The 72,089-nt window shown below is 37.0% G+C and overlaps 1 protein-coding gene across 4 annotated transcripts; it reads left to right on the top strand.

The window, feature by feature from the left end:
* Nucleotides 1-22,175: 22,175 nt before the first annotated feature.
* On the top strand, nt 22,176-35,073 carry LOC110919933. 4 transcript variants are annotated; one of them, XM_035987232.1, is made up of 27 exons: nt 22,179-22,534; nt 23,623-23,782; nt 23,871-23,963; nt 24,040-24,139; nt 24,227-24,398; nt 26,012-26,183; nt 26,383-26,502; nt 26,586-27,095; nt 28,036-28,680; nt 29,138-29,206; nt 29,299-29,409; nt 29,486-29,725; nt 29,854-29,901; nt 30,706-30,852; nt 30,954-31,106; nt 31,221-31,283; nt 31,373-31,483; nt 31,565-31,648; nt 31,740-31,787; nt 31,900-31,974; nt 32,068-32,163; nt 32,258-32,338; nt 32,430-32,501; nt 33,894-33,938; nt 34,207-34,290; nt 34,400-34,503; nt 34,613-35,073. In XM_035987232.1, the coding sequence occupies exons 1-27, from the start codon at nt 22,329-22,331 to the stop codon at nt 34,698-34,700; spliced, it is 3,897 nt and encodes a 1,298-aa protein (XP_035843125.1). In that variant the 5' UTR covers nt 22,179-22,328; the 3' UTR covers nt 34,701-35,073. The 4 variants fall into 4 exon arrangements, with proteins under 4 accessions (XP_022019875.1, XP_022019879.1, XP_035843125.1 ...); XM_035987234.1 differs by having other exon boundaries at nt 24,230-24,398; nt 34,613-35,042; XM_022164183.2 differs by lacking the exons at nt 26,012-26,183; nt 26,383-26,502; nt 26,586-27,095; ... (17 more) ...; nt 34,400-34,503; nt 34,613-35,073 and adding an exon at nt 24,511-24,634 and having other exon boundaries at nt 22,176-22,534.
* Nucleotides 35,074-72,089: the final 37,016 nt, after the last annotated feature.

Consider the following 72,089-nt stretch of genomic DNA (forward strand, 5'->3'; position numbering starts at 1 on the left):
TGAAATAAATATAATAATAACTATATTTATTTGTAAAAATAGTTTGCGTCATCATCGTCTTTTGTAAGTTATAAAGTGTCGGCGGAATTAATATACATTTGTGTTTGTTTCTATAATAGTCGTTAGATAGAATTGATAGTTTTCGTTTTAAAATAAAAACGCAAATGTTTTACGGATTTTCTCGAAAAACGGGCAGAGTTTCCTTTGTTTTTGGACGCCCTCCGACAACACAAGTTGTCGTTATTTCATCAAAAATTCAGCCAATAACCAATGCAATGTAATCAAATATCGTCAAGCATTTCAAAATATAAACTAAATTATAAACGAAATGGTTCGAGCTCGTTCACGTAATAAGATAAGGAATAATTCTCGTAGACAATATTCGTTCTAAAACTTTTACCGAATACTCGTGTCGAAAGGCCGAATGTGTTAACTGAGTTGACTCGGGTTGACTGAGTTTGACCAAGTCAACCAGGTTTGACCCGAGTTGACCGAGCAAAAACTGAAGCTGACTATCTGCCCAAACCGCGAGACCGGAGACAACCTGTTTGACCTGTGGACTGAGCCGGACCATGACCCGATGTTCTGAACCAAACCTCGAACTAATCATCTAAGCTGTAACCAACACGCGAAACAAACCTATATCGTAACCGTTCTAATCCGATAGAAACCAAAACTTAAATATGAAACCAAACCTGAGCCAAGAGCGACCCGACTCGAGCCCATCCGGAGCCAAGCCCGAATCTGACCCGAACTCGTACATAACCCAAATCTGTTGACCGAACCGAACTGAGCCCCGAACCAAACCGAAGCCTGAACCGGAGTCGCGAATAACCACCATCATCTCCACATCACCGGCGAAACTCGCCGGTCCGAACCAGGTTGAGTCGCCGCCGCCGCCACTAACGACGGCGCTGCCGTCTAACTCCGCCACTCCCTCTCTTTCTCTTCTCGACTTCCTCCATCATCGCCTCTCTCTCTCTATTTCGTTGCTGTGTCGCCGTCGCACCACCACCAGACGGTAGTGGTGGTGTTGGATGCCTTGTTTCGCCGGAGCAGAAAGGAGCAAAAGGGGGGGACTATCTGTCGTCGGCTGGAACAACCGCTGCTGGTAATACGACCGGCAGCCGGCCGTGTCTTCATCGGAGGGAGAGAGGGGAATCGAGAGGGTGAGGAGCTGGGGGTTGGGTGTTGACTGCAGTTGTATCGAGAGAGAGGAGAAGGGTTGTGGTCCTGTTATTGTGAAGATGGTGAATTGGTATGTGCATATTATCAAGAGGAGGTGAGGTTTTATACTCACTTATGTGGGTATTGTCTAATGTTATTTTCTTATGTCTTGTGTCTTAAGATCTATATAGATCTTATGGAGATTATGTAGAGATTTAATCAGATATTTTAGAGATTTGTAGGATTTTAATAGATTTGAGTAATATTTAGTAGAGATCTTATGAGATCTGATGTACTATGAGTAGGTTTAGGCTTGTGGGTTTTGGGCTTGGGCCCAGGGCCCACAAGTCCATCTCATGTGTAAGTGGCCCGTAATTCCTACGAGACCCGTTGTCAAATCCTGAACTCCGTCAAAAATTAAAATACACAAAAATACGGTCGGTAGTCGTTGTTCGCATGCCCGTTCGTCGATTACGGTAATAATCGCGAAAAATTGTATCGTTGCCGTCTTTAATCCGTTTTTCGATCCGGTTTCGATTGTAGTCACTAAAATTTAAATAAGAAGCTAAAATTTATCGTAAAAATTTAATATTTGTCAGCGTTGTCAGTATTCTGTTCAGTTTCAATTGGTTGCCGTTCAATGTTTCGCAGGTTTCTCCGTAAACCACCGTTCATGCACTGTAAAGTCGGATAGGCGTTCCTAGGCACTCCAAAGACCTAATTAAGTTTATTTGCGCTGTAAACACTATTTATTATTGCGTTAATCACGTAATTAAGTGCCATAAATCACCGGGTGTCACAGTGGGGAACCTAGTCAGCCAGGTGGATCCACACGAAACCTGTGACACAAAGCGAGTAAACACATAGAGACACGTATATGCAACGATAGATATTTGAAATAATAGAAACAATGAAAGCGATACACATAGTGACACATTGACTTTGCATGCTATTTAAACAAATAGAAAACAATAGAAACGTGACACATGATACACCTCAAAAATATTTATTGACTAAAAAGGGGAGAAAAATATATCTACTCACTGGTTGCGAAAATACGATCCACGAGAGTTGCCACACGAAACGGGAGGAAACGTTGAACGAATTATTCTAACAATATCCTAATAACACGTATGATATACAAGTATGAATAAATGAAATAAAAGGATAAAACGAATACGAATGGATTAGAGATTTCTAGGTTCATAAGAGTTTAGGTGACTGCTAGTTTAGAATGTCAGAGGATTTATATTGTGTTCAAAGTGTATAAATACAAATATAATTATTCGTATAAAATAGTGGAATAAATATAGCTTTGTGATTTCAGCCAAAACGGAATATGATATATTTATCATAAACAAATATATATTATGGTTTTAGTTTGACTAAAATTAAGTGTAAAACCTTATTCATTAGTTTAGTTAGAATGAATGTCTAATGGTGTTGTGATAGAATTTTAACATAACAAGTCTAAAAAATAGTCATACAATGCATGTTTATAAGTTAATATAAGTTTAACAAGTTATTTACAATTATTGTTTGAATACTATAACTTATATATTGTGACGAAATAAATATTCCTAGAGAGTCTAAATAATATATATGACTAACATAATTGTTAGAACATGTCTAAAAAGTATATAGTGATGTTTATACAAAAAAAATATACATACTAGTCTGTAATTCATTAAAAGACAGAGATATATTATATGTCTAATTACGAGAATTTAGTTTTATGAATTACACAAATAGTCCTAACGACCATTACAAATATATTAAGTCTAAAATTATAAATGATAAGTTTATGTCGTTTAAAGTCTAAAGGCACGCATATGGATTGATGGAATATAAGTTTTAGTGTTTTATATATTCTTCAATAAAAGATGTAATTAATGGTGTACCATAAATAATTAATAGCAACCTTATATTTTATAATTCCCAATATTATTCTGAAAATTAACAAAAATTATTATAGTGTAAATTGGGTATCATTAATTCGATAGTATGATTATATTATTTTTAACTAATAGTACAAAATGATTACTAAAGAATATAAAGAATAAAATTATAGAAATTACTACAAACTAGACTAACATCATTGTAAGTGCACCTTTTGATGATACAAGCTGGATTCTGCAAATTGAAGATGTTCAGGGTCTTGTGTGTAATTGTTGAATAGTTGAATATAGCTTGTCAGAGTTTATAGAGATGTCCGGATATGTGATATGTAAAGGAGTCCCAATTTGTAGTAAATTCAGACCTCCTTGTTTTATTTTGTCGGAGTTTAATGTTCAGGTCTGAATTTGTATGTTTATATTCGGACTTAGTTTTGTCAGGACTTATGGAACCCGAACTTATCATTGTATTTATACTCAGCGAATGAATGCAATGGATACGACTTTTAAGATTTATCTCTCTGTGCAAGTTTCTCTCTAGTGTGGAACAAAACCCTAATTACCATGTGTTCATTGTGTGTTGATAATCTGTGAATACTTGGTGGATTCACATATTGACACTTATCTTTGTTCTTCTACACCTTCTGTCTCGTGACCTACGTAGCGGTACGCATTGCGTGGTGGATTCCGCACACCGCGTATCGATTGCTTGAGTTAGTGATCCTATACGAGTGTTCGAGGTCCGTAGGTGGGCTTACAAGTGGTACCAAAGCAGGCTCTATATAGAAAGTGCTCTTGCCGCTAAAGATTTCATGTTGGAGGTTAGATTTATTGATCGGTTTTGTTTATTCTAGAGGGTTTTCTATTTTCTAGGGCTTTCATATTTTTCATATGATTTTCATGGATTCTTCATATATTTCTTGATTTTTCATGATGGATGGTGATTAGGTTTTAGTATTGAGTGTTTGTCTTTGATTTGATTTGATTATTGAGATTGTGTTCAGAGAGTGTCAGATCTAAAAGTTTCGGCAAATTCTCTGGGTTTTTGCTGAAAAGGTGAAGAAGATTGCTGAGCTAATCAATTGTCGGATCTATTTTTTGATTTTACCCTATCCGATTTTGCATATTTGTCCATATTTGTTACTTCTGTATTTATTGATGTCCTAGTGTGAAGTCACGCTTGGGAAATAAATTCGGAAGCTGGTTACTTGGATATTGATCCAAATTTTGACACTCCGAAGTTTCATTCCTAGCTTAAAAGTGTCCGAATTTGAGGATTTATCCTGTCTGAGTTTGTTAATTCTGTTATGTCCGAATTTAGGTGTCAGGGTTTGTCAAATTTGTTATATCTGAATTTGGCTGTCTGAATTTGCGGTTTCTTGTGTCAGTGTTTATTGAATCCGAATTTGTTTCTTTATACTGTCTAGTCCGAACTTTTTAGTGGGTGTAGGTTTCATTCGAGTTTGTTCATTAGGTTACTGATCCGGGTTTTTAGTAAGTCTCTCTTTCTCTTCGGACTTGAGAGATTTTTGGAAAGTGATAACTGTTTCTGAAATCAAAACCTACTGTTACTAAAATTTGTGAACATGGCAAATAACTTAACTATTGTGGTTCAAAATATAAAACACAACAATGAAGTCGGAAGCAACGATAAACCTCCGGTGCTGTTAAGTGAACTAGATTATCCATAATGGAAAGGTTGTTTTGAGAGTTACATCAAAGCTAAAGACTTAAAAATGTGATTTTGCATGACATCAGGACATGGAGAATGACTTGTTCGAATGTTAACAATTGCAACTTACATGGCCTTAACTATCGAACAGAAAAAGTATTACGAATGTGAAGAAAAAGCTATGTATTTGATCACAATGTCTTTACCACAATCAATACTTCACAAGTTTAGCAATAAAAACTCTTTAAAGGAGATGTGGGATAGTTTGAGTGAAAGATATGAAAGGAATGACCTGTTTAAGAAAAGAAGACTTGATCGACTCAAGATATAGTTTGTAGTGTTTAAAGCCATGAAAAATGAATCTTTAGATGACTTGGTCAACAGAATCTATCATCTTTTGAGTGAATTGGATCGTAGCCAACTAGGGTTGTATACTGAATTTGAGAAGGTAGAAAAGTTCCTTAATTGCTTACCGATGCAGTGGAACATGTTTACTGCACTAATCAAAGAAAGTCCACAGTACGAAAAACTAACTCTTGAGCAGGCTATTCAGAAGATGAAAGGTTATGTGTGAACCTTAGAAGATCAAGATTCTGATTTTGAGAAGCTTCAAGACCCTACATTGTATCGAGCAAAACAAGTTGAAAAGGGGAGTAGTGCGGGTGTTGCTATTCTTTCAGAAGGTACTTCTCAAGGAGAATTCATAGATCAAAGTGCTTTTGTTTGCAGCAATAGTGGAAGTGTTGCGGGTGGAACTCATACATCCCATGGAACTTCGTCTTCAAATGCTAGTGCTAGACCGAGCGCGCAAAGCTTGAATGTGCCTAAAATTGATTCACATTGTCTTAAACTCATACAAGAAAACATGGGACTTCTAGCATCATTCATGACGGCGTATGAAAATTTTGCACTTGGAAAATTAGTTGAACCATCGAGTCTCGATGAAGACCTTGATCAAATTGATCAAAATGAAATGGAAGAGCTCGATTTACAATTGAATATGGATTTATTAGTCAGAATAGCAAAGAAATATCTTCGAAATCATTGAGAAAATTGGCAAGGTGGCCTACAAGCTGAATCTACCGGCAGAACTCAGCGGAGTTCACAATGTTTTCCATGTGTCGAATCTGAAGAAGTGTCTGTCAGATGAGACCCTCATAGTTCCTCTCAAGGAGCTCACTATCGACGATCAGTTGCGATTCGTCGAGGAACCAGTAGAGATTACTGATCGAGATGTTAAGGTTCTCAAGCGTACCAGAATACCTCTTGTTCGAGTTCGTTGGAACTCCCGTCGTGGCCCAGAGTATACCTGGGAACGAGAAGACCAAATGAAACTCAAGTATCCCCAGTTGTTTTGGAAAAGTGCAACCGCTACTGAGGCTGAAGCTACTGCGAAATTTCGGGACGAAATTCCAAATCAACGGGGGGATGATGTGACACCCCAGGAAAATCAGGAAAACCACGCAACTTAACTAGCTTCCTCAGTAACCACGTGCTAAATTTCGGGACGAAATTTTCTTAACAGGGGGAGAATGTAACAACCCTCATAATTGCAGATATCCGTACGATTAATTAATATTAAATTGTGCTTAATGACTGTGCTTAATTACAACTGATGACGTAACTGCTTTATGATTTCTGTATTTTTCAGTTTTTTTTAACATACTAGTCTTGTGCAGAAAATTGACTAAATGGTCCTGAATGTTTTCCTAAGTGTTGGGAATTAATTGTGTCACAATAGTTACATAAAAGACACTATACGGTACAACTTAGCACTTTAACGAACCAGTATCTAACCGAACAACCGGACATTACCCGGAACACCAAAATTTTGCCAGAAACATTGTCTTATTATTTTTGAGCTAGTTATGGTCTCCGAATACCCCAACACACTATAAAATATGACATACACATAATACACTAGATATTACACTTAACCTCCTAAATATTTACCTACTATCATCAAAATTTACAATTACCCACCCCCCCCCCCATATCATAATTTACGACCCATGTAAAGGACCCCACCACTAGATTTCATTTCAATATTTTAATGGGATCTTGCTTGATCATTTGAACAAAATATAAGATGAGATCTTTATATGTATGGCTCCTTATATCACAAAATCTTTCCATATCATTTCATATCCCACCAAGATCACCACCTTACTTCCCATATCTTATTCATATTCTATTTAGATCTTTACTTGATCTAGTGAACAAAATATAAGAAGAAATGATTATAAGTATGGCTCCTAGATTTCAAGATCACTTCATATCTTCATCATCACTTCACAAAGTTCACTCCACATCCCCCAACTTCTCTCTCTCCCTCTCGGCTCACTCTAAGGCCGCCACCGCCACCACCACCACCACCTTGCAACCTTCAACCATCCATTTCCAAGCTCATTTCAAGTGCTAGGAGGTGATTCATGGAGCTTGGTGCTTGAGGAACTTGAAGAACCTTCATTCATAGCTTTCCTCACCCTTTTTCATCATCATTTTCTCTAGTGATCTTCCCTAGCTTTGAGCTAGTTGTAAGTTCTTGATTAACCCTTGTTTACTTCTACTTTAATGGTTAAAAGATGAAGTATGTTGATTATCACTAGAACCCTAAAATACATAAACATAAATCTTGAACATAAAGATGTAATATGATGAAATAATGCTAGTATGATGTTGTTTTGTATATGTTGATGGTTACTTGTTGATTTCTTGGTAATATGATGTTGATCATCATATGGAACCTGTTAAAGTATGATTAAGAACATGGTTTAATAAGTTAGAAGGTGTTGTGATCATATGTGCATGTTTTAGTAACATTTGAGCGATTAACAACATGCTGAGTAACATTTACAGCCAACTTCAGTTGGCTGTAAACGGACTGTTATAAATCAAAAAATTGATTTTCTAAAGTCTAAATTATGTGTTTTCGAAAAACGAATCAAATGGCACTAGAATCATATTTTTTCGAGGTCGTTTACTATTTTTAAAGGTCTGTTTTGTACAGCAGCAAAAGCTGCGTTTTTACTGCAGAAAATGTGTGTGATGTTTTTCGTCATAACTTGAAATCTATGTAGAATTAGCTCATGAAATTTGTACTGTAGATGGCCACTGGTGTCGTTGTAATGCTCCAACTGGAATTTCATCAATCGGACTTACGATGAATTTTAAATGAATTATTTCGTGGACTGCAGTCAGAAAGTGACGAATTTGATTGCAGTCCGGTAAATGATTTTTTATAAAATATTGTTAGTGAATTGGATCCCGATATTTTTACACAATAATATTAGATCGGTTAAAACACTCTGTAAAAATTTGGGAATTTTTGGAGTAAGTTAACTATTTTATTAAAATTCCAGAAAACAGCCCAGTTTTGAATGTTAAAGCTGAAACGACATAAGTAGTAATTTGCGTGTCTAAATGTCGGGTAGGTTATCTGAGAATGATCTAACGTGTTATATGTCAATGAAAGTGTTATGTGCAATATCGTATGTTTGGTTTTGAATGGGTATGGATGGGATGTTTATATGGGCGTGAAATGTTAACGTGAGTGCGTGCTATGTGATAGATGCGTGTAGGAACTTTGTGTTTTATTTAAAACTATTAACTAAATGGTAATCCTATTTGGACATGATTGACCAACCCTGACTGTTAGCTATTTTAAGAGTTCAACCGAGCAACCAAAGGTGAGTTCACACTCTTTCTAAGGCATGGGATTCCCGGTGGTTGGGAATAGATTAAAGAACTAAAACGGAAAAAATTTGGGAATTTTTGGAGTAAGTTAACTATTTTATTAAAATTCCCGAAAACAGCCCAGTTTTGAATGTTAAAGCTGAAACGACATAAGTAGTAATTTGCGTGTCTAAATGTCGGGTAGGTTATCTGAGAAGGATCTAACGTGTTATATGTCAATGAAAGTGTTATGGGCAATATCGTATGTTTGCTTTTGAATGGGTATAGATGGGATGTTTATATGGGCGTGAAATGTTAACGTGAGTGCGTGCTATGTGATAGATGCGTGTAGGAACTTTGTGTTTTATTTAAAACTATTAACAAACTAAATGGTAATCCTATTAGGACATGATTGACCAACCCTGACCGTTAGCTATTTTAAGAGTTCAACCGAGCAACCAAAGGTGAGTTCACACTCTTTCTAAGGCATGGGATTCCCGGTAGTTGGGAATGGGTTAAAGAACTAAAACGGAACCTGCATATCCTCCTTGGGTAGGATATGTACCGCCATCCTCCATGGGTAGGATGCCAATATTAATCATGCGTATTCTCTTTTGGTAGAATACGTACGTTCGTCCTCCTTGGGTAGGACAACAACCTTAACTTACTAGACAAAACTCTATCATTAAGTCCCTCATTTTATATCGACTTAATCGACGAGGCCAATGGTGAGCGGGTCATTAGTTAATAGCGCTATTAGGTTTGATAAACCTCACACCGTGCCGATCGGACGGGCGTGTACTAATGGATCATGGCAAACAGTCAATGATGATAGACATTGACTTAGGGCACAACTTACTTTCGTTAGTAGTCGATATGGTAACGGTCTAGTGGTTCACATGGGGAAGCCCCCACTGGTTATGGATATGGTTTGGGGAAAACAAAGATACTGGTTAACTCATGGTTTACGAAACAACGTAGGATTTTTAAAACAAACTTGTAAAACTAAACAACCAACTGTGAACTCGCTCAACTTCGTTGTTGACTCGTTGTTACATGCCTTGCAGGTCGTTAGGTGCTTATGGAGCTTGCACAGGGAGGAGTGGTCGTTGCGGGACATGGACTGTTGAGTCCCATGTCAAACTTTTAAACTTTATGAACTTATTACTTATGTTTGGGTTCTACAATTTATGCTTCTGGTGTTAATTTAAAGTTGGTTATTTTCTTTTGGACACTAATTATATTGTGGTTGGTTTTATTTGCTTAATTACGTTGTTCAATATGATTGGTGGCTTGATCCTGGTCAGTCACGCCTCCATGCGGTGATACTCCGCTTGTGGATTTTGGGGGTGTGACAAAGGAAGATGGAACATTGTACTTCATGGAGCGAATTTGGGTTCCATTCTTCGGTGATCTACGCCCACTTATTTTGGATGAAGCTCATAAGTCAAGGTACTCCATACATCCGGGATCTGACAAAATGTACCAAGACTTGAAAGACTTGTATTGGTGGCCTAAGATGAAAGTCGATATTGCTACATATGTGGGTAACTACCTAATTTGTGCCAAAGTTAAGGCAGAATACCAGAAGCCATCAGGGTTGTTGCAACAACCTGAGATCCCTATATGGAAGTGGGAACAAATATCGATGGATTTCATTACCAAGCTACCCAGAACCCAAAGAGGCAATGATATGATATGGGTAATTGTTGATCGACTCACAAAGTCCGCGCATTTCCTACCAATCAGCGAGAAAGATAGCACCAAGAAGTTGGCAGAAATATATCTCAAGGAGATTGTGGCACGTCATGGAGTGCCTGTTTCTATCATATCCGACCGAGATGGTCGTTTTGTGTCAAGGATTTGGCAAACATTTCAGAAGGCTTTTGGATCTCAGTTGAATCTTAGCACGGCCTTTCACCCTCAGACGGACGATCAGAGTGAACGGACGATACAAACCTTGGAAGACATGTAACGTGCTTGTGTGATGGACTTTGGTGGGAGTTGGGATACTCACTTGCCTTTAGTGGAGTTTTCCTACAATAATAGCTATCACACTAGCATCTAGGCCGCCCCGTTTGAAGCTTTATATGGGCAAAAGTGTCAGTCCCCGTTGTGTTGGGCGGAGATCGGAGATAAACAACTCATCGGTCCAGAGTTGGTTCAAGAAACCACTAAATAGATTGCTCAGATATGTAATCGTATCAAGTCAGCTCGTGATAGACAGAAAAGCTATGCCGACAAGCGACGTAAACCATTGGAATTTGAGGTTGGAGACATGGTTTTGTTGAAAGTCTCGCCTTGGAAAGGCGTGGTTCGATTTGGAAAACGTGGAAAGTTGAACATGCGTTACATTGGACCTTTCGAGATTCTGGAAAGGATCGGAACCGTTGCATACAAGCTGAAACTTCCAGAAGAACTTAGCAGTGTCCACGACATGTTTCACGTGTCTAATCTCAAGAAACAGTCGTCATTCCAGCAGAGGAGATTAACATCAATGACAAACTCTAGTTTACCGAAGAACCTGTTGAGGTTACGGACTGGAAGGTCCACAAAACACGAAGAAGTCGTATAAAACTCTCCAAAGTTCGTTGGAACTCACGTCACGACCCAAAGTTTTCGTGGGAACGTGAAGACCAGATCAAGTCTAAGTACCCCCATTTATTTCACAACTCCCCTGCAACCGATAACGCAGCTTGAATTTCGGGACAAAATTCTTTTAACGGGGGAGAATGTGACATCTGCCACTTTTCGTGTAATTCCGTACAATGTGAACAGTAATTTGTATTATATGATTGTGCATTCTGAACTTATGATATGAATGGTTTCATGTTTTACATTCAAAGAACTCACAAATTACATTACATAATGCATGCTACTTACTATTGTCGAATGCAACTCGAAACAGTTTAAACAGTGCACAGACATAACTAGCACACTTCTCAGATAAACTAATAGTACTAATAAGAGTTCAGTACTCAGGCAGACAGTATGTTTAGGACACAGAATGAGTCCCAGAAACCATGATATGCTAGAATGTTATGTGAGAAAACAAGAGTTTGTGAAACTGCGTACCGAGTGACAAGTAAACACTAGAAACTGGCCGAAACTAGCACTAAACAGTAAAATTCAGCATAATTCAGCAAAAATCAGCATTTGTCAGCTTATGTTATGATCAGAAACAATGTTAGGATGTTCAGAACGACTCAAAAGATGTTGAAAATATTAACATGGCATAGTTACACAATATAACATACAAGTTACCAATGTTAACTATTTAAACAATCCAATAACCAGACGGACATCCGAACATAACTAGAAGCATCTAGTGAACTAGGTACCAATATTTTGACACCAAAATACTAGTCTACAACATCAAGCACCTTATTACACTCAAGAATTCATAACACACTTAAACCTTCTAACTAAAACACTTGACTTACTAAGGTTACTACACTTAACAATTTTTAACAAAATCTATACCCCACCCCCCATGCTTAACCGTCCCCAAGGGACCCACCCCACCACCTAATGGTTGACTAATATCTTAGTTAGTCAAAGATCCTTCCTAGATATCCAATGGTTAATTACATGGAGGGAAATTAGAAACCATTGGGTAAACCTCCTTATCTAAACTTAAAACACAAACAAGTCCTCATTATCATCATCATCATCATCAAAACAATTCACAAAAACTCTCCTCCCCCTCTCTTCTTGCTCTCGGACGTGAGCCACCACCACCACATCACCCATCTTCGTTCCATTTCAAGCTAATCCAAGCATCACATAAGGTGTATCAAGCTCATACAAGAAGGTTGCAAGGATTGGATCTTGAAGGACCTCACTTTGGAGCTTTTATCCACCCTCTTTTCTTCATCATCATCTTCTAGTTTTCTACCCTAGCCATTGTGCTAGTAGTAAGTCTCTTGATCACATTTTTACTTCTTGTTTTAGTAGTTAAAGATTGTGTATGACTAAAAGTCTAAAGATCTTACATAAACAAGAAGATAAACATAAGAACCAAACTAAAACCTCATGAAATTATAAGTTGTTTATGATATGTGTTGAACTTGTTTGTGGATTTCTTATGTGTATGGTGTTAGACACCACATAAAAGCTTGCTTAATGATGATTTAAAACATGATCTAGCAAGTATGATGTTAGATCTTGAAAGATCCATGTAGAGCTTACATTATGTGAAGGATGAACTTGTTAAGTAAACTTGTTTTTGTAATGAAAATGGTTCCTACAAGTTGTAGATCTTGAAAATGAAGGATTTCACACATCAAAGTTTTCAAGAAAACAAAGTTACTTCATGTTTAGCATGATTTGGTTTTTGAAAGAGCTTGAACTTGTTTTATGAGAAAAAGTGGAACCCTTGAAGTGTTTAAGTCATGAAAAATCCAAGAAAATGAATTTTTGCAAAAATGGGTTATAAGTTGTGAAGATGAAATTTTTATAAAAATGATTCTTATGAGATAAAAATCATGTTTTTAGTGTTAATGGAGCATGATAAACACTATGCTAAAATACTACAAGATTTTAGAAAAATTCAAGTTCATGACTTCATGAGAAATGTATTTTATGGCATATGGTAGGTTGTAGTATTGTTGTTGATGATTGTTGATGAATTTTTGAAAAAGAAAATGATATGATTTAAGCATGGAAACCTCCATTTTCAAAGGAAACTATGGCAAAATTTTTGTAAAAAATTCAACACTTAGAAAAATATGTTTAAACAAGTGTTTACAAGTGATTTTTAATCATGGTTTTAAGTATAAAACTTCCATAATTTTTGTTATAAAAATTACAAGTAATGGAGGTTGATTTTCAAAAATAAAAATGACTAAGTATATATTTAGGAAATTTACTTCGTATTATGACAAATTTGGTAAACGATATTTACAAAACCGAACAAACGACGAGATATGTATTTTTACAAGAATTATAAAAATATATCATATTTTGTCAACTTGAGAATATATTATTTTGACTATAAGAAAATATATTTTCATAAACACTCTAAAAATATATTATTTTAGTGGGAAACTAAAATTATATTTTCCTAACTTGATCTTAGAAATAAATCATTTTTAAGATATATGAGAATATATATATATATATATATAGGGGGGGATGATCATGAGAAAACTAGAAAACTAACTAAAAGCCACTAAAAATGAGGGGTTTAGGAAACTATAAAAGTCTCTCCCCCTCCTTTTTAGTGGCTTTTAGTTAGTTTTTTACTTTTCTCATACATATGTAGTTTTCTCATGATCCTCCCCCTATATATATATAGAGGATGGATCATGAGAAAACTAGTTTAAATGAGAAAACCAAAAAACTAACTAAAAAAACCTAAAAAAAATACCATTTTTTTTTACAATTTTTTAAAGAAAATCACTACTTTTTATGTATGGAAAAAAATTTGTTGTACTTCACATGTGCACTAATACGGAAAGCCTAAACCACTTAACCCACCCCCCACCGACACCCCCCAAAAACCTAAACCCCCCCCCACCCCCCACCCCCAAAAAAAACCTAAATTCACCCTCCCACCAAAAGCCTACCCCCCCCCCCCAAAAAAAAAAAAAACCTAAACCCCCCCCAGACCTAAAACTAAACCCTAAACATAAACCGGAAAAACCTAAACCCCCCACCCCACCCCACCCCTCCCAAAAAAAAAAAAAAAAAACCTAAACCCCCCTCCCCCCACACCCAAAAACCTAATCCTAATCCTAAACCTCCAAAAAACTAACCCTAAAAGCTAAACTAGACTCAAAAAGCTAATTTTAAGCATGTAATGCAATTGTAGTACATGTTATATTGCACATGTGCACTACTATAATAATAGTGTTGAAAACAAGACGACACCAATAATCTTTTTTTATGTCATAAAAAATATACTTGAATGAAAGATAAGAAAATTTGTGATCTTATGGTGCCATTTTTGTTTTAAAATGATAACGTATGGAGAAATGGGAAATGTTTGAAAAGTTATATATTTTTTTCCAATTTTACCCCTCCTTCATTAAAAGTCCCCCCTCCTTCATTAAAAGTCTCCCTCCCCCTCCTTTTTAGTGGATTTTAGTTAGTTTTCTAGTTTTCTCATTTATATCTAGTTTTCTCATGATCCTCTCCCTATATATATATATAGGTAAAGTGTACTGTACAATATTGCTTATCGTACATTACGTACGCTTCAATCTCAGCCGTCAGATCATCTTCCCGCATTTTAAAATCGCATGTTGTTTTTTTATAACAATTTCGCATGTGATAATTTTTGATGAATTCGCATGTTGTTTTTTTGTTCCAATTTCGCATGTGATAATTTTGATGAAATAGCATGTTGTTTTTTTATAACAATTTCGCATGTGATAATTTTTGATGAATTCGCATGTTGTTTTTTTGTACCAATTTCGCATGTGATAATTTTGATGAAATAACATGTTGTTTTTTTGTAACAATTTCGCATGTGGTAATTTTGATGAAATCACATGTTAAAAAACCAACATGCGAAATTGTTACAAAAAAACAACATGCGAATTCAATGCGGGAAGATGATCAGACGGCTGAGATTGTAACGTACGTAATGTTCGATAAGGGCATTTGTAACGTTAACCTAACCCTATATATATATAGGGGAGGGTTTAAATGAGAACGCTAAATATTGTGAGAACTGTGAGAACAAATGAGAAAACCGCGAGAACTTGGTCAAAAACGAATCAAATTCAAAAAAAAAAATTCTACACTTATCATTGTTATTCGAGTACAATGTTAGAAATTTAATTTACACGTTTAAATTTACGTGAATTCGTAAATAAAGAAAATTTACACATGTGTAACTTTGCCCTTTACACATGTGTAAATCTGTTATATTTACACATGTGTAAAAAATCTAAAAAGAGTGATTTTGAAAAGGGAAATTAATTATTTGATGTTGCAAATTCTTTTTTTTGATGTTGTATCTTAATTACAGTGAGGTTTGTATTAAAAAAATTGGTTTTGATTGGTTCGCAATATTTAGGTTTGTAATATATATATATATATATATATATTACCAAGGCCAAAATATATATATTTTAAGAATACAAGAATATTGATTTTTAGTGGAAACAATATTCCAGAAAAATTGTATACATATTAAGTATGAAATACTTAATAAATACCAAAAAATACGTATTCCTATACGTACAAATGCATACCAATATACACTACCAACGCTTGGTAAAATACCCACAAACAAGTATTATACACAAGTATAAGAATACAAAGTGACATACTAAACATTTTCAAAATACAAGTATACCTATACTTGTAAATGCGTATATGAGAACCATATGACAAAACGAGTTAAAAATATATTATTTTTAACAAAAGCCCCGAACATTTGCATGAAAATAACATAAGTTAAAATATAATTATTTTAACTAATGTACTACATTTGAAATTATATATAATTATAAAAATTATATATACATCATACACTGAAAGTGTAACTCAAAGTATACAAAATTCCAAAACAAGTCCTAATAAACAATTAAGACTAACAGTCGTTACACGACCAAGATGTCTAATAAAATATAGCACATGTGTAGGTAGTGACACGACTCACGGATATCAGCTTTGAGTGCACACGACTACAGACGCAAACCTGTGAGTTCATGTCCCCCTTTTCTCTTAACGTTTTCTGTTTACAACTTCGGGGGGAAATATATGTCAACTTGGGTATGATTTAGCTAAGGAATGAACTATTAGATCATGTGATCATAGGCTGAAACTGAAGTGCCATTAATCCTTTTAAGGACCACAGAACAAAGATTAGATCTAATGGGTACGGGCGAGCCCCACTCACGGTCCATGGGTGACCACTTAGAGTGCTGTTGTGTCCTAGTCGAGGTGATTCGACACTAAAAATCGTCTACTCGGTTTGAGTACTTCCTATGTCACCACATATATTAATGTCCTTGTAAAACATTAATGATCAACATGTTCATAGACGCTTTACATACCTACTTTCAACTATAGTTTCAAATGTTTTTGATACTCATTTGATGTGCATACACATAAAACACATGAACTCGCTCAACTTTTGTTGATTTTTCAACTTAAATGTATTTCAGGAAGATAAATGGATCTTGGTGCAGCGTTCTCTACAAGTTTTTGGATTTTCAAGTCTCGATGTCATCCGCATTTTGGAGGGTTTGGTTTATATATCTCATCTTAGATGAGATATAGAATGCAAAGCCTCATGAAGCTTATCTTTGTCTTAAAACAAGTCCTTTGTGGAACTTTGAAACTTTGATGGTTTGTAACTTAACAAAATACTTGTGTTGGTTGGAAACTTAAACATCTTATGTAATGTTTTAAACTTATGTATGGATGAACATCGTTTAATTTAATGCATGTAGTTGTTTGATATGATCGAATGCAATGAAAACTGATCAAGTCACACACACACGCTTCCGCAAAAGACAGGGTGTGACATCTTTTTCACCAACCCTCAATGTTAGTTGTCCGTCACTCAGGTCCACCATATCTCGCGCGGTGGCAAGGAAAGGTCGTCCTAGTATGAGCGGGATTTCGGTGTCTTCTTCCATGTCTAGTATAACAAAGTCGGCAGGAAAAACAAATTCTCCTACCCTTACCAATAAATTTTCTATGACACCTTGAGGGTATTTTAGCAATGGGTCCGCAAGTTGGATGCTCATTTTTGTAGGATGTGGGTTACCCAATCCTAGTCGATTGAACATAGAGGCCGTCATTAAATTAATGCTAGCCCCCAAGTCGGCTAGTGCATTGCTTATTGGCTATCCACCAATAGAGCAAGGAATGGTGAAGCTTCCGGGATCAATCTTCTTTTGGGGGAGCTTGTTGAGGAGTACCGCCGAGCATTCTTCACTAAGGGTGACTTGTTGGATGGTTTCAATCTTCCTTTTGTGAGTGAGGAAGTCTCTCATAAACTTGGAATACTTTGGCATTTGAGTGAGGACTTCTACAAAAGGAAGATTGGTGTGGAGTTGTTTAAGCAAGCTCACGAGCTTAGTAAAATGTTCCTCGGTCTTTTGCCGAAGTAAACGACTGGGGTAAGGGACCGGAGGTGGTTTGGTTGTGTCGGTGTTTTGGGGTTGAGTATTTTCTTGGTTATTGTTGGTGGGTGTTTTAGCTTGGATTGGATCGGTTTATTGTGGGGTTGGATCACTCTCGGGTCTTACCTTCCGGCTTCTTAGATTGATTACATTTACTTAGGCTTTTAGGTTTGTTTCGGTGTTACTTGGTAAGGATCCTTGTGGTCTTTCGTCGAAATGTTGGGTTAGTTGACTAAATTGTTTTTCCAAATTTTGAATACTAGCCCTTTGGTTTCTAATTTTTGCTTCAGTTTTTGAGAACCTTTCCAAGTATCTTTTATCGGATTCGGAGAAGAGGCGAGTAATGATATCCTCAAGCCTTTCTCTTCCTCCTTGTTATTGTGATTGAAAACTTTGTTGCCCATTTTGTGGTTGTTGTTGAAAGTTAGATCGTTGGTTTTGATTTTGTTGGTTATTACCCCCCGATTCCCTCCAACTAAAGTTGGGATGATTACACCACTCGGGAGTGAAAGTATTACTTTGAACTCCCGGTGTTCGTGGCCGGTTATTTAGATAATTTACCACTTCCATTTGATTTTCTAGATCTTTCATACAACTCCAGTTTTCATAGGGGCCGCTGCATCCTTCGCAAGTCATAGCAGGAAATGACGGGTTGGACGTGATCTAACATGTCCTAATATGTTATACAAACTGATATATAATGTCAAAAATTGTTGTTTCGATACTTGGAAGTTCTTTTTACGTTAATTATGAAAAAACTGTGTTTTGACTTTTTATTTAATAGAACTTTGACCCGTCATTTGACCAACTTAACGTGATCTTCAGAAGGTGCCCTCATAGGGGATTGAAACTTAGTAAATTTTATGTAATTCAATCTGTACATCCTTGAATTTAAGACAATTTAGTGTATACCTTACTTTAAAACCCTTATCTACTCACCTAGGAAATTTAGGATCTTATATGACCATAAGGTTATAAAATGTATTAAAAATGTAAAATATTGTAAGTACAAAAACATTTACTTTATTTTGGTGATTTAAAAGTTCTTAGATTTAATGAAATAAAACAAAAGTGCATAGGGACTAATATCCTTTGATTTGGGTTGGTTACAACCTAAAACCAAAAAATTAACATATAATTCGGTTAACAAATTTATAAACGTTTGAGTTTGGCTAAATGATGGTGTTATGTACTACTTGGGTCAGGATAATCCAGAATGGAGATTTGAGAGTATCAGAAGAAATATAAAGAGAAATTATACTTAATTCTAGTTCATTTCGTTCGTACATATCCTTTAACACCAAACTCGTTGATACTATATAGCCTTCATTAAAAATAAACTAAACGTAAGGAACTAACCCACTAAGTAAACCACTAATCACATTATTCAAGAACTAAATAACAATTAAACAAAAACTTAAATAAACAAAGTACTCAAGCATCTATGGAAATGGATTGTGGCTTGCTAGGCTTCATGGAAAATTGACACGTATCATTCCACCCCCGTTAAAGCATCCTTGTTCTCAGGGATACGACCAGGAAGGGCCTTTCGAAGCGCCATGGTGGTCGCCACTCGGTTCGTCCCACAATATTTAGAGAAGTTGTAACGAAGCGCCATGGGGGGGGGACACTCAGTTTTACTAAAGGCGTTTGGAAAAGTTTTATTCAAGATCCAGGGTACCCTGGATGCACCTGTGATTGTTGTCTTGTTTGGCCATGGAATGGCGAGACGCCACGATGATTGTTTCGGTAATTGAGTAGCATTTTTTAAGATTTCATGCACTTCCAAAAAGGGAGCTAATTTTATTCAGCAGATGAAGTGTACGAAACCTCACTTTACATGTCTCTACTATGTCAAACATCGTCAAAAAATCTTGAGGAGACACAATAGGAGTATGACATCCCATTGTAGCTTCTACTTCACCCCATAGGGCAAGTATGTGTACAACAGTAACGGAGGGTTTATTGTCATCTTCAAGTGTGTTGGTTATAAACGGAAATGTTAAAGATGATTGTTTAGGTGACATAATGGTGGTAGAAACAGGTGGTGGCGACGTTGCGAGCGGTGGTGTGGCTGCCAAAACAGATGGCACGGTGGTGGGAACTAGTAACGGAGATGGTGATGATGAGTTTTGGGTTTGGACGTTAGTTCGGATCAATCGAAGCTCAATGATAATGGTTTGAAACTAGCACTCGAGTCTCGCAAAGGATTCATTCACCAACGGACAAAACTCGGGTTCAGATAGGGTTTGAGCAACCATGGATCATGGCGGCTCTAACAGCAAATCATATGTACCATTTGGATCAGGATAATTCAGAATGGAGATTTGAGAGGACCAAAAGAAATATAAAAAGCAATAAAACTCAATTTTAATTCATTTCATTTCATTCATGCATATTCTTTAGCACCATACTTGTGGTTATTATATAGCCTTCATTAAGATAAACTAAACGTAAGGAACTAGCCCACTAAGTGAACCACTAATCCCATTACTCACAAACTAAATAACAATTAAATAAAAACTTATATAAATAAAGTACTAAAGCAACTATGGAAACAAAACGTCACGTGTTAGGCTTCATAAAGTAGTTAAGTGGGAAATTGGCACACACCATATGGGTTTGGTATTGTTTATTAGGAGTAGTCAATTTGGGTTTTGATTAAAACCGATAACTCATTCATTAAATTTTGGTGTGTAAATTGAACCAAAAAGTCACTAAGCTTGAGCCTATGGTTTAATATTTAGACCCACCATTATTAAATTAAGAGTTGTTTTTAACCTTTAAAGTTGTTCAACATGTTCGATATATATGCGCATAACCTGTCTCTCTACGTATAATTGTTTACAATCCCGAATTCAGTATCCGTATAACCTATCTCTCTACGTATAATTGCTTATACAATTCTCAATTCAAACAAACCAAAGGTTATGTATTTTCAACTTTAAATTAATCATGCATATTGTACAAACAAAGAAGTATAAATGTGTCATTATTATATATATCAAATTACAAGAGGGGTTTGGGCCAGTTACTTTTGTAATTTTTGATTTTCTGCCACTATAGTTTATCTCCTTTACTTTTCCAAGTCAGCTCTTCAATGTGGATTTAAGATATAACATTAAAAGAAGTTTTTTAAAACTTACGTTTGTAAATTCTTAATTACAGTCCTAATTTACTATATAACAAAATTATATATGAACCTAAAAGTGCCATGAACAACCAATAAGTTTGGAATTATGCATCCCATTTACTCTTAGATTAATCAACTTGTGCAACAAAATTAACATATTTTTACTATATATTACTAAACGAATTAAAATGAATAGTGATATATTACTAAACGAATTAAAATGAATAGTGATTTTAATATTATAACAATATATAGTTTTTTTTAATATTTTTATTATATTAATATTATAATAATAGTTATGTTATTTACTTTTTAACTTTAATCCTTTTTTTAATATCAGGGGTTGGGATACGCTTGGTGTCAACCGGTATCGAACCAGTACTGGTATCGAAAATACTGGTACGGTCCTGTTCGGTATCAGTACATGAAGGTAAAAACCGGAACTAATACAGAAAACGCCAAAAGTTGGTGCCGCATTGATATTGGAAATCTTTTGGTTCGAGAAATTCAGTGCTGCTACCCGGTACTAATTGCTCATCCCTGATCACGATTACCGTACGACCAACGGTATCGTACAACTTTTTTGTTGATTTTCTTCATTTAATTTTTTCTTTTATTAGTTTCAGGGGTAGGGATGAGCTCGGTGCCAACCGATATAGAATCCATACTGATACCGAAACTACCGGTTACAGTATCGGTATATGAAGGTAAAAAACGGTAGTGAACCGGTACCAGGAACGCCAAAAGTCGGTACCGAATTGATATTTAAGATCTTTCGGTTCGGCAAATTTGGTACCGGTACCAAGAACAATGTGCTCATCTCTGACCACGGGTTTCATACGAACAACATCGTTACCATACAACTTTTTTGGTTGATTTTCTTTCGATTATCTTTTAGTGTTTTTTCTACGTTTTCTTTTTAATCTTGTCAGCAGTTCCGTTTCCAACACGCTCGTAGTGATTTCAAAACACATGTAAACAAAAACTAAATAACAAAAGAAATTCACCGCAACACGGTGAACTTTCATAAACCTAGTTATAAACCATTTTACAAACGGCTCGGTTTGATTCGGTTTTTACCATCATAACCAAACAATTCTTTTTGATTAACAACTCACCCTTAAAACGTACAACTCTTTATGCACAAGATACAACCAAAACATTTTTTATAAAGTTCCCAATCTCCAGGCTAGGAGTTGGCCAGAAAGTCCAAATTTCCTTAAAAAGTGTAAAAAGTCATGAAACACCATAATGTCAACCATAAAACACACCAAAAACCCACAAATAATATGATGAAGATTATTAAAACAACATGTATGTGGGTTTTGTGTTGTGTTTTAGATGTTAAGGCTCTGATTATGGAATGACAAATATTATTGTGTTTTATGTTGTTTAGCATTGTGTGTCTTATATTCATAGTTCTACGATGGTGCGTTTGAAGTTTTTTATGGACTATTAGAGTTTGAATATGGTGTTTTAGTAATATTCATTCTATTATTTGTGAGTTTTAGGTGTGTTTTAGGATCCACTCCAATCTCCAATATCCTATTTTAATAAACCAGACGAACACAACCATTTCTTCTTCAAAACCCTAGAAACACAAACCAGAGCAAATTCCCCAATTTCATCCACAAATTAGGTCTATATACATATTATTATCGACGATATACATACACTCACGAGTTTGTGTTTCCGCCATGGCTGCTTCGCAGAGAGAGCAAACACTCTCTCTCCTCGCCGCTGCAAACAATCACGGAGATTTGGCGGTGAAGCTTTCGTCTTTGAAGCAAGCGAGAGATGTTTTACTTTCAGCGGATCTTTCGGTTCTCGCGGTTGAATTGTTTCCGTATCTTGTTGAGCTTCAATCTTCTCATGAACCACTTGTTCGAAAAACCCTAGTCGAGTGAGTTTTGTTGTTTTATGTGAAATTGGTTTGTTTCTGTAGGTTATTTTGTTGATAATGCGCTGTTTTGAATGGATTATGAAATTGATGATTTTAACAAATATAATGATCAATGTATTGGTGTTAGAATACTATGTATAATGTATGTATTGGTTTTAAGTGTTAGTTTAGTTAGGTTTAATTTCTGTATTTACAAGAAATTGGATTAGCAGGAATGGTTTACCCAAGATAGTCACTTTGATATAGAAATTCAAGTTGGTTAATTTTGGTTACTGATTTTTTTTTCATATAAGGGTGGTGGCTAGATATCAAGGTCTCACTTTTCTTTGAATTGGATGCTTTGCTGTTGCAATTTTTTTGGATGTCGTTCTATATTTTTTGTAGGTTTCAATGGCTTAACTGTTGTAGGAATAAGTTCCACATTACTAGTGCTAATAAGTAAATGGATTTTGTTTTTTTTATATACAAAAAGGGACATACATGTCTAGCCCCTTCGGTTTTCTATCATCGCTGTTTTAAAGTCCTGATGAATCCATGCTAATCTCTTTACAAATTTGCTATTGTTATCAAATATTTACGGATGCAGTGCAGTGCAGTGCATGCAACATGTTTATGCAACCGTCAATGGTTTGAGTCAGCCATCAGCCATGAAAATACGTCTTGAAGATGGTCTTTTGTTGGTTGATATTTAAAGTGTCTTTATGTATAGTACTAGTCCCTATCCATCAGAACATGGTAAAGTTATTTAGAGATGCCACTTTAGTATGGGGACGTATATTCTTGATCATAATTCATTTCTGTTTCATTAATATACCATTAGCCCACTAGGTTGGTTATTCATGCATCTGTCTAGCAGAAAGACCCACTGATATTATCGGGTTTACGAGGACTTTAACTAACAAACAACGATGCACATCTGTATTTACACTGCGGCCAGATATTAAATATTGTTTTTAAAATTTCATGCAACAAATATCATGCTTGATTCAATGCTGCTGTATGAAAGTGGGATCTTTCAGAATTGTTTGAGGTTTAGTGTCTTCATAGCTTGCTTCTGTTCATGCTAATATGGTTTTATGTCTTTGTAGGATAATTGAGGAAATCAGTTTAAAAACAATGGAGTATTCACCAGTACTGATGCAAGTGTTGCTGACACTACTAAGGGACGAGGACTCTGTTGTTGCTAGACAGTCCATTGTTGCTGGCATGCATATATTTTGCAAAGTGTTAGATGAGTTAGCATTGCAGGTCTCTTTTTCTTCTTATTGCTTTGCTCACAACATGTGTATAGTTATCATACTTTGAAATATTGAAACTTTTTTGCGATGAATTATAGTTTCACCGGCATGGTTTAGTGGATAGATGGCTTGAAGAAATCTGGTCTTGGATGATCAAGTTCAAGGACGTTGTCGTTCAGATTGCATTAGAGGTATTACTACCAGCCCCAGTAACCGCAACACAATCTAGTTTTTTGAAGTTAATCAAATATGAGTTTATTGTTGTAGGCTAGGTCTATTGGCCCAAGGTTGCTTGCTATAAAGTTTTTGGAAACTTGTGTGTTACTCTTCATGCCCGACAATGATTCCAGAGGGCATATGACAGAAGGTGTTATACTGTTATCTAGTCTCCATAATTTTTCTTTTTGTTTTTTAATCCTTCACATCTGAATCTTTTAGCATTGTTTTTTCGTAGCAGTGGGTCGAAATGCACAAGTGTTCAATGTTAAATGGCTAGCTGGTGGTCATCCTGTTCTGGATCCAGTTGCACTCCAGTCTGAAGCGAATAGATACTTCTTGATTTTACTTGACCTTTTGAGCTTGTCTAGTAGTCTTCCGGGCTCCATTACAATCTCTGTTATTAATAGGTGAGATACTATTACTACCCATCTGGTTGCTTTGCATGTGTGCTTAACATGGCGTTTTCTTTTTCATTCTCATATTTTAGACTTCTCGTGGTTTGTCAATATATATGTTTAGGGTAAAAGTTAAAAGTAAGACGAAAACAGATAAGATATTTGGGGCTTACGAAGATGAATGCACTTAAAACAAACTGAAGGGGTTGTGTTGTTAGTACACCTTGAAGTGCTTGTTTGTAATATTGTTGCAGCATGTTTGGCAGCAATGTGCAAGGTTAATCAGATTGGGATGCACGCATGGAACTAGCTGGCAATGGCCGATTCGAGTGCTTTGGTAGCATATCAATGCAGTTTTTAGCGTTTAAACTGTTTGAGATCTACTGTCTCTCTATATATACATACCCTTGTACAAATGTAACTTAATTAACCTTTGACATACGTTGAATAACCGTGATTAATCAGTATTTTTTTTGCAATGGCACTGCTCTTTGATCATCTGGCACCTTTTGCTTTATGGGGCCAATCTACCTAAACTGATTCAATGTATTGTTTTGAGTGCGAATGGTAACGTTGTTCAGAATAGAAGTTGAATCATTCAGGTTCAATGGGAAGCACAAATGTTAAAATTTTATTTAATATTAAACTAAATTGCATGAGCTGGATATACGTTTCAAGTTGACTCGTGTGTTGATCTTTTGGGATTGTTACAGCAGCTGTTCTGCTACAATTTTGATGCATACTGCCATACTAAAATTTCAAAACTGTAGAACATCGTTTTGTTCTCTTTAATAACTTAAGATACTTATTTGTTGACAGCGTGGTTTTAAAAAGCGCGTGACGTTTCGATGCATTTTGATCCCAGAGGCAGCGCATCACGTATGTGAGGCGTTCGTTATTAAAAAAATATTTATCGAAAATACTCTAACTTGTAAACACTAAACTGTAAGAAATATCATCATCATCTCTAGTCAAATTTGTTCAAATAGTTAAACCCATTGCTAAATTGCTAGTTGGATTTGTTCAATCAGATTTGAAAACTCAGGCCCATTGCAATCACAGTCTCAGTCTGTTAAAATACTAGTCAACACACCATAATGCTCCGCATCAGACCGCAACATGTGATGCACACACACATCATAGAATCGCCTTTTCGCGGTGCAATCTCATCACTGCATCATGTTGACAGTTAATCTGCACATTATGCATTCCTGAATCCTGATGCACGCATTTTAAAACCATGGTTGACAGTTAATCTGCAGATTTACTACAACCTACTATTACTCTATAATACACTGCATTGTTCTTTGTTTATATAGTGAGGATCATTTGGTATCTGATATTTTGTTTTGATGGTATTTACACTTCTTAAATTGTTATAGTGTGATGTGGCATACTGTATTTTCTTTTTGTGGTTAACTGTTGGTTGACAGAATTTTTCAAGCAAAGTTTAACTTAATTTCTCTTTTTCTTAAAATCTTGCTCAACTTGTATTGTACATGAATTAGTTTTTGTTTATGGACTTTATTGATATCAATTAAGTTTGTGATCATCATGTTTGTTGCATGGTTATATTTATTAGCACAAAATAATCTGGATTCATGGTATTTTTTTTTGTTTCTCAGTCTTGCTATCATTGGTCGAAGGAGGCAGGTCCACTATAGCGCTGTTCTTTCTGCATTGCTTGCGTTCGATGCCAATTTCATAGCGAAAGGGGCCCATAATGCCAGCATAGTATATTCTCTAAGAACTGCTTTCTTGGGATTTTTGAGGTCTACACACCCTGTTATAATGGAGGTAATTGTTTATGCAATTATAAATGATTGATCGAATTTACATTTTTGTAATGTTGTTTGGCATCTTTTATAAAAATGATGGTTAATATTTTTACCTAAAATCTGGAGCATGATGATTTAAAAAGCTAATGAATCATAAATTGTACTTCTTTTCTTTATAGTGCTGTTAGTCTATGGTTATAATTTTAATTTTAAATCAGTCGAGAGAAAAAGTGCTCAAGGTTTTGAGGTCAATGAATGCTGGAGATGCAGCTGACCAGGTGATGAGGCAGGTTGACAAAATGTTGAGAAACAGCGAGCGCGCTTCTCGTGCAAGCAAGGTATTCTGACTTGAAAAATTACAAAAAAGGACATTTATATATTTTGTTTAAACTATATAGATTTAATATATGCTCTTCTTCAGGATGAGCAACCATCAAATCACATGCTTAAACGATCAACCCCTATGGACCAAGAACACACAGTTTCCAACGATTCAGCATCAAAGAGGAGCCGTTACAGTTCTAATAGCAACACAAGTACTGTAATTCAAACTGATCCAAGACATGATCACTCAGTAAACGGAGGGCCCACGAAGGTGGCATCACTAGATAACGGTCTGACACCCGTTGAACAAATAATTTCCATGATTGGTGCGTTACTTGCTGAAGGAGAACGAGGTGCTGAATCTCTTGAGATCTTAATATCTCAAATACATCCAGATCTACTAGCGGACATTGTTGTCACAAATATGAAACATTTGCCTAAAAATCCTCCACCGTTAACAAAGATTAGCAGTCAACAAAGTGGCCTTTCAAACACTTCTTCCCAGGTTGCACCGACTATACAGAGTCCCGTGCTTACAAATGCAGTTAGCACATCGTTGTCTACTACAATTAACCTCCAAACAGACCCCAAACGTGATTCTCGAAGGGTGAGTGTACCCTTATGGTTGATTCGCGTTAGGTATTATCTTCAATAGGTCAAACGGATATTATTTGAAAAGGATGGCTAGTAAGTAAGTGGTTCAAAAGGTGCCTGGAGTTGATTTTAAAACCACCTAAATATTATTATTTGAAAAGTTGGATTAATGTTGAAGTAAAATAATTCTGTAATCGCAGCAGACACTAGTTATTTATAAGAAAATAAAATATTGAAGTAATTGTTTGGGGTCAACAACCCGACTTGACCCTCAACAAAAAGTCGAACATGTTAATCTAATGCATACAAGATTCTAAAAGAGTTTATTGTTGATATATTACAGTTTCTGTAGTCTTTTTTGGCATGGTAATTATTTATTAGAGTAAAATGCCTTTTTGTCACCGGGGTTTGGTCAGTTTTGCAACTTTCGTCTAAGGTTTGTTTTTTCGCATCTAGATCCAAAAGGTTTGAAATCTTTTACATTTTCATCCAGCTCATGAGCTCCATCCATTTTTCTCCGTTAAGTCAGGGGTATTTTCGTCTTTTTTGTTGACTCAAAGGGCAATTTAGTCTTTTGAATACTTGTACATAATTCTAAATGCTTGTACATAAAGTGAAAAAGACTGAATTGCCCTTTAAGTTAACAAAAAAGACAAAAATACCGCTGACTTAAGGGAGAAAAAATGGATGGAGTTAACGAGCCAGATGAAAATGGCAAAATTTCAAACCTTTTGGATCCATATACGGAAATACAAACCTTTGGATGAAAGTCGCAAAACTGGCCAAACCTCAGGAACGAAAATGGCATTTTACTCTTATTTGTTAATAATAAACTATTTGTCGGTGGATTTTTGTTCAGCCCAACCCGCTGTACAAAACAGTTGCCTGTTTTATCACATATATTTTTCTTGCCCCGTTTCATCGAGTTTAAACACTAACGAAATGTTATACAGGACCCTCGTCGTCATGACCCACGGCGTGTGACATCACCAGTCGGTACCCAATCTGAGCATTACGTGGAAGATGTTCCAAGTTTGGCACAATCTGGCGTAACAGAGTCTGACTTTGACGTGTCTACCCAGATTAAGAGACAACCTCTGCCACCTGTGGTGCCAAGTGTCGAGAACCCATTGGATATGGAACATATTGTTATGCCCAAAGCAGAAACCGAGTCACGTATCCCAGATAAGTCAGCAGATTTTAAAGAACAGGTCCCAGATGAACGACAACCCATGCAAGTTAACGCTGATATGGAGTTTGATATTCCTCCTACTATTGAGTCTGTTAACAAGGAGTCAAACGTACAAAAGTCAATGGATGTTGATATGATTCATATGACAGATGATGACCGATCACTGCCATTGGTGGAAGTGGAACCGCTTTCACCAAGCACGGTTGGCACACCTGTATTGGAGGAAACCGAAACCGAAACCACTGTTGATTTACCTGTGGTTCCGTCTTATGTGGAGTTAACAGAAGAACAGCAAAAAGATATAAAGAATCTGGCAATCAAAAGGATTATAGACTCTTATAAGCGGTTAAGAGGTACAGAGTTTATGCAGACCCGCATGACACTGCTGTCACGGCTGGTTGCTCAGGTGGGGGTTGACTTTGACTGCTTTTTATATTTTCCCTTTGGGGAGGTATTGTTATTGTTTCTAACATTGTATGACAACTTTGTAAAAATGACACATGCCATTTTTATATCCGAGATAATATATTTTTATCATAAGATAATGTGTAATGTCGTTCATGTGATGTGGCATGTTCATGTTTTCGTGTGAGCTTTTATGACCAACGCACAGTAATATATATACCAGCGTCATTGATAATATTTTCCAAAATTTTGGTTCCAGTTATAATACAAGCAAAAGTTAAAAGGGTGACTAACAAGCAAAAGTTATTTCATTTAATCTGTTAATATCATGTAAAGAATATTCCACACCGTGATTAAGATTTTAAATTAACAGTTGCTAAATCCAAAACTTAGTTACCGTTTTAGGGTGATTTTTATAAAGAAGAAATCATAATATTTGTGCAATTCTTATGCTGCAGGTTGATGCCGATGATGATGTAATTCAAATGATACAGAAGCATATAGTCTCTGACTACCAAAATCAGAAGGTATGTGCATTTATTATCTTTATATCTTTGAAAACGTTTCGTTTTTAAATATGGTTTTTTTTTTTTTTTTTTTTTTTTTGCATTTTCACTAGGGACATGAACTTGTTATGCATGTGCTATACCACCTGCATGCTCTTACAATGTCAGATTCCGCTCAAGATTCTTCAGTGGCCGTTGTATATGAGAAATTCCTTCTAGGAGTGGTAAACAAATTTGAAAAAATAAACGCTAAATTTTTGGAAAACTTGAAATCGATTGTTATGCCATTTTGTATTGTAGGCAAAGTGTTTGCTGGATGTGTTACCAGCAAATGATAAATCGTTCAGTAGATTATTTTGTGAAGCTCCTATTTTGCCTGAGTCAGCATTTAAGCTTCTTGATGAGTTATGTTGCTCCGATAATAATTATGGAAAAGATATTCGTGACGGTGATCGTGTACACCAAGGTCTTGGTTCTTTGTGGAGCTTAATTTTGGGACGCCCTAATAACCGTCATGCGTTTTTGGATATTGCTTTGAAGGTAACTTGTTCTACAAGTTACACAAAAAATGATTGTTGTACTTTGATTGTTTTCGTGCTCCGTTTATCATGTGCTTATATGTTGATAGTTGTATTGCTTCTTACATTTGCTCCATTTTTTATATGCAGTGTGCTATTCATCCAAAAGATGAAATCCGTGCAAAAGCTATTCGACTGGTGAGGATTATTACAATTTGACTTTTTTGTGATGCAAGTTAATTTTTAAGATATTCAATGGTGACCTTTAAATATTCTACGTAAAATTTAGTTTGATGCGAGTGATTTAGTGTGATAGAAAAGCTCAAAGTTGTTTGACAAAAGTCATTTTCAAAGAAAAAGACGATAAATGGGAAAAGATGAATGTTATGTTTTAGAGTAAAATGTCATTTTCGTCCCCAAGGTTTGGCCAGTTTTGCGACTTTTGTCCAAAGGTTTGTTTTTTTTTGCATCTAGATCCAAAAGGTTTGAAATCTTGCCATTTTCAATCCTGCTCGTTAACTCCATCCATTTTCTCCGTTCATTCAGAGGCATTTGTTTTTTTTTGCCAAGTTAAAGGGCAATTCGGTCTTTTTCACTTTATGTAAAAAGACTGAATACCCCTGAAAAAGATTGAATTGCTCTTTAATTTAACAAAAAAGGTGGAAATACCCCCCGACTCAAGGGAGAAAATGGATGGAGTTAACGAGCCGAATGAAAATGACAAGATTTCAAACCTTCTGGATCCAGATGCTGAAAAACAAACCTTTGGACGAAAGTCGCAAAACTGGCCAAACCTCAGGGACGAAAATGACATTTCACTCTATGTTTTATTTGTCCCTGAATCATCATTTAATCTATGCGTAAAGCTGTTATGTTGACCAAGAAGCTACACTTTATGGTTGCGCAAATAATTTATTATTTATTTGTTTTTTTGCAAGCTTTTTATTATTAAAAAAATACTATCATCTTCCATGGTTGAACTTCTGTTTGTTTCTTTTGCAGGTAGCAAACAAGCTTTACGTTATTGAGTTCATCTCAGAGAAAATTGAGGATTTTGCTACAAACAAACTGCTCTCAGCCGTTAACAGACCAGTATCAGATGCGGAGCTTTCGGTTTCAGCGGCCAATGAACAAAGAACCGAAGGGCAGGTGTGTTACATTTCATTTTATCTGCATGTTCTGTTTTCGATCTAATTTGTTTTCACGTCTATGAAATCATTATCTTTTATCATCATCATCATCGTCTTCAGATGGGAAGTCAAGAAACATCAATTAGTGGCTCTCAAGTTTCAGACCCCGGGACGTCTGAGAACGAGTCAGCAACGGGCCCACAAAGTGATTCATCAATGTCACTTGCTCAAGCGCAACAACACCTTTCTTTGTTTTTTGCATTATGCACCAAGGTTATCTTTTCATCTAAATTATCGCTACACTAGAGTTACGCGTAATCGCGTATTAAGTTTCACTCTGTTTGCAATGCTGATGTCACACATACCGTGCGTTCTGCATTTGTGCAGAAACCTAGCCTTCTTCAACTTGTATTTGATAGGTATGATCATGCTCCAAAGGCTGTTAAGCAGGTGGGATTTACAGTAGATTTGTTATCTAAACTCTTTTTACGTTAAAAAAACGTTACACTAATTCTTTTCTTTCTTTTTGATAAATGCAGGCTATTCATCGGCATGTTCCTATTCTTGTTCGGGCCCTTGGTCCATCAAGTTCCTATTTACTCAAGATAATATCTGATCCACCTCAAGGAAGTGATAACCTCCTGACACAGGTATATATATCAATTAATGTTTCCACTTTTATTTTTTTTTTAAATATTTTTTATTTATATGATTTGATGTGTTTCTACAAGGTGCTGCATGTTCTGTGTGAAGGGACGACTCCTTCGCCTGATCTGGTTTCGATTGTCAAGCAGTTATATGAAACTAAACTTAAGGTGATATATATTAATATTTTATACCTTTTTTTTTAGTTGATGTTTTGCGTAAGGCATTTTTCTATATTATTATTATATTTTTTTTTTGCAGGATGCTACAATACTTATTCCAATTTTGAATTCATTTACCAAGAACGAGGTATCTTTCCTTTCCTTTAACATGTTTATTGGTTTGCATTTAGTAAAATAAGAAATCAAAACGTTTTCGGGTTAAAAAATCACGTTTGACGTAACGCGCCTTTTGGTTCCAGGTTTTGCCTGTTTTCCCCCGTCTTGTCCAGCTTCCATTGGACAAGTTTCAGACGGCTATGGCCCACATACTACAGGTTTCAGTTATTTTAGTAGAGCACAATCAAACCGGTCAAATGGGTCGATCATAAGATTAAGCTGAAAGCTCAGAAGCTCGTTTTCTTGTGCAGGGTTCAGCTCATATGGGGCCCGCACTTACTCCAGCAGAAGTATTGGTTGCCATTCATGACATTAACCCCGAGAAAGATGGAGTTCCACTTAAAAAGGCATGCCTGCTCGTTCTCCAATATCTCATACGTCTCATTAGCAATGTCTATCATGTGTGTTATTTTACACGTTTCACTTTGTAAATTATTGCAGATAATGGATGCTTGTTCAGCTTGTTTTGAGCAGCGCACTGTTTTCACACAACAAGTCCTAGCAAAAGCGTTGAACCAAATGGTATTATTATTGTTCTCCGATCTCAACCTTTAAGTTAGTTTATAGCATGTGTTTGGAAATTTTGATATTTGACTTTGATATTTTTATTTAGGTTGACCAAACACCATTACCCCTTCTCTTCATGAGGACAGTAATCCAGGCTATTGATGCTTTCCCCAAGCTGGTATATATTCATATATAAATATTTTGGGATACTTTGATTATATTTTTTTTAGAGTTAAATGTATGGTTGGTCCCTGTGGTTTGCAAATATTGCAGACTTGGTCCCAGTGGTTCAATAGTTACATAGTTGGTCCCGATGGTTTGAAAAATGTTACACGAGTGGCCCGATGTTTGCATTTTCGTAACATGGATGGTCCTTAGTAGCTAACCTTGTTAAAATTTTCAGTTAAGTTCATATACAATGTCCATTTTACCCCTTAACAATTAAAATCAATAAAAGAACAAAAAAAGATGTACCCGCCCCTGATCATCTTCTTCCTCTCTCTACCTTTCTGCTTTCACCACCCAATGTCGATGATCGTAATTTCCTCCAACTGTTTGACAGAAGACATCAAAGGCTTCACTGGAAGGACCATTTGTGTCAAATTCGGAAAAATTCAAAAAGAATCAAACTTAATTAATAGCCGCTCCTCTCGTTCCTTTCCGGCAACTGCGAGAAATCCGGCGTCGACCAAAATAAACCAAATCAACACATTCTAATCCCTTCGATCTCGTAATAAATTTTCCTAAACCAAACCTTGTACACATCGCGTATCAACCAGAGCAACAGATCATATACATAGCAAGTTATAATCAGCCTATTTACATTGTATAATTGCCGAATCAATCATGAACCCAATTGAATCTTCACACCAAATTCTAGAGTTTCCTATTTATCAAGTGTCGGTTGTTTTTGGCCTTTAAACAAACTCGCAAACTCTTACCCTCTCTGAATCTGCATTCAGTTAAATCACTGCGGTTTTTCTGCGTCTAAACGAAGCCTCGCCGGAAAATCTTAAGCATTGCAGGCCGTTCTTTGAACCGTTTGGGATGTAGGATTCACCTTGAAATGATGGTTGAGGGGTTATGGTGATGCATAGTGGGGGAGGTGGTTTGGGGAGATGGTGGTGATGACTGGTGGTTTGGGGAGATGGAGGTTGTGACGGAGATGATGATGGTGATCTGGGGAGATGATGATGGTGATTTGGTGGATGTCAGTTAAAGGGTGGAGTGGGGAAGAAGGGTGGGGATGGGTGGGGTGGGGCCCACTTATTTTTATTTGTTTTTTTAACTATAGGGGTAAAACAGACATTACACACACACTTAACTAGAAAACTTAACAGAGGTTAGTGACAAGGACCACCCGAGTGCAAAAATTCCAACTATTAGGACCAACTATGTAATTAGCGAACCACTGGGACCAAGTCTGTAATTTTCGCAAACCACAGGGACCAACCAGGCATTTAACTCATTTTTTACGTTAAAACTTCAACTTTCAATTTGCATTTGATTGTTTAATTGCCATTATGAAGGATATTGTATTTGTTTGTAACAATCATGCTTATGTATTCAGGTTGACTTTGTTATGGAGATACTTTCCAAACTTGTAAACAAACAGGTGTGTGGTTTCATGCAATTACTTGCTTAATCTTGTTGGTCGCAAAGTAGTTACTTACGCGCGACGCATCTTTTCTGACTTTTCAAATAATTAATATGTTAAATATTGTTTTCAAAATATTAATTTTAACATTATTGATCCAGTTTTTTCCAACTTTTTTTGTTCTATTCTTTTGTAGCTATTTTATACTCGCCTATTTTGCATTCAATTTTTAATCATAATATTATATATCTCTGTAGTTTTTTAACTGTTTATCTGTTTGGTTCAGGTTTGGAGGATGCCAAAATTGTGGGTTGGATTTCTAAAATGCATTTCACAAACACAACCTCATTCTTTTCGTGTATTGTTACAAGTATGTTCTGTTCCAATCATCGCGACGGTCTTCAAACGCGCCGTTGTTCCTCAAGCTGTTACTTATTAATATTAATTAATTAATATTGAATATTGAATTGTCGTTGCAGTTGCCATCACCACAACTCGAGGGTGCTCTGAATAAATATGGCAGCCTTCGGGGTCCACTTGCCGCGTATGCCAACCAACCTAGTATAAAAGCCACTTTGCCTAGGTATATATGTTTTTCATATAACCCTTGAACCAATAACATCCGTACAGTGAGATGAACTTGTGTGTTTGTGCTTTCTGCATCTTGATTTTCATTAACCTCTCATATTCAGGGCAACTCTACAAGCCTTGGGCCTTACAAGTGAACCACAAATGCAGCAACAAAATCTTCAAAGTGCCAAAGTTCAAGGGACGTCATAACAATCAAAATACGCAACTCTGCCAAAACAACATTACGTGGGACCCATTTACGAGTGTACAAAGAGGCGTGGGACCCTTTGTGTTTCCCCGAGTAAATATAGGATAGCGTATTGCTTATCGAGGATTTGAAGTCAAACGGGGCTCATAGGCAGGGTCGACTTTTGTATCATTAATTCATCATTATCTTTTGTAATTCTGTGTTTGTTTTGATTCAGTAGTAAGCACTGTAGGAACTTTTTATTATTTTTTTTTGAACTAGGATATTTTTGTGAAATACTGCGTTTAAGTGAAGAAATGGATCAGTAGTCCGCTAACTGAACCATGATCGAACCGTTTTATACAGTCAAGTGATGTGAAACTGAAAATTAACCGAGAACGAGTGTAAGATTAAACACATTAATCATGTGGTATTTAATCTTGTAGCCATATAATCATTTATCTATACTATATAATAAAACAAACCACTTTTGGGACACTTGTCATCATATTAGAGCATCTCTTATAGATAATTATTATTTTAATTTAATCTTTTCTAATTAATTATAGATAATCCTTCTATTAAATATTATTTAGTTTAATATTTTATGGATAATTATTATTTAGTTTAATCTTCTTCTAATTTATAATATTACTAGGTTATGGCCCCGTGTATTACACGGGTTGATTAATGAAAACAATATAATTTATTATTTGTAAATACTTATTATTTTTAATCTACTCTTGATAGTTTTGATTGAACATTCGTAAGTTGTCACTAATCAATAGCATTGAATTTCATGGGACAAAGCTCTAATAACATTGAATTTTATAGGATAAACCTCCTAAAATTATAAAATAAAAAACCAAGTCATCAAAATTCATACCAACAAAACTTGGAAAAAGTTGAATTAATGAAAGAAATATTGGTTTTTAATAATCCCAACTATTCGTCGTTTCCCGCTAACAGTTTCAATTTCAAAAATAACCACTATTTGTCCCAACTATCAACATATTAGCTTAAAATGAACCCAGACTAACAGCACCCTAATGTTGTTAGTCCCCGATCGTCGGAAAAACGTTTTTAGCCGGAAAAAGGTTCCTAAATGTCTGATCTAAGGTTACATAAAGGTTGGGGACGAAAATGTTAAGTTTTCCAGCCAAAAACTTGAGTTTTCCGGCGATGAAAGAATTTACGACGACCTCAATAATTGCGGCTTTTAGTAGAAAAATGTTCCTAAAGTAAGTAATAAGGTTACAAATAGGTTTGTGACAAAAAATTGAGTTTTCTGACCAAAAATAAGTTTTTCGGTCAAAAACGTTTTTCCAGCGACCGCAGACTAACAACGTTAGGGTTCTAAAACATTAGTAGAATCCATGAGTTACCTATGCTTATTTTATTATCATTCAATTTTGATAATTCATATTGTAAAGTAAGGACAAAATAAATATAAATGAAAAAAAAATAGTAAAAGATATAATTCATAGATTAAAATAATATATTCTTTATTTGAATCTAATTAACAAATATTATCTATATCTATTTGTTTAGAATATATTCTTTATTTGAATCTTATTAACAAATACTATCTATATCTATTTGTTTAGGGTAAAAGATAAAAAGATAAAACTTATGAATTAAAATAATATATTTTTTTATTAAAATCTTATTAACAAATATTATTTATATTTATTTATTTAGGCGGGAAAAATAGTTGAGATTACTTCATAGAACGCCATGTGTCCTTCATATGATTTACTTTATTATATGTATAGATTTAGAGTAAATTAAGATTTTGGCCCATGTGGTTATATCACTTTTACCCTTTTAACTTAAAAAAGAATTTTTTAACATCCGAGCCCCCAACGTATTCTTTTCTAACCCTTTTGACCTCAAACACTAACCTCATCCATTAAATGTTATTTTTAACATCTGAGCCCCCAACGTCTTTTCTTTAACCATTTTGGCCCCTAACACTAACCCCATCCATTAAATGTTATTTTTAACATCTGAGGCCCCAACGTCTTCTTTTTTAACCCTTTTGGCCCCTAACACTAACCCCATCCATTAAATGTTAGGGGCCAAGAGGGTTAAAAAAAGACATTAGGGCCAAAAAGATTAGAAAAAAAGACGGGGTTTTAGATGTTAAAAAATTATTGTTTGGGCTAGACGTTGGGGGGTCAAAAAGGTTTTACGAAACGTAATATAAAATTAACTGATATACAAGAAGTTTTTAAGATATAACTTTTTATTATTTGATGTATAAAATTAGATTTATTCAATTCGTACAATACACGAGGTTTTTTAAGGATATATTTTTTTATTATTTAGTACAGAAAATTACATTTGTTCAAACCGTGTAATACGCATATTTTTAAAGATGTATTTTTTTTATTATTTGGTATATAAAATTATATTTATTCAACATGTATAATAAATGAGGTCTTTAAAGATGTATTATTCTTATTATTTGGTAAACAATATTACATTTATTCAACTCGTGCAATACACGTGTTTTAAAGATATAACTTTTTTATTTGGTATATAAAATTACATTTATTCAACCCGTACAATATTGTTCTTATAGATATAACTTTTTATTATTTAATATATAAAATTATATTTATTCAACCCGTGCAATAAAGAAGGTTTTTAAAAATATACTGTTTTATTATTTAGTATATAAAATTTATTTATTCAACCCGTGTAACACACGGGGTTATAACCTAGTATAATATATAGATCAAAATATACAACATACCCAGTAAATCTCGCAATTAGCAAAGCTAATGCAGGGTCTGGGAGGGTGGGATGTAGGCAAATCTTACCCTATCGTTAAAGATAGAGAGACTGTTTCCAGAGAGACCCTTAGCTCTATAACAAGCGCTAAAAGAGTACTAGAACTACCCGAGACAAAAGCAGTGGTGAAAGCGAAAAACAGTAGAGTGAATGTAAATGAGTGAATGTAAATGTAGTATCACAGAAAAACATACTCATCCATATACAAATCGTAAGACAATCACTCTACAAAGACCATCTATAGTGTAGGTAAATCTATACCCCCTTTGACAACACCTAACCACATCTTACCAAACCCCTAAAACTCCTTAACTTTAATCCTACGTCTCCACTAACTCCTATTTTGGACCATGTCCTCAGAGAGGTGCATTTCTATCAAATCCTGCCTAATCCGCTTGTCCCGAGTCAATTTGGGTCTACCTCTACCCCTCCTACCATCTACAGTGAGGGTTTCCACTACTCTAACTGGGTCGTTGCTTGCTTCCTCATCACAGGTCCAAACCATATCAATCTCCTCCCTTAATCTTATCTGATATTCTGGACACCCCTAACTTTTCTCTAACAACCTCATTTCTTATTCGGTCTAACCTTGTGTGACCACACATCCACCTCAACATCCTCATCTTTGTTACCTCCATTTTGCGTGCTTGTGATTTCTTAATGGCCCAACATTCTGTCCCATATAGCATTGCAGGTCTTACTGAAACCCGATAGCATTTCCCCCTTTACTTTAGTTGGGAACCTCAAGTCGCACAATATCCCCGTGGCTGCTTTCCACCTACACCAACCAACCTAAATGCGGTGAGCTACATCACTATCTAACTCCCCGTCTCTTTGTACAAATGATCCTAAATACTTGAACTTAGTTGCTTTCGGAACCACCTGACCTTCAATGGTGATTTGAGTGTATTCGACACCCCCTGCATCACTGAAATCACTGTAGAGGTACTCCATCTTAGACTAACTGATCCTTAAACCCTTGTCCTCTAAAGCTACTCGCAATTCCTCTAACTTCTCATTCAACCCCCGCTTTGTCTATGCAACTAAAACAATATCATCTGCAAAACGCATGCACTACGACACTTTCTCCTGAATCAATTTGGACAACTCATCCATGAAAATCGTAAAGAGAAAAGGGCTCAACGGCGACCCTTGGTGGAGCCCTATCTCCACAGGGAAGGAATTGGTATCCCCTACAGGCACACAAACACTAGTTTCAGTTCTATCATACATATCCTTAATTATGTTTATATACTTCCCAGGAACCCCTATATCATCCAAAGTATCCCAAATCAGTCTACGTGGTACACTGTCGTATGCCTTTTCAAGGCCAATGAAGCCCATATGTAGATCTTGCTTTTTCTCTCTATATTTTTCCATCAGTCTCCTTAGAACGTGAATGGCTTTTGTAGTTGATCGCCCTAGCATGAAACCAAATTGGTTTACCGTAACCTGAGTTTCTTTTCTAATTCTAGTCTCAATCACCCTCTCCTACAATTTCATCGTATGACTTAGCAACTTAGTACCTCTATAAGTCCCACAACATTGGGCATCTCCTTTGTTCTTATAAAGAGGTGCTACGACACTACTCCTCCACTGATCTGGCATTTTCCCATATTTGAAAATAACATTGAACAAAGTAGTTAGCCATTGCATCCCTTCATCTCCCAAACACCAACACACTTCAATCGGTAAGTTGTCTGGACCAACTTCCATAGCCTTTCCCATCTTCCTACGTGATATCCTCACCTCTCTATGAGTGGTACTCCGACTGTAGCAGTTATTTCATTCCCGACTTTCAGTGGTGTTGTCGGTGTTGTTGGTAAGATCTGCCGTTGTTGAATAGATTGTAGAAGTAAGTTTGCCACCTCAACTTAATGTCTTGTTTGTTGACTAATACATGCCCATCATCTCCCTTTATAAACTTCCCTACTCCTATATCCTTCCTCTTACTCTCCCTAGCTTTGGCAATCTTGAACATAGCATGTTCCCCCTCCTTTGTTTCCAGGCGTTCATACATCTGCTTATAGGCTGTGTTCTTTGCCTCTATCACTGCCTTCTTCGCCTCCCTTTTGGCCTTCTTGTATTTGTCTTTCAGTCTCCCTCGCTCCTCATCATTTGGGCACCTAAGAAGATCTCTAAAGCTCTCATGCTTACCCCTAATTTTGATCCGCACCTCCTCACTCCACCACAAGGTGTCCTTAGATCCACTTGACTTTCCTGTTGCAACCCTTAAAGTCCCATTGGCCACATGAATAATGGTAGTTGCCATATCCTCCCACATCTGATTGGCGTCCCTACTCAACTGAGCCCTTGTCGTAGCGACAACCTTATCTTTAAACCCTGTCACCTTGTCTCCCTTTATGTTTCCCCATCGGATCCTAGGTCGAATACTCCTATCTCCTTTAACCAACTTTTCCCTTAAGAGTATATCTCCCACCAAAAAAAGATGTTGAGTGACTGTTGTCTCCCCTGGTATAACTTTGTAGTCCTTCCACCATCGTCGGTTCACTCGCCTCGTCAAGTGATAACCGATTTGTGTGTTCCGACCCCCGCTACTAAAAGTGATCAAAGGTGTGTCCCTCTTCCTAAAGAACGAGTTTAAAATACCCAAGTCGTGTGCCACCGCAAATTCTAGAAGATCCCTACCAGACTCATTCCTATCACCAAAACCAAACCCCCCATGTATGGACCGATAGCCATCATTATCCTTACCCTTACCAATGTGACCGTTAAAATCCTCTCCTATAAAAATTGCCTCCTTCATAGGTATGACTCTCACTACTAAGTCTAGGCAATCCCAAAACTTTCTTTTCAACGAGTCTCCTAATTCCACATGTGGTGCATATGAGCAAACTATCGTTACAACTTCCTCGCCTAATACTAATCTGAGCGCTATAATTCTATCGTTATATCGTATTGCCTCAATCACATTCTTGTGCAATTCTAGTGATACTAGAAAACCTATCCCATTTTAGCCCCCTCAGACCCCGAGTATAACAACTTGTACCCATTGTATTCGCCCCATCTATTCCCCTTCCACCTACTTTCATGAAGAAAAGCTATCTGAACCCTACGCCTTTTAAGTGTATCTACCACCTCCAATAATTTACTAGTTAAGGTTCCTACATTCCAAGAAGCCACCCGTAACCTATACCCCCTTTCCTTTCCCTTGCAAGCACCCCTCATTGTCAAACATGATCTCAAGACACTTTCATCACTCCTATCTTCTATGGCTGCAAGTATTCTACACGAAAGATTAATGAACACAAAAGTACACAACAAAAGCAACCAGAAGCACACAATTAGTGACAATATACAATGATCAACAAAAAATAAGAGCTACACAAGGCACCAACATTGACTATGGTCAACTAAAAAGTATATTAAAATATGGGTGCATAATAATCTAAACTGTTTAACAAAAACAGTATTTGTTCTATTAAAGAAAGGTTAATAAAATGTGTATTAAAATATGTGTGCTTAATAGTCTTCACTGTTAACCAAAACAATATTAGTTCCACTAAAAGCGTTAGTAAAATGTGTACTAAAATTTGTATGTTAAGTTATATATATATATATATATATATATATATATATATATATATATATATATATATATATATATATCAAAACATTAAGAAAATGTATATTTTAATCTCCTAACAAAACGTTAATTTTATAATTTATTTAATTAATATGTATGATAATTTTAGGGTCGAGTACACCTAGATGTTGTGTTAAGACAGTGTCTTCGGAAAAAAATGTCTCTTGCCGGTGTTATGTGAATAGAAAACTCGTCCGGCCCTGGTTAATAATTCACTTAATAACGACTGAACCTGCCTGAGTCCTCAAAGTTTCCACCAAAACTCGATGGGTCTGAACATTATAGCTGGAATCGGAGACTTTGAAGTCGTCAGAGAAAACGAAGGAGACGTAAACCTGGTCTGCTTTAAATATGGTCAGCTTTGTGTCAAAGCGAATGTAGAGAAAATGCTACCTAAACGACGTCGCCGGAGACCCGCAAAAGAGAAAACGCCACCTAAAAGTTTCACCGGAAAAAAACCAGTTGATGTCGCCGGAGTTACCTACTTCCCTGTCGCTGAAAAAAACCCATATGCTGTGATTCTGACGGTTGTTTACCTACTTAATTGTGACGTTGCGATGGGTTACCAATGGTTGGTTGGTTTCTGGCGATTATGCTTTGCCGAGGGTTAGAGGTGTATGGAGGTTGGAGGTGTACGGAGGGAAAGAGGAACGTTGAAACGTTTAACCTAAAGCAAATTATGTTGAATACTAAAAGAGAAGAGATAATGCACCACCAGCTAACAAAGAGAGATATATAGATGAAAATATATCATACCTATTATGTAATTAGTTGGTAATTGTTGATGGACCATATTACCCTTATTAACTAATTAGGTTTCCTTTTGAGTGTATATATAAGGAGATAATTAGAGAGGTAAAGGGTTACATAACTTATCATTTATCATAACATTAATTTTGTCCCCCTCTACACCTCTCTCTCCATACGAATTCAACCACAGAATTCAGTATCACCATCAAGAACTTACACCCTAAGGAGGAAGCATATCATTCTGACAACTATGTCGAACTCTATGGCTGCGTCTCTGACTGGATTCTCTGCTAGCCTGTCTGCTGTTATAGGTATTTCTACATTTTTCAATTATGTTTATACAAAACTGATCAACATGTGGTATCAGAGCATATGTTGATAAATCAGTCCTGTTTATTTCCATGAATCTGGAATGAAATTTGGAAAACATACTTTTATGAAAACCTGATAAAATTCGAAAACATGAAATTCGGTTAAAACTTGGAATTCACGGATTTTTATGTTCTAAACGGATGTTTAATCACATTCTAAATAATCACTGTTTCCAGATCTAAATAAAGAACTAATTTTTTCAGTTTTCGGATTCCAGAATTTGAGTTTAGTATTTTAGGTTTCATCATGTTCTTATGAGAAATTCGAAAAAATTCCCTTATTTTGGAAGGAATTCAGGATCAAAGGGTGTTTTTCCTGTTTTGATCTAGTTTTATTTATTAAAACTTTTCGAAATATGTTATAATTTAATGGATAAAATTTTTGAAATATTTAGATAAACATAAATCAGCATTAAAACAGGAAACATGATATCATGATCCCTAATTTTTCGGATTTTCAACCTTATCACAATTAACAACTTTCCACAACAGATTTCGAGTCTTAGAGAACAAGTTTTTGAAAAACCATAAGAGATTTCGAGATTTCATAAGATTCGAAATCTCAATAAAATTCAAAATCTCATAAAATTCGAAATACCCTAATTCAAAATAACAATTTTTCGATATTTAATTCGAAATCACAATTTTTTTTTTGAAAATTCATGTTTTTCGAAAACTTACTTTTTTTCTTTCGAAACTGTTTCGAAAACTTACTTTGTTTCGAATTTTTTTCGAATACTCATTTTTCGAAAACTCATTTTTCGAAAACTCAATTTTTTTTCGAAATCTAGCTTTTTTCGAAATCTAAAAAATGTTCTCGAAATATCAAGATTTTTTCGAAATCTCATTACTTTATTAAGCTGTTATTGTGAACTAAATTTTAGCTCGGGCTCCGCCCCGAACCCCATGCGGGGGCACATTGTTCCCTTGCACCCCAAATAACTTAACTTGAATGAGCTTCTGATGTATCACTTCTACCCAAAGGTAATTTGATACATCTATTTATTGTTCAAGTATAATAAGAAGCTATGTTAATTATGCCTCACATACGTGAATGTCTCATTTCTGGCCAAAACTTATTTAATTTGTTCATGTCTAGCATACTTAACACGTGCATAACTAAGGTAATTGTCTCATTTCTGGCCAAAGATGATTTGTCACAATTACTTTGCACACATGCTTAGATGATTACACTTCTGTCCAAAGGTGATTTGTCTTCAATTAAGTAGAATTTTCTAATAACTTAGTCTATTATTTTGATGTTAGTAATCGTCAATATCATAGCTTCATAACTAAAATGGTCATTAATTATGTCTGCCTTAGTGTAACATGCCATTAGATCATATTAAGATTTTTATCTTAGTATTATAATTTGCTCATATTATTTCCACACTCAGCACCCAATTGCGGGATTCCACCATTGACCGGTGATAACTTTGTTGTCTGGAAAGACGCTCTCATGCTTACTCTTGCTTTGTTGGATTTTGACTATGCTTTAAGAGAGGATAAGCCTGTAGACCTTACTCCTCAAAGTACCACTGTAGATGACTATGGAAAAGTGGACTAGGTGCAACCACATGTCTCTCATGTTCATGAAACAATCCATAAGCAATGCAATTTGAGGAGCCATTCCAGATTCAGATGATGCTAAAACCTACTTGGCTTCTGTGGAGGAGCAGTTCAAAGGGACGTCTAAGGCGCATGATAGTACTTTGATCTTCAAGTTGATGACTACTAAGTATGATGGGAGGAGTGGCATCCGTGAACACATCATGATGATGAACGACATGATCCATAAGCTGAAGGGATAAGACATGGATATCAGTGATGGTTTTCTCGTACACTTCATCATAACTTCGCTTCCTTCGTCCTATGAAGCATTCAAGATCAATTATAACACTTACAAGGACAAATGGACGATGAGTGAGCTGATCGCCATGTGCATATAGGAGGAAGAGCATATGGAGATGGATAGAACTACTAATGTTGCACACTTTACTACCTCCAGCTCTAAGAAGAGGAAGAACACTTACCCAAGGAAGGGTGCTTCGAAAGTCCAAAATCCTAATCCTAATCCTGATCCTAATACAAGTGCACCTTCTAGCTCTAAGAACTCCTTAGGCAAACCTTACTGCAAGTTCTACAAAAAGACAGGAAATAAGCAGAATGAATGCCCTGACTTCAATGAGTGGTTGGCTAAGAAAGGTAATGATCTTTTCATGATACTTGGGGTCCTATAATATTAATGTTCCTACTAATTATTCGTGGTTCAATTCTGGTGCTATAACTCATGTCACTAACTCTACTTAGGGATTCCTTATAATCCGGAGGCTCGGAAGAAACCAAAGAACACTTAAAGTTGGGGATGATAGAGAATTAGTGATCGGAGTGTCGCACTTTGATCAAACATAAAATTTATAGTCCCAAATTACCCTTAACAATATGTTAGTGGTAGTAAGGGGTCGAACCACGAAGAGTTTGTGGTTTGTGTACGAACTTGATTGATTTTTAAATGTTTGTTGTCACTTTTATGAAGCTTGCTATGAAATTGATTAATTTGTTTGTTTGTTTGAAAGAGTGTTGGAATGAACCGACAAGTTTTTTTGATTACTTAACTACTAAGAACTTGAATAATTTCATGAAAACTTAATTAACGATTTTAAACAATATGTGAGAACAAGGTTCACACCCGGTTCGGTAGTTGAAGTCCTAGGGTTCCTACACATTTTAGATTCAATTCAATTGTATCAATGACCAACGAATTTAGTGTCGTGTGGCTTAGGTTCCAAGAGCTATTAACGTCGCGAACGATGGACCGCAATGCACTTCGTTACCAAGGACATGTAAACTCTAACCTAGACAAGGCATAATTGCACATAAATATTTTTCAAAGTCAAATATAATCTTCACTCGACAATTCACGAATACAATACAAATACAAGACAATTATCTTTGGTTTCAAAGTCAAACTACAATTTGTCACAAATCAAAATTAAAAACAATGTCAAACCCTAGAAACTTACAAAAACATACACCGGGGTGAAACCCGAGAGGATTAGCCACTCATGGTTGAACGAACGCGATCACCGGAAGATGAGAACTCAAACTTGGTCATCTTAAAACTTTGAGGATGAGGATGAGGATGATGAGGTTTAGGGTTTGTGATGGATTATGGAGGTAAATTGATTATGAATTGGATGATGATTGTGATGAGGATGAATTAGGTTTTCGATGATTCAAAGTGATGGAAGAGATTAGGGTTGGTGGATGATGGTAGTGGATGGGTTCTTGGCTCCAAGATGAAGTTCAAACAGTCAAAATTGCGTAACTCCCATCAAAAGACACAAAAATTGGGTTTTAATTCATCCAAAAACCAAAACAAAGGATTTAGAAAAATGCACCTTCTTGGGACAGTAGCCTACGCCCCCCACCCCCCCCGGTGTCGTCGAAGCCCCCTAGAAATTGAATTTTTCTGCTGACGCCCTAATTCGCTGCCTACGCCATTTCTTGACCATGCGGGGCGTCATCGACAGCCATGGGGCGTCACTGACGCCCCTGTAGGGGATATTTTCCTGTATTCTCATTTCTCGCTTTTCCGGATGATCCCGTTTGCTCCCGGTGCTTCGAAAAGCCTCCAAATAGCTCCTTAAACTCTGTAAACCTGCAAAACACAATTCCAATCAAAAGTAGGCTATTCGAAACTAAAAGCTATGTAAAAACATAAACTTAAACATATCAGAACACCGGTATTCTACCACACATCAATTAGAAGTGAGGGCCTGTGGGATCGTGTTTTGACCCAAACGAGTCGTTCAGAGGAGTTTTAATTTGTTTCAGATGCGGAAACTAAGAGAAAAACGTCGAAACAGCTTGTAAATCACTTTAAACTTCTTTTTGATTGATATAACACAGATTACATGCAGAAAACAAACCGGCAGCACCCCGGTATCAAAATATAGAATTGTTACAATGATTTCGCTTGAACTTGCTATATATAAACCTGATGATTCCGCTTGAACATGACAAAGTGCATTTCAAGCGGAATAAGATGTGTTGATTTCGCTTGAAAGTGACACTTGTCATTTCAAGCGGAATCAGCTTCTTCAAGCGGAATCACCTTAATTAACACCTAAAACTTCTATTTTCTTGAACAACGTGCCCTGATCTAACATGTCTAGTACAAGACTCGATACAAGACGAAGACGACAGATGTATGCACCAACAGACTCCCCCTCAGATGTTGACGAGTCTTCAGTGTCGAGTCTTCTCATCTTCAATCTTTATCAGTCTTTGGGCTTCCAGAACTTCTTCTCTTCCAGGATCTTGACCTGGCTCTTCCTCATTCAACTTTATCAACTCATCTTAATACTAACAGCTAATCTTACTCTCGGATGTCTTCAGACTCCCCCTTTCGATATGCTGGATTTGAAATCAGGCTTTCTAACTCTCTTGATCAGATCTCTTGATTCCTTAAGTTCATCAGCATCATCAGCTTCAGGATCATAATCTGTCTCTCACAGATTCAAGATTATTGCCTGGCTCATACTGTGCTCAGAATCGAAATCGACTCTCTCCAATCACAAGCTTCTCAGGATTGATTAGACCAGCTCTTACTCAAACCTGCACAGTCTCTTTCACACATAAGATTCCATAAATTTCAACAATTTAATATTATGATGTAGGCACCAACTCAGATTCTATGTGACCTCTTGCAGAAAAAATATTCAAACATTAAGACTTAACAGACTCCCCCTCAAAATGATCATCATGTTTAGCACTCAGAATTTTGAAAATCAGCTTTTCAACATCAGTTGTCGAAAATCTTTTTGAAATTTTCAAACTTTATGCTAAAACACACTTAAAATCTTTTTGGGTTTTTGAGTTTAACTGAATAACAATAAAGAAATATTTACAGACAATATTTTTGTGAGTTTGTGTAAGAGGATCATATCAGTTTATGAGACAAATCACTAACACCCTTAAGCTTCATTTCATTTTAAGTTCTAAACAATTCACTTAGATTGTCAGTATACTGGTCCACTTAAATTTTCACACAAAGTTCAAATGTTTCGAGATACGATATTAATGTCTTAAGCACTTAAACTTATTCGCGTGTCCCACAACTTGAATATACTCCCATATCCAGATCCCAATATTCAGTCTTACAGGTGAGTATACCACAGATGATATCTGTAAAGGGTTAGGTGCGAAACCGTGAGAGCTCAGGTCAGAACTTCCGTTCAGCAGAGAGATGACGGCTCGACTTTTGGTGTGTCCCCTTTAGAGGATCTTTTCTTCAACAGCAATGATTATCATTTTTTAATGTTTCATCATTTTTATGCTGATGCCGGCGCTATATTTCAAGCATTTGCAGAAAGTATTATACGGGGACTAGGTCAGAATTTCCATTCAGCAGAAGTCCCGGGATAATACCCCAGATATCACTGAGTATAAAGACCTAGTATCTCAGAAAGAGGGACCTTTCAAACAAGATTTCGGGGGTTACCCATATATCCAAGAAATGTTACCCACGATATAAGCAAGTTTGAATTTAGGTTTATATCTCGTCACAATTTACTAAATGAGCAAAAACCTACTGGCATATCCACAGTGAGATTGTTTATCACATTTTTAACTTTCCTTTTCTTTAGCATGTTGTGACAGTCCACTGATGTACTATCATTTCCTCTTTTCACAACAAAACTCATTTTTGATTTTTATCATGTTTTTGGCTTTTTCAAATTTCTAATGTTTTTGGATTTTCTGACCCTAAAATGCAAACACATTTTAAGAAATTTGAAAACAAACTATATAGAAAGATGACAAACTGATATCAAATTGCTTCAATTCGCCATCCACTAGGCATAAACAATCAGAACTCCCCCTTTCAACAAACTATTTTCCCATTTAGATTTCAAAACACTTAAGTTTGTTTTAATCAAAATGGTTTTTCCGGAAAATAAGTTTTGTTTTAACCACTTGTAGGTTCGAGGTAAACTCATCACATTGTCCATTTTAACCACATGTATGAGATTACATCAAGTTCAAATTAATGACCTTGACGAATCACTTTGTAAGATCCAACCTCTTACCACTTGTAAGTAAACACATGTAAGCAAATCAAGTACAACTTAATGTCCCTGATTTACTATTTGTAGGAATACCACATCTACACAAAATCATTTTACCAATAAAGATGCCGATTCCTGCTTCACACTTACCAAGCTGGAAGCTCCGGCAAGTCACAACCTGTAAAATTCATCAATTTTAAGATTCATTCACAAAAACAATTATCAAGAAAGATGCTGATTCCTGATCCGCGATTACAAACTTGGGATCTCCGGCAAGTCACATTTTTACATATTAAACACAGACATCCAAGCCTCAGCAAGCTTGGATGTTAGATTATCAAGTTCACTTTCCGTCAGGGTGTATGTTGCCTTCTTTGTTTCATAAAATTCTTTCACCCCTTTCACCTTACCATCAACCATTTTTCCAAAAATCTTTTTCACATTCCCATTAAACGCTTTATCGACATCAAATTCTTTCTTTTCAGAATAGAATTGATTCGATATCTCAACCTTACCAACTTTTGATTTAAAATTCTCAGCTCTCAATGGTGGAAAATTTTCATCATCCATTGGAGGCACTGAGTTCTCTTCTTTGACCTCAACTTGTGGCTCCACTGATTTTATGGAATCAGTTTATCACCAGTTTTCTCATCAAACTTCTTAACAACCCACATTTGGTGTCCTTTGCTCTCTTTTTGTAAAAATTTTTCTTAGAACACTCACCAACTTCATAGGTTGAATTTTCAAAATTTTTGAATTTTGCAGTTGGTGGTTCAACATCAATAACCTTTTCTTTAAGTTTTTTCAGAAACTCCCTGTTTTGTCTTTGTAACTTGAGAACAATTCCATGCAATGTGACCAACTTCATTGCACTTGTAACAGGTTCTTGTCTCCTTTCTGTGAAAAACTCCAGTTCCTTTCTTCTCAGCAAGAAACTCCTGGTTTGATTGTCTCCAGAAAGGTTTCTTCTGTTCTTCCTCAGCACTTCCTCCTGAAACAAATTTTGTGTTTATTTTAGAAATTTTTTCATTTTTATAATTTTCAGGTGGAACAAAACCTAAACCTTTCTTTTTGTAGTTACCATTATGGTTTGATTTCTTTTGAAAACCAGAACCAGAACTGTAACCCTTTTTCTTGTTTAATCGTTGTTGAACTCTTGAAGTGTATTTTTTAGGTTTTCCAGTAAGATTTAAATCTTTTATTTCAGAAATATTAATTTCTGTCATTTTGAAAACCTTTTTGATCATTTCAAATCTAACACTTCTTATTGGAAACTCTTTGTCAGAATATAATTTGTCAGAATCATTCAAAGTATATGCTACTTCAAATGTTTCGTCATTCAAATTCAATTTTGATAACAAAAACTCTTTACTGTAAGCCCCTTTAACCGATGGTTTTGGACTGTTGACTGACGAACTTGAACCTCCAGACTCAGACTTTGACTCAGACTCCTCATCTGTATCCAACACCTGATCGACCACCTTTTTAATTAACTCAGACTCATGATCAGTGTCAGACGATGTGAAAGTGACGTCAATGTTTTCTGGTAATTCATCGGTTATATTAGAATTCAGTTTTATATTGACTGCCTTTTGGACTTGCTCCTCATTTGGTTTTCTGGGAGAATAACCTTCCCAGATCGGAGGCGGACACTTGTTATAGCTAACACTCGGTTTCTTACCAGTATCCTTCTTCTTTGGCTTCTCATCCTGAAATACTTCAAAACCTGCAACAGTTGGATAAATTCGATCAATAAGATAATCAGAACTAGAATAACTCTATAACAAGCGTCTGATTCTCTCATTCTCAATTTTCTCAGTCTCCAACTCTTGTTTCAGCTTGGCACATTCCTCAATGTAATAGTTTATAGCTTTTTGTTTCGTCATCATTGTTGCATTCATCATGGTCAAAGCGTCATCTCTCTCAGAATTTGTCTTTTGAAGACCAGTTACTGTTCTATTTAATACATCATAAGATTCCTTTACGTAATTGAGATTGAACAGTAATTGTTCCTTCATCTTTTCAAACTCAGCCAACTTCTCGTCTTTTGCTGCACATTCTTTGCAAGATTCTAGACACTTTGAGCAAGGCTTGATGACTTCCACAATTTTTTCTACTTCAATAATCTTTTCAGATTCAATAACTTTTTCATCTTCAGTCACCTTCTCTGTTTCAATAATCTCCTCAGCAACACTTTTAACTTCATCATTTTGAACAGTCTCATCTTCTTGAACAACACTTTCAGACTTCATTTGCTTTTGTTCTTTTGCTGCTCGTCTCTCCTTCAGCTTCTCCAAGCGATCTGCAAAATAAAAATGAAAGCTTTCAGGAGACAAATGGGTTTTTGCAACATTAATATGTCTTTCTTCTTCATCATCACCACTGTCATTAGTTGGTGATTGATCAAACTCTATTAACTTCTCAGAACTATCATCTGAAAAACTAGACTCAGATGGTGTTTGATCAAAAATAGTTGCTTTGTCTGAACTTTCATCTGAACTTAATGAGCTTTCATCTGATGAAAAAGATTTTTCTTCTTCATTCTTCACACTAACACCAATAGCTTTCATCCACTCGGTAAACATATCTGGTTCATTCACAATTTTAGCAATGAAAGCTTTAAACTTTCCTTTCTCATCCACAAACATATCCCAGCTAAAACCTTCAGGTAATCTTTCATCATCTTGATTGATTAAGCATGCTTTGCTGTCGAATGAAATGTATTTATCCCAGCTGAAATTTTCTTGATTCACTAAACATGCTCTCTTTGAAGAATCTTCTATTACTTTTCTACCATGAGCCACTTGTGGTTCTTGTTGTTGTTGTTGTTGTTGACAAACTTGTTGATATATGGCTTTCCGGTAGTAGTCATGTTTTCCAAACGGATTCTTTGCTTCACTTGCTTCTCTATTCTTGCATTCCCTCTTGAAATGTCCTTTCTCCCTGCATCAAAAACAAGTAACTTTAGATTTATCAAAACCTAAAGTAGAAACATGTGCATCAAGAAAATCATTTCTTCGAGTAATCATCTTGAACTTTTCTGCTCTCCTCAAGACACTAGCTAGACACGATTTGATGTCCATGAGTTCCATCTCTTCAGCGTCTATCTGATCGTAATCCTCTTTCGTCAGCATAGGATTCCCGATCCTCCCTGCAACTAAACCTTCATAGGATTGTAGCACCGTTGCAAGTAAAGACACGTGATCTTTTGCAATTCCTTCAGAAAAGCTTTGACCTTCTGGAAGATTCAATGCAATGTTGCACCGTATCACACAACCATTTCCACTTTTTGAGCTTTGAGTATGGAAACTTGATGATGAACTCTTTGGATTGACACTTGGGTATGAAGAAAATCCACTGCTGCTATTAGGACCTTGTTCAACATTTTCAAATGAGTTTCCAGCACTAAACGCAGTTTGTATTTTCAGATTTCTTTCAACTTCTTGAATGCAGCGAATACATTGTTGAATGTAGCGAACTTAGCCAAATATTTTCAAAACTCATCGCATGATCATTAATTTCGACGATCATCATTCGAGCGAAATTATTGATTATCGGCGAAATAGTGTCAAGTGACCCTGTAGCGAAATTATCGAAGGCGACTTCGAGAACTGTGATATTGAACCACAGCGTTCTTATCACGGTAATCGGCAAAATTAGTCAAACTAACGTTTGTGTTACATGTATCAGAGGAATTAGCTTGTTCGCTTGTGCAGGACAACCTAGTGTACCAGCGAAGGTTGAAGACCAGCAAGTTCCACCCGCGAAATTGTTCGTGCTTCTCAAGTCATCGGCGAAATTAATACTGTTACCGGACTCTAATGATCTGTCAGCGAAATTAGCCTCTGATCAGCTCTCTTTTGTCAAAATCAAGCCAAGATGTCGTTGAATCAACTAAGTCCAATTGCTCAAGCGGAACTTGAGACCGGAACCACTAATAGGCCACCAAAGCTGAAGGGGCTGAAGACTTCAGCACTTGGAAAACTCGCATTCAATCATTCCTTAAGTACACGGACTACAATATGTGGTTCTCTGTTACCGCTGGACCTCACATTCCAACGGTGGTTCGAGGAGATGCGGTAGTTGCTAACAATGATGCAACCACCTTCACTGATGAAGACAAGGCTCTAATTCAACGTGATCGTCGTGCTCATGCTGCCTTAACCATGGCACTGTCAACTGATGACTGTAATGTTATGGGTCATTTTCTGAACGTATATCCTGACTAATATTCTGCTTTTGATTGTTTATTTGAGATCAAGATGCCGGATCGGGATATTGGTAACATCCTGAAACGATATCCTGGTAATAACTGATTTAACCACGTGCAGATTAAAGGGTATAAGTCTCCAACGTTCAAGTGGACTTCTTCTCCTTGAGACTCAGGCAAAACGGTTGGGAGAAAGACGTTGAAGTCGGAAGATGTGGACTACAACGTTCACCTGTGGAATATTCGCCGGATCCCGAAAATATAGGATAGTTGGTTGTTTTCTGTTTACTATAAATAGATTGATCGGATCAGATTAAGTCACATACACTCATTCGCACACTTTGCTCTCTAGTTACTAGCAACCACAACACACAAACACTTGTACTCAAATCTCATTGTAACACTTAGTTGATCCGTATCATATCCTGCACCGTATCCTGAAGTTTGAAGCAATAAGAAGAACTAGGCAGCTGCGATTGTCAACTCCCGAGGTTTTGTGCCGGCGATCTAGATTGATCAAAGGCTTTTCTCGTACATCCTGTGTCATCCTTTACATTTTTTGCTCATTGTTTGATCATAGATACAGCTCTATATCCTGAGCCGTATCCTGAAAACTGTTTTTACAAACAACATAACAAGCATATTTTCAATACACCTTTTAGCACACTACCTCACTTAACTAATTTGATCACTTAATTGCTTCGGTAATTTTTGACCAAAACAATTTGGCGCCCACCGTGGGGCAAGTGGTGCTATCTTTACTAAAAATCTTTGTGAAATCATTAATTGGTTTTCTGTTTTCAAAACTTTTTGCCACATTATTTGCAATGGCCACAAGATCAAGCATGAGCTCCTCCACTGTGTCTGCTACAGCTTCTGCTACTACTGGTTCGATGCTTCCACCACCTCCTCCAAGGATACCCGCTCCTTCACAACCTCAGGATATTATCCCTACTCGGAGTATTCGGGGATCTGCTCCCGTTTTAGCTTCTAATGATGAAATTCTAACCTTATTCGGAAGTGTGTAGGAACAAATGAGGCAGCAACAGGAAACAAACCAAATGCTGTTAAGGGAAATACAACTCTTAAAATCTGGTTCGAGCAGATCCACTGAAGATATCGTCACTCCTCTACAGCCCAGGGCTTTGAACTTCAGTTCTGCAGTTTACACTGAGGATAACCGGGGAAATATTGTGCCTAGCCATCCCCAGAATCCTACTCCTGAGATGCCCTCTTCGGTTAGAGTGTCAACTGTGAGGAGCTCAGGATATGCTTCAGGATATGGCCAAAATCCTCAGATTGGTAACGTGTCTAATAATAATAATAATAATAATACTCTTGCCACTAACAGTGTTGGATCTTTGCAGGATACAGGTGTGACATCGGCATTATCTAGGGAGCTTCAGAAGTTAAAGGATATGATATCCAGTGTACCTAGGGTGGTTCAGCCGATCCTTAAAGTATCCCAGGATAGCCACAGGATATCTCGGTTTGTGCATCCTATTTGTGATGCTGAAATCCCCAAAAGATTCCAAACTCCCAACATGAAGCTTTATGATGGAACCACGGATCCTGAGGAGCATATTGCCCAGTATAGGGAACAGCTGGAAATCAACCCTATCCCTCCGGAACTTAAGGAAGCATGCTTATGCAAGGGTTTCGACTCTACCTTAACAGGATCAGCCTTAAAATGGCTGTTAAACGTTCCTCCTCACTCAATTACTTCTTTTGCTCATTTGGTTAACTTATTTAATAGTCAATTTTCTTGCAGCCGGAGTTTTGAGAAATTAACCAGTGATCTTTACAGGATAACTCAAGGACCTCAGGAATCTTTGAGGGACTATGTGAATAAGTTTAGCCGGGAATCTTTGGATATCCCGCACCTTGATGTCGCAACAGCTGTGCAGGCTTTCAAGATGGGATTGTAGAAAGATTCCCAGTTTTACCCGGATCTTGTGATGAATCCCTGCAGGAATCTGGATGAAGCTCGTAACAGGGCATTGAGATATATCAGGCTAGAGGATGATAAGAAAATGCAAGAGAGGATGAATGCATCCTCAACATATAAATCAACTAACAGGAAGTCAGAATCCACGTACAAACCATATCGCTCTAAGCCGTATGGTAGAAATGATAACAAGAAAGTGAATGCTGTTGAAGACGAGGATCCTGAGGAGTATCCTGAGTTATTTGAATATTGTTTTTCTGTTAATATACCTGAACTAATGTATGCTATGCAGGGTTTAGGAGACAAAGCCAGGTGGCCTCAAAAGAATCAACAAAAGGCTGATTGGAAGGATAAGTCCAAATGGTGTGCCTTCCATGAAGATTTTGGAGATATTACAGAGGATTGCATTGCTTTGAGGAAGGAAATAAGCTATCTCCTGAGCAAAGGTTATCTGAAGGATCTCCTGGGAAGAAAGAAAAACAAGGGTCAGGATACTGAGAAGGATCCTGAACGTGCAACATCACCTCCTGCGGATGCCAAGATAATCAACTTTATTTCAGGAGGATCCGACATTTGTGGAACTTCATATTCAGCAGCCAAGAGGCATGCAAAGGAGGCTAAAGCTGAAAGAGGGGAAATGCCAACCAGGATGACAACCCTCACAGCTGATAAAGTGATCACTTTTGATAGCGATGACAGGGATACTGTCCAGGATCCTCACCATGATGCTCTGGTAATAACGTTATACGTGGCTAACCATTTTGTACGCAGGATATTGGTGGACAATGGGAGCTCCGTCAACATAGTCCAACTAGAGACGTTGAAGAGGATGACTGTATCCCCAATGGATATCACTTCAAAATCCACTGTACTCGTTGGCTTCAGTGGAGAAGCTAGGAATACCGTAGGAGAGATTAAATTACCAGTATATGTTGAAGGGGTCAATTCGATACAACGCTTCTGTGTGATGGACTCCCTATCCTGCTATAATATTATATTGGGCAGGCCATGGACCCATGATATGAAAGCTGTGCCATCAACTTATCATCAGTGCATCAAAATCCATACACCTTGGGGGGTTGTCAAAGTAGACAGTGACCAGCAGGAAGCAAAGGAGTGTTACTCATCCTCCATGAAATCCTCTACCAAGCCAAATGCAGCATAGCAATTAAAGATACGGGCCCAGGATATCGCGGAGGCTACGGAGCAGGATGTAAAGAAATTTATCCTGGATTAGCATAATCCGGATATCTCGGTGCTCGTAGGGACCAATATCCCTCAGGATATTGAGCATCAATTGACTAACTTTTTGAAATGCAGGATGTCAACATTCGCGTGGAAGCACGAGGATATGACAAGTATTTCCAAGGATGTTATAACACATAAGCTTGGTATTGACAGGTCATTTAAGCCTGTCCAGCAGAAAAGAAGGAAATTTGCTCCAGAACGAAATGCGATTATTCAAGAAGAAGTGGATAGATTGTTGAAGTCGAAAATGATCAGAGAGGTCAAATTTCCAAGGTGGCTGGCGAATGTAGTAGTGGTACAGAAGAAAAACGGGAAATGGAGAGTTTGTGTGGATTATACAGACTTGCACAAGGCTTGTCCAAAGGACCCGTTTCCTCTTCCTCATATTGACTCAATGGTAGATGCTACTGCCGGCCATGAAATGTTAACCTTCATGGATGCATCCTCAGGATTTCAGCAGATCCAGATGGAACCTTCGGACCAGGAGGATACTGCCTTCATGACACCAACAGGTATTTATTGTTATACCGCTATGCCTTTCGGTTTGAAAAATGCAGGTGCAACATACCAGAGATTGGTAAACATGATGTTCAAAGACAAACTGGGAGACACTATGGAGGTGTACATCGATGACATGGTAGTAAAGTCTAAGAAGGCTGAGGATCATCTTCAGGATATTAAAGCAGCATTTGATATCCTGGATCAGTACAACATGAAGCTGAACCCTGCTAAATGCCATTTTGGAGTGGGGGCAGGAAAGTTTCTAGGATATATGGTAACTAAAAGAGGGATAGAAGCGAGCCCAGAACAGATCAAAGCCATCCTAGATATCAAATCACCTTCTAACATGAAGGATGTTCACAGACTGACAGGACGAGTAGCGACGTTAAATAGATTTATCTCAAGATCCTCAGAAAAATGCAAGGAGTTTTATGATATCCTGAAGAAAAATAAGAAGTTTAAATGGGGGGAGAAGCATGAAGCAGCCTTGCAGGATTTGAAGCAGTATCTTTCAGCCGCACCTCTACTGATGAAGCCTGAGGATGGTGAACCATTATCCCTGTATCTTGCAGTATCAGGGAATGCAGTAAGTGTTGTCCTTGTAAAGGATCACGAAGGTCAGCAGTATCATGTTTATTATGTTAGCAAAAGTTTGTTAGATGCTGAAACTAGATATTCTCATTTAGAAAAGTTGATATTAGCCCTAGTTATGGCATCAACAAAGCTTAGACATTACTTTGAGACACATAGGATTCGTGTTAAAACTAATTATCCTGTTAAAAATGTGCTTAGGAAACCAGAGATGTCCGGTAGGATGGCTAAGTGGTCAGTAAAGTTGAGTGCTTATGACTTAGTATATGAACCTAGGAATGCCATAAAATCGCATGCTCAAGCCGACTTTGTGGCTGATTTCAGTAGTGATATTTAGGATGAGGTAGACCTAGAAGTCCAACAATTAGGAGAATCCTCAGGATCCTGGACATTGTACACTGATGGAGCATCTATTGTTAGAGGAGTAGGACTGGGAATACTACTAAAATCGCCACAGGGGGACATATTACCCCAGGCCATTAGATGTGAGTTTCCTGCCACTAATAATGAAGCAGAATATGAAGCTCTGATAGCAGGATTAGAATGAGCTAAAATATGAATATTAGATATTTACAAGTATATGTTGATTCCCTGTTGATTACTAACCATTTCAATGGATCTTATGCAGTAAAAGGCGAAAAGTTAGCTGGATATCTTGAAATTGTTAAAAAATTAGCAGGATATTTCGATATTTTTACACTTGAACAGGTACCAATAGAGGATAATGCTGAAGCTGATGCCTTGGCAAATCTGGGATCATCGGTCAGGATACCGGAAGGAACCCGAATACCAATATTACATATCCTGTATCCTGCGATGAATCCTCAGGATAAGGAAGTAGTAAGTATTCAGGACCCTGAGGACAAGTATCCCGATGAGGATCCTAAGTCCTGGACGGCTCCAATCACAAGATATCTCAAGGATGGACATATCCCCAAAGATGAGAATCCTAAGGCTTTTAGGATGAAGGTTTCATGATTTACTATTATAAATAACGTTTTGTACAAGAAATCTCTTGCAGGTCCGTATCTGAGGTGCCTGGAGGATCCCGAGACCAAAGAGGTACTCCAGGATATACATGAAGGGGATTGTGGTAACCATACTGGGGGCAGGTCATTATTTTCTAAAGTATTGAGGACAGGATACTATTGGCCGACAATGAAGAAAGATGCTGCAGAATATGCTCGAAGATGTGACGCATGTCAAAGGTATAGCAACATTCTGCACCAACCAGCTGAACCATTGTATCCTATAGTTTCCCCTTGGCCATTCATGAAATGGGGGATGGACATAGTAGGGAAATTACCAAAAGCTCCAGGAGGAAAAGTCTTTATGTTGGCAATGACTGATTATTTCTCTAAGTGGGTGGAAGCTGAAGCATTTGCTCAAGTCAGAGACCAGGAAGTAGTATCCTTTATAAAGAGAAATATCCTGACCAGGTTTGGAGTACCAGCTGAAATCATTTGTGATAATGGATCCCAGTTTACAAGCAAGAGGACTACTGATTTTTGCAAAAGTTGGGGAATCAAAATGATCACATCTACCCCGGTACATCCTCAAGCAAATGGGCAAGCTGAATCCTCAAATAAGATAATTGTCAACAATTTGAAGAAGAGATTAGGAGCCAAAAAAGGAAGATGGGCAGAAGAACTACCCTTTGTTTTGTGGGCTGATAGAACAACGGCGAAAAATGCAACGGGTCAAACCCCATTTTCTTTGGTATTTGGAACAGAGGCAGTGATTCCAACAGAGATGGTGATACCTACGGCAAGATTCAACCTTTAGGATCATGAGCAGAATCCTGAAGCTCTGTGCCATGAGTTAGACACTGTGGATAAAACAAGGGATGCAGCAAAGCTAAGGATGGCAGCATATCAACAGAGGATATCCAGAGCATACAACAAGAATATAAGGACTAGGAGGTTTCAAGTCGGAGATTGGGTATTGAGAAAAGCTTTTCAGAATACTACCAATCCTGCCGATGGAAAATTAGCTCCAAAATGGGAAGGACCCTATGAGATTGAATCAGAATCAGGGAAAGGAGCATACCGACTTAAGAATATGGAAGGAGATATGCTACCAAGATCCTGGAATGCTATACATCTCAAAGCCTATTTCAAGTGAGTTTAGAATTTAATTTCTAACTCAAGATGGTATGAATTCTGTCTCTTTTAAATATAATTTATTTTATTTGAACCCAATACTAACTTAAGCATCGGAGGTGTGTTAGCCAAGCTAACACCCACCTTAGATTAAGGTTGTTTTGCAGAATATGATTTGGGATGTAGCTCCAGGATACACACGCAGGATACTTCGAAAGATTAGAGGATTGGCCCCCTCTCTCACGTTTAAGGGATCCTGATCCCTTCACAGGTTTAAAGGTATTCACCTTTCTCACGAATTGGGTTTAAACACCCCGCATGGAGCGCAAGTTATCCAAGGATAGTTCAAGGTGGCGGGACCAGTTCATGTAAACGTGGCTGGCAATTTCGTTACTGTTGGCTATGCCCTAGATCCTTAAGGTATATGAGGATTGATCACCCTCTCTCGCGAAAGGGTATTTTCATACTCTCTAAGGTTTAAAGGTTTTCACCTTTCTAAGTCTTGGAGTTTATACACTCCCGCCTGTTGCGCACGAAAATTTGGGATTTTCCCCAGGATACTAAGGATTTATTCCCAGTATATCTTTGGGTTTTACCCCTGTAATGCAAGAATTGTCTATACAGTTGGAACTAATGTTCTAAATTTTTCTAAGTGTTTAAAGACTTCATGCACAGGGGACATTCCTTCTAGAGCAATTATGTGAAGCTCAAAAGGTCAAGGTTGGGCTAAGTGTCTCGGACTGGGGACATCTTAGTGGGAAAAGTTGCAAAAGGGGTTGGAGTTTGATACTAAGTGTTAGGGGAGGATTTCTTAATGACCTGTGATCCTCAAGTATTATCCTGTTTGGTGATCCTTACTTCTGTGACAATTGGTGATCCTCAGAAGTGCTTCAGGATCAGGATCATGGATCATCCTAAGGATCCTTATACTAATGATTGTCTACTATGAATTCGGTATTATTTTGCAGGAGTATCAGCTTGGACTTGGTCTTGGCAACGTTCCTGAAGAATATTCTACGTTTATTCCGCACGTGCTTGACTGAAAATGGACGTTATGGAGTCGTGGGAAGACTTGCATGAATTGCGGGATGTTAGTTAGCGTAGTTAACTTCTATTTTTAAAGGGGTAGCGAGCTAATTAGAAAACACTTGGCTATTTTTTGGCTACACACACTCGTATAACTGCTCTCACCAGCTCTCAGCGAAACACTTAGCATTTTTTATACACTTTTACACGATACACTATAGTGATCCTTGTACTTAGCTCGCTATCGTCCGAAGTTGTAATACATTATTTGTTTAATTTGAGTTGGTGATCGGTAGTTTCCATCACCCGAGGTTTTTTTAAGCCGGAGATCATTCATTGCTCAAGGGCTTTTTCCACATATAAATATTTGTGTCACTTGTGCAATTCATTTCTGAGTGATCCTCATGGTTGTTTATTAACCAAGCATCATACCCAGTAACAGAGAGTTTGGTTGCATTATCCTTGTTTGATTTTTGACCAAAACAGTTTGGCGCCCACCGTGGGGCAATTGGTGCTTCATTCCTAAAAGATTCTCATTCTCATGATCATTTCGGTTCATTGCATTCAAGCAGATGGCTTCATCATCAAAAAACACTTCCACTGCGATGTCTGCAGTCAATTCATCTCAGGGCATTCCACCTTTGCCTCCACCACCTTCTGGACCTCAGAAAAATGCCAGGAAGAAACCAACTCCCATTTTCTCAAAACCTCCAACTTCTTTTGCTTCTTATACTCCTACTACTAGTGACTTGTTTACTCTGATTTTGCAGATGAAGGAGCATATACAGCAGCAGGATAAGACCAATGAAAGGATTCTTAGAGAAATTGGAGACATCAAGAAACAGAAGAGATCGGCAGAGGATCATTACCCATTGATGCCCAGATCTCTGAATTTCGATACTCCAGTTATAACTTCCTAGCCTTCAGTGGTTCCAGACGTTCAATATGTGGGAGGAGCAAGAGGAGTGCACTACGGTTCATCAGCAATGACTCAGGCTTCAGGATCGTACTTCCAACCAGTAGGATCCCATCCTCAGCATATAGGATCCTTCGCCAGCTCAGGAGCGCAACAGATTCAAGGATTCTGGCCTGTTCAAGGATCCTCGCAGCTTCAACGATCCTCCTATGTTCAAGGATCCTCCCAGGTTCAAGGATCCTCCTATGTTCCAGGATCCTCCCAGGTTCAAGGATCCTCCTATGTTCCAGGATCCTCCCAGGTTCAAGGATCCTCTCAGTTCCATAGATCCTTCCAGATTCCAGGATCCTTAAGAAGTTTGCAATCAGGGAGTTCGGATATCCATCAGGGAGATTTTATTCCAATGCAGACCATTGCTTCTACTGGTCCTTCGATCATTCTGGAGTCTCAACAATATGGATTCACATCCGGTGTTCCTAATTTGAACCCAATGGGAGGTAACACTTTCAATAATTCTTATACCACTAACCATGGCCTTATGCAGGATACAGGTATCAACCATGCCATGGCCAGAGAATTGCAAAAGTTAAAGATTATGATATCAAGTGTCCCAGGAGTGGTCAAGCCTATCCCGGAGATTGCAAATGGGAGCCATAAGATATCTCGTTTTGCACCACCTATCTGTGATGCTGAGATACCCAAGAGGTTCCACGTGCCAACCATGAAGTTGTATGATGGTTCAACAGATCCTGAAGAACACATAGCACAATATAGGGAAAGGATGGAGATCAATCCCATCCCAGAAAGGTTAAAGGAAGCATGTCTGTGCAAGGGATTTGGATCCACTCTTACTAGATCGGCTCTTAAATGGCTGCTAAGTCTTCCCCCTTACTCTATTACCTCGTTTGCTAATCTAGTTAACCTATTTAATAACCAGTTTTCTTGTAGTAGAAAATTTGAGCGTTTAACTAGTGATCTATTGTCACACCCCGACCACGTAAAACAACAAAACGTGGCGGAAACGTCGGGGAGTGTTGTAACAGAATCATTGTTTCATAACACATGGAAAATTGAAATGTTGTTTTATTGATTTAAGAGTTACAATGTCTTAAACAAAGAAGTAATACAAAATTTAACTAGTCTTGCATCTTTTAATGTCACTAAGGCCTCGTCCAATCCTATGTGAGCATGCATCAATAACATCATCAAATTTCATCAACTATTTGTACCTGAAACACATGTGAAAATATATCAGCATAAAAATGCCGGCGAGTACATAGGTTTTGTGAAAATAGAATTCATGACTTAGGTTTAAGAAAATGTTTAATGAAAACTTGTCATGAATCCAGTTTAAGTGTTTGCTTTTATAAAACGTTTGAAAAGCGATAATAAGATAGATGATATGTAAAAGAGTAGTGTAAGGTTAAATGAATAACCAAGTAAAAATGAGTTTGTATAAAATAAGTTGTTTGTAAAACAATGTCTTGTGAAAAATATGTTATTTGTGTAAAAAATGTATAAGTCCAAACTAAATGATTTAAATAACGCTATGACATGTAATACAATACAAGCACTTATATATAGGAAGTACCAGTGGCGTATCCACCATGCTTGTATCATACTACACCCATATCGTTACTTAAGTCATTAAACAAACCACCAATGTATAAAGTCCATGTTTAAACCAACCATCAAATGTTCTTGTCTAAACCATTGTCATATGTTTAAAACCCAAAATGTAGTCATGTAGTTAAGTGTAAACAAAAGTTATGTATGGTAAGTAACAAAATGAGAATACTTAACCATAAGTAAAAAGGAACAAAACAAAGTATTTTGAATAAATCAAAAGGTTATGTTTTGCCAAGTAAAAGCTTGTTTTATTGATACAAACATTTATGTGGTAAGTTAACGCATTACATTCAAGCCTTGAGACAGCATGATAACCTTAGAGTAAAGGTTATCAAAGTAAAATGTTCACGGATTCAGTCATTCCTTTCACCCAAACAAACCTAGGGTGTCAGGAACGGGATTTGTCAAGTCCTATGGTACCATTACTTACTACCGAGCGGCGTAGCTAATGTTAATGAATGTAGTAAAAGAACCATTTATGCATACCAAATGTCATACCAAATGTAAACAAGTTATGTGAAAACAATGTACTAAGTATGCTAAGTAAACATACAAAGCAGAAAAGTCATGTAAAACAATGTGCTAATATGCCATGTAAACATATATAGCAAAACAATGTAATGTAAATCAATGTGCTAGCATGCTAAGTTAACATACATAGCAAAACATAATGAAATCATGTACTAATAGTGTACTAATGAAAATAGCAAGCATATGATGTGAAAACAAGAAAGCACGAAAGTAACAAGTAGGCACATGTGTTTCACCCCAAAATGTTTGGAAAACAGTAAAAGAGGGGACTATGTACTCACCTGAGGGTGCTTAGAAGTCTTGAACAACAACCAAGCAAAGCTAGAGGGATCACGGAAATCAAACGGCACCCTATATAGATAACTACATAAATAACCGGACCTAAGTCTGGGGATTGGATAGTATGAGGTTTCGTAAACCAAATGAGTATTGGAACTCATATGATATGGTTAATCAAAGCCCACATACTAGAATGAAACCTAACCTAAGTGCTTACGACCCATTACGACCCGTTTAGGTAGCTTATGCTACTTTAACGCGTCGTTCGCGTAAAACGCGTTCGGACCGCTTAACTAGTCCTATGACAAGTAAAATATGCCTTAACATGTCTAATATAGTTACCTAATTAGTTTAGATGTCAAAATTTAGGTTACATATGCTTTAAATAAATTTTGGTGCAAAAAGGGCATTTTGGTAATTTACCTAAGGCATAAGAACTACTTATCATACAACTACTTAAACGACGTGACCATAAGGTATAACCTCGGAAGGTTATTCCTTATACAACTATGGTCTCCTAAAGTGTTTGGTCGGATCCTAATGATCGACCAAATGGGTCGGGTTCGAAAGTATAAGCGATTGATTAAATCGCTTACCTTTACGACCCTAAACAAGCACAAATCTAAAAGCGACGAGCTAAACATGTTAGAACATGTTTAGTAAAGTTAGAAAACAGGTTCGGTATCAAAACAAACGGTTTTGATACCCTAGAGTAGTTTGGTTACAAAATACGCAAGAAAACGCATTTTGGCCGAAACTACGACTCGTCACTGAGCCTAGATAACGTGGTAATCAGTAGGTGTAGTCACTAGGGACTATAACAATCGTGATTACGCTCACGTTATGAAGTTTAAACGAACTTCGCGTTGACCAAAAACTAGTCAAAGCAGAAAGTCAAACGCAGTTTGACTTTAACGCTAAAACGAACGAAAAACGCGAAAGAATACTTACAGAAGGTCCCCGCAAGATTGATTTCCGAGTATTTCTCAGGTATGAAGTGTTTATAACTCCAACTTAGAGAAAATCTCGGAATCAAGTGGGTTTGAATGAAGTTGGGGTTGGGTATTTATAGGGAAGGCACAACCGTTAGGATCGTTTCTTGTTCCCCAAGCGTTAAATCTCATCCCTACACTTGTACCCACTGATTTGCAATACAATGGGCACCCAGAACCAGCCCATAGATTGCCCAAAACCATTTGCACAAGTGAGGAACAGCTGGATGAAGCTGGAATGCATTTTCTGGTCACTGGCACCTGCTTACGGACCGTATGGAGTAGGTCTTACGGTCCGTAAGGACCCTGCAGGTCAGAAAGTTTGAATTTTGGCAGAACAGGCCCCTGCACCTCCAAACTTGGTTTTTTAATGCATTTTTGACCCGTTTAAGCCCCGTTAACCCCATTTCAAAGCTCTAAAATGAAGTTAAAGTATAGGGAACTTAAAATGTGCTCAAAAATATCTCGGATGTCGGTTCGTTTGGCCGTACGATTGCGTTGTTCGGTTAATTACGACGGAAGTTGTAACGGACGTAAAAACGATCCAAATTGCGCGACAAATGGATTTTTGACAAGCCAATCACTAAAACATAATATTTTAATGATTACATAAAATTTTGGATGTCCGGATGTATTCAGAACGTAAGTTATGCGCGAAAATGCAAACTTATGCACTTTTTGACGCTTTTAGTCCCTGAATGACCAAAAAGTTTATTTTAACACACCGAACACCTCGAAGCCTATTTCTAAGCTATGTAAAGGATATTTTGGGTATGTTTAACTTATGGCCAAGTTCCGGAATGTTCGTTACAGTTCAAATTGGCATACTTTCGCAGTTTGTCGAATTTAGTCCCTGTAAGCGAATAAACTTGATTTCGGCATACCACACCTTCCAAAACTTATTTCTAAGTTATGTAAAGGTTATTTAAGGTATGTTAAGCCTATGTCACTATTTCAGAGTGTTTGTTTCATTAAACTGGTTATATTTACGCATCAGTGCGCGTATAACCCTCTAGAAAGCGATCTAAAGCCCGAAATCGAACAAGAGTTGATATGTGCAAATGATACACATGTTTATACAAATCCCAAGTATGAAATACAATATTTCGTTGGTTTGGTATTTGTTTGATGGCTGAAGTGACACAGGTGTCACAGTCTCCCCTACTTCAGGAAATTTCGTCCCGAAATTTATTTAGAGGAAACTTGTGAGGGCTTGAAACATGAAATTGAAAAGATCGAACAAAACTGGTTAGAGTCCTGAACTTCTAGTAACTTTTATAACATCATGCTTACAATGTGGGAGGGATACTTATATACAAGTATATAAAGTGTTATTGGTGCGTCCACCGTACCTCCATTACATTGTTCACACTTCGTTATTGTTGCCACTATTGGTTCTTACACATAATAAGTCTTACTGTGGTTTCCGTGCACTGAACTTCGTAACTATGTATGCATCCATAATTACATAATTCCTTGCATAGTCACGTAGTGCATCTTAGAATGTGTAGGGGAGGAAAACAATGAACGAGCCTGTGATGATTGTGATTTGACTATACTAGGGTCCTTTTTAATTGAGTCAATAAATAATCTCCAGACCGCCAAGGAGTCTTTTCAGCTTATATCATCACATGTCATTCTTAACCAAATACTGAATCAATCGCTTTGACTAGACCACTCAAAGGGTCTCTTTGAATCAAGGAATGACACTATAAAATCCATGGGTCTTAACTATCACGTAGAAGCCCAATTAAGGATTTGAGATAGTACCTTTTGAATATCCTACTACGAATCCCTCATATAAAAATACGAAAGGTTCTATGAGGATTTGGATAACGAATTATCCAGAGTATACAAAATCACAAAATGCATAAAAGAAAACACAAAATGCATAAACACGTAGTCACATAACCACAAAATTGTTTATCTTGATTTTAAATTTGTCATGATTTAATTTGTTCTGCTAACTGAGCACATGTAATTAAAGCACACCAGGTATCCAATCAGTGGATTTTGATTGGTGCTTTAAACATTATCAAGAATCTAACTATGAAGATAGAAAGATCCTAAAGAGGAAATTCGATTTCGATTGTAAAGAATCAAAATGTTCGAATTTAGGTACACAAGGAATCCAATTAAGGACTCTGATTTGAATGATAATCATCCACAAGGGTCTAATTGTGAAGATAAAAAGATCCCATATGGATTTTAGAAGTTGAAGATGTTTTGAAACCCTGCACTGGATGTGCTTAAGTCAAAACATGAAGTAAAAATGCTTACGAAGTTGAGATGCTAGATATGCCAAGGCGACACATGAAGCGGAATTTGAAGGTTAAGTTAATGTATGAGGAAAAATATTTTTGAAAACTATGCATGGGGTTCTAAAAAAAATGTGTGCAATGTTTTTGAAACCTTATATATAATACTTTTGAAATCATAAAGTAGGTGTATTAGGTAGGTAGATTTATAAAAATGTTTAAAATTTATGCGGGATAAATTTTGAAATTATGTATAAGGTTTTTTTTTTGAAAACATGAATGATGCTTTTGAAATCATGCACTTGATATAAGTAATTATACTATATTAATAACATTTTGAAATCATGAAGGTTGTTTTTGAAAACATAGACAATGTTTTTGAAATCATGGAGGTTGTTTTTGAAAATATAGACAATGTTTTCGAAATTATGCATATGATATGTTAAGTAAATACACTATATTAAAAAAAATGTTTTCGAACTATATAAAATGTTTTTGAAGTCATGAAGGTTGTTTTGAAAACTTATGTTATGCATGTTGAAAAATCAGAACGTAACGAGTATGAGATTTGAAAACACCCTTAGTTATCTAACCAGGGATTCAAAGGCACAGATGCGCAAAAGGCACGATTACTCAAAATTTCGCTTTATTTCTTGTACTTTGTCTCATAGAATGAGACGAGTACTTAAAATTTTTGAGGAAATCATGAGCGATCACTTGAAAGGGAGAATCATAAGAGTAGTTTGTAAAGAACATAGTTCCTTGATGTAGATATCATAGGGAAATACCACACACACATGTAACTATATTTGTATATCAGAATTGCGAACAACAACTTTTATTTATGAACAAAACAGATTGTTTCACAATACAAGAAAACAAAAGAAACAAAGGCATAAGACTGCAACATCTTTTGCTTGGACAAATGCTCATCCAAGGGTTGGATTTGCATTGACAATCTTTGGGCATTTGTTCCTGAAATGGCTCGTTTCGCCACAGTTGTAGCAAGTGCCAGGCGGAAGACGAGCTTGAGTAGGGTTGACTTGGAGTTGGGTAGCAGCAAGATTTGCAACAGCTTTGTTTTGGATAGCAAAGCGGCATATGCTAATCGAATGTCCCAACCGTCCACAGTAGGTACATTTGGAGCAGGGTATGAGGTTTGAATGATGACGGTTGCATCGTTTGCACCATGGGGCAGTTCCTATGTACGGCTTCCTAGCTGGTGGCGCTGCCACTTGGCTAGATCCCGCTTGATTAGGTGTAACTGCTGCGGGTTTCCTTGAAGCCTTACGCTTCCTTGATTTTGATGCAGGCTTGACTTCTGCTTCCTTTGGTGACTCTTGAGTGGCTGCATTTTTGAGACGAGACATAGCAATGCCTAGATCCACAGACTTCAAAATCACTTCACCTATTTGCTGGGCAAATTTGGCTGTTTGCTCGGACATTTGACCGTTGCTGAGGTAAAGAGACATTCTAGGAGAAAATGAAAGACATAGGAAGCAACAAATGAAATATTATCTGATAAACAAAACAGAAAGGCAATGCATACGAATTGAGATCATTTGTTTGTTACCTAAGGCAAACAAATGAGACGGTGACAAATCAAAGCAAACGGGTCATAATAATGTATTGCTGAAGACATGCTCGCCTATAAGTGAACACTCACCCCAAGAGTTCCCAGGTAAGAGTGACTGGTCCGATACTGCGGATTTGTATGAAATACGCAAGAAAACGCATTTTGGCCGAAACTACGACTCGTCACTGAGCCTAGATAACGTGGTAATCAGTAGGTGTAGTCACTAGGGACTATAACCATCGTGATTACGCTCACGTTATGAAGTTTAAACGAACTTCGCGTTGACCAAAAACTGGTCAAAGCAGAAAGTCAAACGCAGTTTGACTTTAACGCTAAAACGAACGAAAAACGCGAAAGAATACTTACAGAAGGTCCCCGCAAGATTGATTTCCGAGTATTTCTCAGGTATGAAGTGTTTATAACTCCAACTTAGAGAAAATCTCAGAATCAAGTGGGTTTGAATGAAGTTGGGGTTGGGTATTTATAGGGAAGGCACAACCGTTAGGATCGTTTCTTGTTCCCCAAGCGTTAAATCTCATCCCTACACTTGTACCCACTGATTTGCAATACAATGGGCACCCAAAACCAGCCCATAGATTGCCCAAAACCATTTGCACAAGTGAGGAACAGTTGGATCAAGCTGGAATACATTTTCTGGTCACTGGCACCTGCTTACGGACCGTATGGAGTAGGTCTTACGGTCCGTAAGGACCCTGCAGGTCAGAAAGTTTGAATTTTGGCAGAACAGGCCCCTGCACCTCCAAACTTGGTTTTTAATGCATTTTTGACCCGTTTAAGCCCCGTTAACCCCATTTCAAAGCTCTAAAATGAAGTTAAAGTATAGGGAACTTAAAATGTGCTCAAAAATATCTCGGATGTCGGTTCGTTTGGCCGTACGATTGCGTTGTTCGGTTAATTACGACGGAAGTTGTAACGGACGCAAAAACGATCCAAATTGCGCGACAAATGGATTTTTGACAAGCCAATCACTAAAACATAATATTTTAATGATTACATAAATTTTTGGATGTCCGGATGTATTCAGAACGTAAGTTATGCGCGAAAATGCAAACTTATGCACTTTTTGACGCTTTTAGTCCCTGAATGACCAAAAAGTTTATTTTAACACACCGAACACCTCGAAGCCTATTTCTAAGCTATGTAAAGGATATTTTGGGTATGTTTAACTTATGGCCAAGTTCCGGAATGTTCGTTATAGTTCAAATTGGCATACTTTCGCAGTTTGTCGAATTTAGTCCCTGTAAGCGAATAAACTTGATTTCGGCATACCAAACCTTCCAAAACTTATTTCTAAGTTATGTAAAGGTTATTTAAGGTATGTTAAGCCTATGTCACTATTTCGGAGTGTTTGTTGCATTAAACTGGTTATATTTACGCATCAGTGCGCGTATAACCCTATAGAAAGCGATCTAAAGCCCGAAATCGAACAAGAGTTGATATGTGCAAATGATACACATGTTTATACAAATCCCAAGTATGAAATACAATATTTCATTGGTTTGGTATTTGTTTGATGGCTGAAGTGACACAGGTGTCACATCTATATAGGATAACCCAGGGTCATAATGAATCATTAAAGGATTATATCACTAAATTTAGTAAAGAATCCTTGGATATCCCTAACCTGGATATAGCTACGGTTGTTGAAGCTTTTAAAATGGGATTGCTTAGGGATTCATTATTCTATGATGATCTTGTTATGACACCATGTAGGAACCTAGATGAGGTAAGAACCTGGGCACTTAGGTTCATCCGGCTAGAGGATGACAAGAGGATCCAGGAGAGGTTAGCAGGATCCTCAAAGCAAGAGAAGGAAGGATCCTCATTCAAGAACAACAAGTTCAGATCCTACAACAAATCTGATAACCAGAATGTGCATGCTGTTGAACAAGAAGAGGATGATGAGGATTATCCTCCAATTTCTGAATATTGTTTTTCTGTTGATAACAATGAACTAATCCTTGCGATGCAGAATTTAGGTGATAAAGCTGGATGGCCCAGGAAAAATGACAGACCAGCTGCAACTAAAGACAAGTCAAAGTGGTGTGCATACTGTTTTGGTCAAAAATCACTCAAGGATAATGCAACCAAACTCTTTGTAAACGGGGAATGATGCTTGGTATGATGAACAAAGATAAGGATCACTTAAATGAAAACTGCACAAGTGACACAAGGATTTATATGAGGAAAAAGCCCTTGATCAATGAATGATCTCCGGCATAAAAAACCTCGGGTGATGGAAACTACCGATCACCAAACTTCAATATAACAAACAATGTTTACAACTTCGGATGGTAACGAGCTAGGTACAAGGATCACTATAGTATCGTATGCTAAAGCGTGTGAGAAATGTGTCGTGTCTTCCAAATGCTGAAGAGTGCCCTTTATATAAGTGTGTGTGGTCGTATTTTAGGCAAATCACCTAACTACTAGCTCGTTACCCCTTTAGGAATAGAAGTAAATTTAGCCTAACTAATTGCCCGTAAATTATGCTAAGTTTCCATATTCTCCTCAACGTCTATTTTTGGTTATGCATGTGCGAAATCAGCGTGACAGATTCCCTGATAACGTTGCTAAGACCAGGTCCAACTCGTAATTCCTGCAAAACAACATTAAATTCAAAGAGAGTAATCGTTAGTATGAGGATCCTTAGGATGATCCATGATCCTGATCCTGAAGCTCTTCTGAGGATCACTATCTGCCAAAGAAACAAGGATCACTTGTTAGGATATCATGTAAGGATCACAGGTCATTAAAATCCTGCCCTAACAATTGCCCCCAAAATATAAGGAGTAATTATGTAATATAAACGAGTTATATTTTGCCGAATCTTATCTATAACTAACTCAATGGATATATAGCAGTTAAGAATGAACTATCCGTTGCGATCTGACGTCATGGAGATGACAGCCCTGCACAAATCATCATTATAAATAGAAATAGGGATAGGATCGTTTGCATTTAAATTCAAGAACTTTTCCCTTTATAATCGCGACCAGAGGATTGAACAGGTATTCCCCTTTATCTTCTCTCTTGCTTGCTCTGTTTTTCTTTCTCTTTCCATCCTTCTGTAAAAAATGTTGCTCTGGAACTCTCCTAGCAAGGATCCTAAGAAGGACAGTCCCTTGAAGGGTCAAGGGATCATCAAGGATTTTCCCACCGAGAGGTGTTGTTTTACTGATCCTCAAATTGACAAAATCCGTCATTGTTTTCCGGCGAACACCCTCTTTAAATCTTTTAACCCTACCGCTCTGAGCGATTATATCTCTGAGACTTGGGTAGCTTTTCCGGTCACTCCTTTCATGATAGGATACTTGTATCCTTTCCCTCAGTTCACCGAGTCCTTTTTCTCCCTTACCGGCATCTGCTATATCCAGGCTATGCCGATGATCTGGAGGGTTTTATACACCCTTGAAAGGATCATCGAACAAGAAGGGATTGATCTGGGTATGGCGGAGTTGGCTGAGATGTATGATCTTACAACTTTTGGATCCCACCGATACTTGTTCAAACGAAAAGCTGGAGAGGAGCAACCTGTTCTTAAGGTTACCAAAAATGATATGAACTGGAAGCGGCAGTTCTTTTTTGTGAAGAGAGATACCATCCCTGATGGGAAGGATCTGCCCAAGAAGTGGGCTACCCATGGTAGGATAGAGGATCCTGGAAGGATCGCCGTAGGACTTATCCTTTAGCATAAGGATCACTGATGTTTTTTTGTTTCCTTGTTGTGCAGCTATATCCATTTCTCATCTTAAGTTGACTCCTGCTGCAAAAGAGAGACTCTTGGCCTTTAGGAAGCTTGATCCTGAAATAAGAACTTTCCAGGTCATCACCCAGGATTCTCAGGAAGTATCCTCTGCTTCTGTCACAATGTCAAGTAAGTATCCTTTTTTAAGGAGTATTTATATAATGATAGTCAAATAAAATTAAGATACTAATCTTGTTTTGGTTGTGCAGGCGCTGGAAAATCCTCTAAGTCTGCTTCG

This window comes from Helianthus annuus, chromosome 2 (genome assembly GCF_002127325.2).
Source record: "Helianthus annuus cultivar XRQ/B chromosome 2, HanXRQr2.0-SUNRISE, whole genome shotgun sequence".
NCBI lineage: Eukaryota > Viridiplantae > Streptophyta > Magnoliopsida > Asterales > Asteraceae > Helianthus > Helianthus annuus.

Bases quoted from the DNA above. Each gene is read 5' to 3' on its own strand.
- LOC110919933 (XM_035987232.1), top strand. From the start codon at position 22,329: ATGGCTGCTTCGCAGAGAGAGCAAACACTCTCTCTCCTCGCCGCTGCA. The intron at 24,399-26,011 runs GTGAGATACTAT...TTTGTTTCTCAG, and splicing joins ACAATCTCTGTTATTAATAG to TCTTGCTATCATTGGTCGAA. The intron at 31,284-31,372 runs GTGGGATTTACA...TGATAAATGCAG, and splicing joins CTCCAAAGGCTGTTAAGCAG to GCTATTCATCGGCATGTTCC.